Source organism: Salmo trutta, chromosome 11 (assembly GCF_901001165.1).
Source record: "Salmo trutta chromosome 11, fSalTru1.1, whole genome shotgun sequence".
Taxonomy (NCBI): Eukaryota; Metazoa; Chordata; class Actinopteri; order Salmoniformes; family Salmonidae; genus Salmo; species Salmo trutta.
In genome coordinates, this window is record NC_042967.1 from 19,386,771 (window position 1) to 19,458,859 (window position 72,089).

A 72,089-nucleotide genomic window follows, 5' to 3' on the forward strand; every position below is an offset into this window, starting at 1 on the left:
AGAAATTTGACAAAGTGACTTGTTGGAAAGGTGGCATCCTATGACGGTGCCACGTTTAAAGTCACTAAGCACTTTAGTTGGGCCATTATTTTGCCAATGTTTGTCAATGGAGATTGCATGGCTGTGTGCTCAATTCAATACACCTGTCAGCAATGTGTGTGGCTTAAATAGCTGAATCCACTAATTTGAAGAGGTTTCCACATACTTGTATGTATATAGTATATCTGGGACCAAGGGTTGAACTAATAAGACAAGAATAGAGATTTTGACAACACACTTATCCCATCTCCAAATTTTGTTTACACCCAAAACCACGTTGATCTGCTGGACAGACTGATGTTCCTCTACCCATCCTGTGCTGAAATAGGCCTATATTGCTTCATGTCATGATCAACTTGTGAATATCTTTTAGCCCAATTGGCGGTTTCTTGAAAATGCATGGCATTCTACAGACACGTAAATACTACAAGTTTGAACTGTGATTTATTGGTGATGCTTATTCCAAGCCACAATGATGCAAAATAGCGCCCCCTGCTGATGAAGCACTTGACCTACACTGCCTTCACAGTACAGCAGAGATGACCAGCTCACAACCACTCTGGAAGTAGTCCCCGACCCCATCACCATTTATTGTAGTGTAGCATCACTTGCTGTTGAACATTGACACTTGTCTGTATGTGCATAATAATGTACTTTTAGTTACGACAAGGCTTTGGTCTAAAATATCTATTAAAAGAAAATGTATGTGAAAAGATGAAAATTGAAAAATAGAGCAAAGTACATACAGTTTGATGCCTGATATTTTAAACAATGGCTAGAGGTTTCATTCCTAAAGTTAATAGTGTAACGACCCTGGGTTTATAAGATATCGACTCTGCCGCTTGAGCATGATTTTGCGGCAAAGTCGATAGCGCGCTGGACTTCGGGCTAGAACGTTGAGGGTTCGAGACCTGCTCCCTGCCTGTTTCATTACATTGGTGTCAGAAGTGATCGGACCTTACATCCACGACAATGCGTGTGCTTGGCTGGTGAGCGCGTTCCTGTAAAACGTAGGTTCGAGACCTGCTCCCTGCCTGATTCATTACAATATAACTTTGGCGTTGATGTATCAAATAAAAGTAAGGTGGGTAACATGCAGACGCGCAAATTTAATTAGTTTTTGCTTCATTACAATCAGAGAAATAATAAAACCGATTAACAGGGGAACACAGAAATAATTACACATCTCTGCGTTTTCTGATGACAAGACTGCATTGTTACAAATAATCTGTGTCGACAAACTACCAGTACAACACCGCATTACACTAAAACTGACCTTGCCATTGGCTGCGTGGAGTTGCCCACCAGGTTTACGTTTGAACACTGAAATGTGATATGTAATCTACATCTCGATTAGGCTGATTGAAATCATCATTATTTCGTTGAATGATTTTCAATTTGACTATCATTATTTGTATATAGCCTACACTTTCTCGTTCTGAACTTCTACATTCTTGATCACAACGGAAGTATATTGCTCAAAATGGCACACAGCATCATTTGCATGTGTGCAAAAAAAGTTAAACATTCACCTTCTGCTACACAGTTTGACACATATGTTCGATTAATCCAAAATATGCACCACACAGAACGCACTGTAACTTTTTTTGTATTGTTTTATGCTGCAAACCAAATGCAGCGTTCCATTGGAAATGAATGTACTTCTAGTGTACCAAGGCTAAACACCAGTGGGATGGGTGTGGCTTCCTGACAACGATCAAAAGAGCAGCTGCTCACCATTTTACAGCTCCATCTCAGTTAAACCTCTGACACTGCCAAAATATAATCTATGCAGGTGTAGTGTTGGCTATCGCAGTTTAATGCTTGATATGATTGAATTTAGGCCTAGGCTTGTTTTACTCTAAGGTTTGTAAACAATGTAAATGTGAACAAACACTGTATAGCCTCAAAACATTGTTACAACTATGCATTTGATATCAGTCCACCCATAGTTCTGTCTATGAACGATTTTTTTAGGGGATGGGTGGGAAGGATGCTTTGTTATTGTTTCAATGAAAGATCATAGTTTTAAAAGGGTACGAGAGCTTTAATAGTACAGGCAAAAAATGTAGTGCAGAATGTGTATTAAATATTTAAGTCCATATAACTCCTACATCATTATGCCTATATTTACAAATGACATGTATCCATTAGATACTCATTACAATAAACATATTATAGGTGTTGTACAAAATATTGAATATGTAGTCTTTCCAAAAGATTCAGATATTAAACGTCTTTATATTTCATTTTTGAAAATCAATTTGGAAAGAACACCCATTTGGAATATCACAACATGCAACAAGAATGTGGTTCATGCTTGTGCCTTGTAATAGTAATTTATAGACGTCCTTACCTTTGCCTGCCTGCCTGCCTGCCTGCCTGCCTGCCTGTTGTGAGTAGAGTCTAGAGTCTTCTGTCTACAAGCGGAGATGCGGCTGATGTTTTATAGAGATGTGGGGGCATGCCTCGTTGTACTTCATGATGTGATTGGTCACCCTTTAAGGTTTTGTTTTTTAGTCAGTCAGGTGATTTCTTGTAAATCCTGGGTTGAGATATGCACTACATTGCTGACTCACACCAGATCTTATGACGCCTGGATGGGTATTTAATATATCAGCTAACTACATAATGTGATAGTGCGAGCTGGATGATGTGGCTCACAACCATCGGTTAAAATATACTGCTCAAAAAAATAGTGGGAACACTTAAACAACACAATGTAACTCCAAGTCAATCACACTTCTGTGAAATCAAACTGTCCACTTAGGAAGCAACACTGATTGACAATAAATTTCACATGCTGTTGTGCAAATGGAATAGACAACAGGTGGAAATTATAGGCAATTAGCAAGACACCCCCAATAAAGGAGTGGTTCTGCAGGTGGTAACCACAGACCACTTCTCAGTTCCTATGCTTCCTGGCTGATGTTTTGGTCACTTTTGAATGCTGGCGGTGCTTTCACTCTAGTGGTAGCATGAGACGGAGTCTACAACCCACACAAGTGGCTCAGGTAGTGCAGCTCATCCAGGATGGCACATCAATGCGAGCTGTGGCAAGAAGGTTTGCTGTGTCTGTCAGCGTAGTGTCCAGAGCATGGAGGCGCTACCAGGAGACAGGCCAGTACATCAGGAGACGTGGAGGAGGCCGTAGGAGGGCAACAACCCAGCAGCAGGACCGCTACCTCCACCTTTGTGCAAGGAGGAGCAGGAGGAGCACTGCCAGAGCCCTGCAAAATGACCTCCAGCAGGCCACAAATGTGCATGCGTCTGCTCAAACGGTCAGAAACAGACTCCATGAGGGTGGTATGAGGGCCCGACGTCCACAGGTGGGGGTTGTGCTTACAGCCCAACACCGTGCAGGACGTTTGGCATTTGCCAGAGAACACCAAGATTGGCAAATTCGCCACTTGCGCCCTGTGCTCTTCACAGATGAAAGCAGGTTCACACTGAGCACGTGACAGACGTGACAGAGTCTGGAGACACCGTGGAGAACGTTCTGCTGCCTGCAACATCCTCCAGCATGACCGGTTTGGCAGTGGGTCAGTCATGGTGTGGGGGGGCATTTCTTTGGGGGGCCGCACAGCCCTCCATGTGCTCGCCAGAGGTAGCCTGACTGCCATTAGGTACCGAGATGAGATCCTCAGACCCCTTGTGAGACCATATGCTGGTGCGGTTGGTCCTGGGTTCCTCCTAATGCAAGACAATGCTAGACCTCATGTGGCTGGAATGTGTCAGCAGTTCCTGCAAGAGGAAAGCATTGATGCTATGGACTGGCCCGCCCGTTCCCCAGACCTGAATCCAATTGAGCACATCTGGGACATCATGTCTCGCTTCATCCACCAACGCCACGTTGCACCACAGACTCTCCAGAAGTTGGCGGATGCTTTAGTCCAGGTCTGGGAGGAGATCCCTCAGGAGACCATCCGCCACCTCATCAGGAGCATGCCCAGGCGTTATAGGGAGGTCATACAGGCACGTGGAGGCCACACACACCACTGAGCCTCATTTTGACTTGTTTTAAGGACATTACATCAAAGTTGGATCAGCCTGTAGTGTGGTTTTCCACTTTAATTTTGAGTGTGACTCCAAATCCAGACCTCCATGGGTTGATAAATTGGATTTCCATTGATTATTTTTGTGTGATTTTGTTGTCAGCACATTCAACTATGTAAAGAAAAAAGTATTTAATAAGATTATTTCATTCATTCAGATCTAGGATGTGTTATTTTAGTGTTCCCTTTATTTTTTGAGCAGTGTATATATAATTTTATTTATTTCACCTTTTTAACCAGGTAGGCCAGTTGAGAACAACTGCGACCTGGCCAATATAAAGCAAAGCAGTGCGACACAAACAACAACACAGAGTTACACATGGAGTAAACAAACATACAGTCAATAACACAATAGAAAAAGTCTATATACAGTAATAAATGCAACGCCTGCACATCTTTACGGGCAGGACCTCGACCATGCGCTCCTCTGTATGATAAAACCTAGGTCATTGAGTCCCTTTTTTTTCAGTCAGGAGTTCTTGTAAATCATGCTCTCAGATAGCTACAGTGCATTCGGAAAGTATCATTGACTTTTTCCAAATTTTGTTACGTTACAGCCTTATTCGAAAATTGATTCAATTGTTTTTTTCCAGATTAATCTACACATAACAGCCCATAATGACAAAGCAAAAACAGGTTTTGAGAAAAAAAAACTCTGAACCTTTACTCTGTACTTTGTTGAAACACCTTTGGTAGTGATTACAGCGTCGAGTATTCTTGGGTATGATGCTATAATCTTGGACACCTGTATTTAGGGAGTTTCTCCCATTCTTCTCTGCTGATCCTCTTAAGCTCTGTCAGGTTGGATGGGGAGCGTCGCTGCACAGCTATTTTCAGGCCTCTCCAGAGATGTTCGATCGGGTTCAAGTCCGGGCTCTGGCTGGGCAGCTCAAGGACATTCAGCGACTTGTTCCGAAGTCTTGGCTGTGTGCTTAGTGTCATTGTCTTGTTGGAAGGTGAACCTTCGCCCCAGTCTGAGATCCTGAGAGCTCTGGAGCAATTTTTCATCAAGGATCTTTGTATTTGCTCTGCTCGTCTTTCCCTCGATCCTGACTAGTCTCCCAGTCCCTGCTGCTGAAAAACATCCCGCAGCACGATGGTGCCACCACCATGATTCACCGTAGGGATAGTGACAGTTTTCCTCCAGACGTGACGCTTGGCCAAAGAGTTCAATCTTGGTTTCATCAGACCAGAGAGTCTTTAGGTGCCTTTTGGCAAACTCCAATCAGGCTGTCATGTGCCTTTTACTAAGGAGTGGCTTCCATCTGGGCACTCTACCATAATGGCCTGATTGATGGAGTGCTGCAGAGATGGTTGGCCTTCTGGAAGTTTCTCCCAACTCCACAGATGAACTCTGGAGCTCTGTCAGAGTGACCATCGGGTTCTTGGTCACCTCTCTGACCAAGGCTTTTCTCCCCCGATTGCTCAGTTTGGCCGGGTGGCCAGCTTTAGTAAGAGTTTTGTTAGTTTCAAAAATCTTCCATTTAAGAATGATGGAGGCCAATGTGTTCTTGGGAACGTTCAATGCTGCAGACATTTTTGTTATCTGTCCTTCTGATCTGTGCCTTGACAATCCTGTCTCAGAGCTCTTGTCTAATCAATTGAATTTACCACAGGTGGACTTCAATCAAGTTGTAGAAACATATCAAGGATGATCAATGGAAACAGGATGCACCCGAGCTCAATTCCAAGATTGAGATTTATTCCAAGATGGCGTAGCAGTTCAGACGTCCTTTTGTCCTCCTCTTGTCGTGTCCCGTGTATATATATTTACATATTTTCTTCGCATATCTTTTTGCATATTTTTTTTTCTAAAAATGCAACCTCATAACACTCTCCTACATCCCGCCTCACCAATAATAAAAAAAAGTATTATTTACCTCAAATCTGAAATCCACAACAGAAGCTAGCCAGAGGTTAGCCAGCTCACTGGCTAACATTGGAGTTCAGCTAGCCACGGTTAGCGGTCTTCAGCTATCCATTACCTCAAAAAGCCATCGCCAGTTTTTTGTACAGCGCGACTCAGACCAGAGCATACCGGACCTATTCTCTCTCCATATCCCCGGATTTCTACCGCAGGCTCTGGACATTTACACCTGGATATTGCAGCTAGCTAGCTGCTAACTGTGTGACTATTGGCAACGTGGGTCCCGGAGTTAACATAAATTATTCCAGAGCTAGCCAGCTGAAGAGTCCCATCAGCCACTCCTGGGCTATTCCGGAGCTAGCCAGCTGAAGAGTTCCATCAGCCTCTCCTGGGCTACAATCACCTATCCGGACCCGTTTTACTGCCGATGCGGAGCCCCATCGGGCCTTCACGACTGGACCACCGACGTTATCTGCCCGAGGGAGTTATCCAAATTGCCCCTCCGTCGCGACGTAACCTGAATGCCCATCTGCGGCTCGCTAATAGTTAGCTGTCTTATCGGCTGCTATCTGAATAGGTCTATCGGACAATTTTCTTGGCCCACTATAACTAACTATTTTGCCAATTGGACTGATCCCCCCCCACCACACGGAACCCCACTAATCTACAGACGGAAACGCACGAAGTCGCTATAAACAGACCTCCCTCCATCTTGCTCTGCTATCTATCTAATTCTCACTGGACCCTTTGATGACTCAGCTAAGCATGCCTCTCATTAATGTCAATATGCCTTGTCCATTGCTGTTCTGGTTAGTGTTAATTGGCTTATTTCACTGTAGAGCCTCTAGCCCTGCTCATTATACCTTATCCAACCTCCCAGTTCCACCACCCACACATGCTATGACATCTTCTGGTTTCAATGATGTTTCTAGAGACAATATCTCTCTCATCATCACTAAATGCCTAGGTTTACCTCCACTGTACTCATATCCTACCATACCTTTGTCTGTACATTATTCCTTGAAGCTATTTTATTGCCCCCAGAAACCTGCTCCTTTTTCTCTCTATTCCGGACGTTACAGACAACCAATTCGTATAGCTTTTAGCCGCACCCTTATCGTCATCCTTCTCTGTTCCTCTGGTGATGTAGAGGTGAATCCAGGCCCTGCAGTGCCTAGCTCCACTCCTACTCCCCAGGCGCTCTCTTTTGATGACTTCTGTAACCGTAATAGCCTTGGTTTCATGCATGTTAAAACCTCTTAGGGCTAGGGGGCAGTATTTACACGGCCGGATAAAAAACGTACCCGATTTAATCTGGTTATTACTACTGCCCAGAAACTAGAATATGCATATAATTATTGGCTTTGGATAGAAAACACCCTAAAGTTTCTAAAACTGTTTGAATGGTGTCTGTGAGTATAACAGAACTCATATGGCAGGCAAAAACCTGAGAAGATTCCTTTCAGGAAGTGGCCTGTCTTGCAAGTTCTTGTTCTTCTTGACTCTCTTTATTGAAAACTGAGGATCTTTGCTGTAACGTGACACTTCCTACGGCTCCCATAGGCTCTCAGAAGACGGGAAAAAGCTGAATGATGTAATTCCAGCTACTGGCTGAAAAACATTAGCGCCTTTGGTAAGTGGTCTATCAGAGGACAATGAGACTGAGGCGCGTGCAGGAGGCGACCCCTTGTTTTATTTTCTCTCTCTTTGAACGTAAACACGCTTTCCCGGTCGGAATATTATCGCTTTTTTACGAGAAAAATGGCATAAAAATTGATTTTAAACAGCGGTTGACATGCTTCGAAGTACGGTAATGGAATATTTAGAATTCTTTTGTCACGAAACGCGTCATGCGCGTCACCCTTCTTTACCATTCGGATAGTGTCTTGAACGCACGAACAAAACAGAGGATATTTGAACATAACTATGGATTATTTTGAACCAACCCAACATTTGTTATTGAAGTAGAAGTCCTGGGAGTGCATTCTGACGAAGAACAACAAAGGTAATCCAATTTTTCTTATAGTAAATCTGACTTTGGTGAGGGCTAAACTTGGTGGGTGTCTAAATAGCTAGCCCGTGATGGCTGGGCTATCTACTCAGAATATTGCAAAATGTGCTTTCACCGAAAAGCTATTTTAAAATCTTACATAGCGATTGCATAAAGGAGTTCTGTATCTATAATTCTTAAAATAATTGTTATGTTTTTTGTGAACGTTTATCGTGAGTAATTTAGTAAATTCACCGGAAGTTTACGGTGGGTATGCTAGTTCTGAACGTCACATGCTAATGTAAAAAGCTGGTTTTTGATATAAATATGATCTTGATTGAACAAAACATGCATGTATTGTATAACATAATGTCCTAGGGTTGTCATCTGATGAAGATCATCAAAGGTTAGTGCTGCATTTAGCTGTGGTTTGGGTTTATGTGACATTATATGCTAGCTTGAAAAATGGGTGTCTGATTATTTCTGGTTGGGTACTCTGCTGACATAATCTAATGTTTTGCTTTCGTTGTAAAGCCTTTTTGAAATCGGACAGTGTGGTTAGATTAACGAGAGTCTTGTCTTTAAAATGGTGTAAAATAGTCATATGTTTGAGAAATTGAAGTAATAGCATTTCTAAGGTATTTGAAAAACGCGCCACGGGATTCAACTGGCTGTTGAGTAGGTGGGACGATTTCGTCCCACCGACCCTAGAAAGGTTAACATTAGAAGCCTCCTTCCTAAGTTTGTTTTATTCACTGCTTTAGCACACTCTGCCAACCCGGATGTCGTAGCCGTGTCTGAATCCTGGCTTAGGAAATCCACCAAAAACTCTGAAATCTTCATCTCTAACTACAACGTTTTCAGACAAGATAGAACGGCCAATGGGGGCGGTGTTGCAATCTACTGCAGAGATAGCCTGCAGAGTTCTGTCCTACTATCCAGGTCAGTACCCAAACAATTTGAACTTCTAATTTTAAAAATCCATCTCTCTAAAAACAAGTCTTTTACCGTTGCCGCCTGCTATAGACCACCCACTGCCCCCAGCTGTGCTCTGGACACCATATGTGAACTAATTGCCCCCATCTATCTTCAGAGCTCGTGCTACTAGGTGACCTAAACTGGGACATGCTTAACACCCCAGCCATCCTACAATCCAAGCTTGATGCCCTCAATCTCACACAAATTATTGATGAACCCACCAGGTACAACCCCAAAGCCGTAAACACTGGCACCCTCATAGATATCATCCTAACCAACTTGCCCTCCAAATACATCTCTGCTGTTTTCAACCAAGATCTCATCGATCACTGCCTCATTGCCTGCATCCGTAATGGGTCAGCAGTCAAACGACCTCCACTCATCACTGTCAAACGCTCCCTGAATCATTTCAGCGAGCAAGCCTTTCTAATCGACCTGGCCCGGGTATCCTGGAAGGATATTGACCTCATCCCGTCAGTAGAGGATGCCTGGTTATTTAAAAAAAATGCCTTCCTCAACATCTTAAATAAGCATGCTCCATTCAAGAAATGTAGAACCAGGAACAGATATAGCCCTTGGTTCTCCCCAGACCTGACTGCCCTTAACCAACACAAAAACATCCTGTGGCGTTCTGCATTAGCATCGAACAGCCCCCGTGATATGCAACTTTTCAGGGAAGTTAGAAATCGATATACACAGGCAGTTAGAAAAGCCAAGGCTAGCTTTTTCAAGCAGAAATTTGCTTCCTGCAACACAAACTCAAAAACGTTCTGGGACATTGTAAAGTCCATAGAGAATAAGAACACCTCTTCCCACCTGCCCACTGCACTGAGGATAGGAAACTCTGTCACCACTGATAAACCCACTATAATTGAGAATTGCAATAAGCATTTTTCAACGGCTGGCCATGCTTTCCACCTGGCTACCCCTACTGCAGTCAACAGCACTGCACCCCCCACAGCTACTCCCCCAAGCCTTCCCCATTTCTCATTCTCCCAAATCCATTCAGCTGATGTTCTGAAAGAGCTGCAAAATCTGGACCCCTACAAATCAGCCGGGCTAGATAATCTGGACCCTTTCTTTCTAAAATTATCTGCCAAAATTATTGCTACCCCTATTACTAGCCTGTTCAACCTCTTTCGTGTCATCTGAGATTCCTATAGATTGGAAAGCAGCTACTGTCATCCCCCTCTTCAAAAGGAGGAGACACTCTTGACCCAAATTGCTACAGACCTATATCTATCCTACCCTGCCTTTCTAAGGTCTTCGAAAGCCAAGTCAACAAACAAATTACCGACCATTTCGAATCCCACCGCACCTTCTCCGCTATACAATCTGGTTTCAGAGCCTGTCATGGGTGCACCTCAGCCACGCTCAAGGTCCTAAACGATATCATAACCGCCATCGATAAACAATACTGTGCTGCCGTATTCATTGACCTGGCCAAGGCTTTCGACTCTGTCAATCACCACATCCTCATCGGCAGACTCAATAGCCTTGGCTTCTCAAATGATTGCATCGCCTGGTTCACCAACTACTTCTCTGATAGAGTTCAGTGTGTCAAATCGGAGGGCCTGTTGTCCGGACCTCTGGCAGTCTCTATGGGGGTGCCACAGGGTTCAATTCTTGGGCCAACTCTTTTCTCTGTATATATCAATGATGTCGCTCTTGCTGCTGGTGAGTCTCTGATCCACCTCTATACAGACGACACCATTCTGTATACTTCTGGCCCTTCTTTGGACACTGTGATAACAACCCTCCAGACGAGCTTCAATGCCATACAACTCGCCTTCCGTGGCCTCCAACTGCTCCTAAATACAAATAAAACTAAATGCATGCTCTTCAACCGATCGCTGCCTGCACCTGCCCGCCTATCCAGCATCACTACTCTGGACGGTTCTGACTTAGAATATGTGGACAACTACAAATACCTAGGTGTCTGGTTAGACTGTAAACTTTCCTTCCAGACTCACATCAAACATCTCCAATCCAAAGTTAAATCTAGAAATGGCTTCCTATTTCACAACAAAGCATCCTTCACTCATGCTGCCAAACATACCCTCATAAAACTGACCATCCTACCGATCCTCGACTTCGGCAATGTCATTTACAAAATAGCCTCCAATACCCTATTCAACAAACTGGATGCAGCCTATCACAGTGCCATCCGTTTGGTTACCAAAGCCCCATATACTACCCACCACTGCGACCTGTACGCTCTCGTTGGCTGGCCTTCGCTTCATAATCGCCGCCAAACCCACTGGCTCCAGGTCATCTACAAGACCTTGCTAGGTAAAGTCCCCTCTTATCTCAGCTCACTGGTCACCATAGCAGCACCCACCTGTAGCACGCGCTCCACAGGTATATCTCTCTGGTCACCCCCAAAGCCAATTCCTCCTTTGGCCGTCTCTCCTTCCAGTTCTCTGCTGCCAATGACTGGAACGAACTACAAAAATCTCTGAAACTGGAAACACTTATGTCCCTCACTAGCTTTAAGCACCAGCTGTCAGAGCAGCTCACAGATCACTGCACCCGTACATAGCCCATCTATAATTTAGCCCAAACAACTACCCCTTCCCCTACTGTATTTATTTATTTATTTATTTAGCTCCTTTGCACCCTATTATTTCGATTTCTACTTTGCACTTTCTTCTACTACAAATCTACCATTCCAGTGTTTTACTTGCTATATTGTATTTACTTTGCCACCATGGTCTTTTTTGCCTTTACCACCCTTATCTTACCTAATTTGCTCACATTGTATATAGACTTATTTTTCTACTGTATTATTGACTGTATGTTTGTTTTACTCCATGTGTAACTCTGTTGTTGTATGTTGTCGAACTGCTTTGCTTTATCTTGGCCAGGTCGCAATTGTAAATGATAACTTGTTCTCAACTTGCCTACCTGGTTAAATAAAGGTGAAATAAAATAAATAAATAACAAACAAAAAAATCTGAGTCTCATAGCAAAGGGTCTGAATACTTCCAGTACCAGTCAAAGTTTGGACACACTTACTCATTGAGGTGTTTTTCTTTATTATTACTATTTTCTACATTGTAGAATAATAGTGAAGACATCACAACTATGAAATAACACATATGGAATCATGTAGTAACCAAAAAAAGTGTTAAACAAATCAATATATATTTTATTTTTGAGATTCTTCAAAGGTGCCACCCTTTGCCTTGATGACAGCTTTGCGCACTCTTGTCATTCTCTCAACCAGCTTCATGAGGTACTCACCTGGAATGCATTTCAATTAACAGGTGTGCCTTGTTAAAAGTTAATTTGCAGAATTTATTTCGTTAACCTCACTAGGTTGGGGGCAGCATTCGGAATTTTGGATGATAAGCGTGCCCAAAATAAACTGCCTGCCCAAAAGTTAGGATATGCATATAATTGGTAGATGTGGATAGAAACACTCTAAAGTTTCCAAAACTGTTAAAGTAATGTCTGTGAGTATAACATAACTGATATGACAGGCGAAAACCTGAGGAAAATCCATCCAGGAAATGCTTTTATTTTGAAATGCCTGTTTTTCCATTGAAAACCTATCCACCATACAAAGACTTATGACCCAGTTCACGATCCCTATGGCTTCCACTACATGTGGCCAGTGTGAGGGAAAAATTCTGTATTCACCTTATTTGTTGGATATGTAACAATTATCTACTTAACAGTAAGATATTTCTGTCCCGCTAATGCTGTGTTTTATGGTCTCCACTCTAGCACCCTGCAGCTAGTCTGGGTGTTGAGGACATGGGTTCTACTAGAGATAGCTTGAAGCTGACAATTGATTTGTGTTGGTGATAAAAACCTAAAAGCTAGCATTCTATAGACAAGATTTGGTGTGTGTGACTCAAGATAGAGAGAGCCTGGAAGAGTCTGGAAGAGTTAAGAACAAAGCCTCATTGTCTCATCTTCCTGGCATATGGGAAACTAAGTTAAAGACCAGCCTGTTTAGATAACCAAGGTGGCTTATGGGAAGGTTAGAAGTGACTGACTAAGCAATCTTGGTATCAGCTATATAAAAACTGTGCATCGTCTGTACAGGCTAAACTCTCAGCCTAACAGTCAGTCAAGACTGGTGGGCTGATGGTCTCATTATTGCAATAATTAATCGATATTAAATAAAGATGATTGTTTGAAGAAATGACCAAGACCAAGTCTCTCTCAGTACTGAATTTCCACGACACCAGTCTTTAGGCATTGTTTCAGGCTTTTTCTCTGAAAAATTAGGGAGGAACACCACTTTCAATGAGAGGGCAATGGAAATTTCCAGACATAAGTCCAGCGCATGACCGGGAGCGCCTTTCTTGTTTCTCCTTTTCTATTGACAAAGCTATTGTCCGGTTGAAATATGATCGATTATTTATGACAAAAACAACATGAGGATTGATTATAAACATCGTTTGACATGTTTCTACAAACTTTTATGGTACTTTTTAGATTTTTCGTCTGTCTGTTGTGACCGCGCTTTGTTCCAATGGATTACTGAACAAAACGCACCAAATAAACGGAGGTTTTTGGACATAAAGACGGACATTATCGAACAAAACAAACATTTATTGCGTAACACGGAGTCTTCGGAGTGCAACCATATGAAGATCATCAAAGGTAAGTGATACATTTTATCGCTATTTCTGACTTTTGTTACTCCTCTTCTTGGCAACCCCGTCGCGAACCACGATGCCTTGCTCCCAGACAGACTAAACAAATTCAATACAGTGCCACTGACATGGCCCGCTACCAAAACCTGCGGGTTCTCCTTCACTGTAGCCAACGAGAGTAAAACATTTAAACGTGTTGACCCTCGCAAGGCTGCAGGCCCAGACGGCATACCCGGCCGCGTCCTCAGAGCATGCGCAGACCAGCTGGCTGGTGTGTTTACGGACATATTCAATCAATCCTTATCCCAGTCTGCTGTTTCCCACATGCTTCAAGAGGGCCACCATTGTTCCTGTTCCCAAGAAAGCTAAGGTAACTGAGCAAAATGACTACCGCCCTGTAGCACTCACTTCCGTCATCATGAAGTGCTTTGAGAGACTAGTCAAGGACCATATCACCTCCACCCTACCTGACACCCTAGACGCACTCCAATTTGCTTACCACCCAAATAGGTCCACAGACGACGCAATCGCCATCACACTGCACAATGCCCTAACCCATCTGGACAAGAGAATATCTATGTAAGAATGCTGTTCATCGACTACAGCTCAGCATTTAACACCATAGTACCCTCCAAACTCGTCATTAAGCTCGAGACCCTGGGTCTCGACCCCACCCTGTGCAACTGGGTCCTGGACTTCCTGACGGGCCACCCTCAGGTGGTGAGGGTAGGTAACAACATCTCCGCCCCGCTGATCCTCAACACTGGGTCCCCACAAGGGTGCGTTCTCAGCCCTCTCCTGTACTCCCTGTTCACCCTCGACTGCGTGGTCATACACGCCTCCAACTCAATCATCAAGTTTGCAGACGACACTACAGTGGTAGGCTTGATTACCAACAACGACGAGACGGCCTACAGGGAGGAGGTGAGGGCGCTCGGAGTGTGGTGTCAAGAAAATAACCTCACACTCAATGTCAACAAAACAAAGGAGATGATCGTGGACTTCAGTAAACAGCAGAGGGAGCAGCCCCTAATCCACATCGACGGGACAGTAGTGGAGAGGGTAGAAAGTTAAGTTCCTCGGCGTACACATCACGGACAAACTGAAATGGTCCACCCACACAGACAGTGTGGTGAAGAAGGCGCAGCAGCGCCTCTTCAACCTCAGGAGGCTGAAGAAATTTGGCTTGTCACTAAACACACTCACAAACTTTTATAGATGCACAATCGAGAGCATCCTGTCGGGCTGTATCACCACCTGGTACGGCAGCTGCTCCGCCCATAACCGTAAGGCTCTCCAGAGGGTAGTGAGATCTGCACAAAGCATCACCGGGTGCAAACTACCTGCCCTCCAGGACACCTACACCTCCCGATGTCACAGGAAGGCCAACAAGATCAAAGACAACAACCACCCGAACCACTGCCTGTTCACCCCGCTATCATCCAGAAGGCGAGGTCAGTACAGGTGCAACAAAGCGGGGACCGAGAGACTGAAAAACAGCTTTTATCTCAAGGCCATCAGACTGTTAAACAGCCATCACTAACATTGAGTGGCTGCTGCCAACATACAGACTCAACTCTAGCCACTTTAATAAATGGAAAAAATTGATCAACTTATCACTAGCCACTTTAAACTATGCCACTTTATATAATGTTTACATACATATGAGATGAGTAATGTAGGGTATGTACTGTACTCTATACCATCTACTGAATCTTGCCTATGCCGTTTGGCTGTCACTCATTCATATGTTTTTGTACATATTCGTATTCATTCCTTTACACTTGTGTGTATAAGGTAGTTGTTGTGGAAATGTTAGGTTACTTGTTAGATATTACTGCATGGTCGGAACTAGAAGCACAAGCATTTCGCTACACTCGCATTAACATCTATTAACCATGTGTATGTGACAAATAGATTTGATTTTGATTTGATTTAAACTCAGTGCCTCTTTGCTTGACATCATGAGAAAATCTAAAGAAATCAGCCAAGACCTCAGAATTTTTTTTTAGACCTCCACAAGTCTGGTTCATCCTTGAGAGAAATTTCCAAACGCTTGAAGGTACCACGTTCATCTGTGCAAACAATAGTACGCAAGTATAAACAACATGGGACCACGCAGCCGTCATACCTCTCAGGAAGGAGTCGCGTTCTGTCTCCAAGAGATGAACGTACTGTGGTGCGAAAAGTGCAAATCAAACCCAGAACAACAACAAAGGACCTAGTGAAGATGCTGGAGGAAACAGGTACAAAAGTATCTGTAGCCACAGTAAAACGAGCCCTATATCGACATAACCTGAAAGGCCGCTCAGCAAGGAAGAATCCACTGCACTAAAACGGCATAAAAAAGCCATACTACGGTTTGCAACTGCACATGTGGACAAATATTGTACTTGGAGAAATGTCCTCTGGTCTGTTGAAACTAAATATAACTGTTTGGCCAAAATGGCCATCGTTATGTTTGGAGGAAAAAGTGGGAGGCTTGCAAGCCGAAGAACACCATCCCAACCGTGAAGCATATTGGTGGCAGCATCATGCTCTGGGGGTGCTTTGCTGCAGGAGGGACTGGTGCACTTCACAAAATAGATGGCAACATGAGGAAGGAAAATTATGTGGATATATTGAAGCAACATTTCAAGACATCATTCAAGAAGTTAAAGAATGGTCGCAAATGGGTCTTCCAAATGGACAATGACCCCAAGCATACTCCCAAAATTGTGGCAAAATGGCTTAAGGACAACAAAGTCAAGGTATTTGATTGTCCATCACAAAGCCCTGACCTCAATCCCATAGAAAATATGTGGGCAGGACTGAAAAAGTGTGTGCGAGCAAGGAGGCCTACAACCCTGACTCAGTTACACCAGCTCTGTCAGGAGCAATTGGCCAAAATTCACCCAACTTATTGTGGGAAGCTTGAGGAAGGCTACCCGAAATGTTTGACCCAAGTTAAACAATTTAATGGCAATGCTACCAAATACTAATTGAGTGTATGTAAACTTCTGACCCACTGGGAATGTGATGAAAGAAATTAAACCTGAAATAAATCATTCTCTTGTAACGGCTGTCTGTAAGAGGGAACCAAGGTGCAGCAGAGGATGTGCTCATCATTAGAATTTTAATTCAAATAAACAAGAGAACACTACAAAATGACCAAAACGACAGCAAACAGTCCTGTTAGGAAAATACTCAAACAGAAACAATTACCCACAAACATCGTGGGGGAAAAGGAACTTAAATGTGATTCCCAATCAGACATAACAAGCGACAGCTGTCTGATTGGGAAATCACCCCCGAGCCCAACATAGAAATAAAACACAAAGAAAGGCTATAACCAAAACATAGAAAATAAACCATAGAAATGCCACACCCTGACCAAAATAGCAGAGTTCACCTGGTCAGGGCGTGACAGTACCCCCCCTCCAACGGTGCGTACTCCCGGCGCACCAACCTAAAGTCTATTAGGGGGGGGACCCGGGTGGGCGCCTCACCCTCGGTGGAGGCTCTGGCCCCGGGCGTGTTTCTCCCCCTGCCTCCACCCTAGCCCTACCCCTCTGGCCCGGACTGGACCACGGTGGAGCGGCATACTCAGGCTCCGGAGCGGAGCCGCCGACCGGAACAGGACTGGTCACCGGTGGACCAGACACAGGCCGTGCCGGACTGTGGACACGCGCCGTGGGCCTAGTGCGGGGAACAGGAATGGGCCGGACAGGACTGGGGACACGCACCACTAACCTGGTGCGGGGAGCAGGGGCGGGCCGGACTGGACTGGGGACACGCACCACTGGCTTGGTGCTGGGAGCAGGGACGGGCCGGACTGGACTGGGGACACGCACCACTGGCTTGGTGCGGGGAGCAGGGACGGGCCGGACTGGACTGGGGACACGCACCGTGGGCTTGGTGCGAGGAGCAGGGACGGGCCGGACTGGACTGGACACACGCACCACTGGCTTGGCGCGGGGAGCAGGGATGGGCCAGACAGGACTGAGGACACGCACCGTGGGCTTGGTGCGAGGAGCAGGGACGGGTCGGGCCGGACTGTGGACACGCACCACTAACCTGGTGCGGGGAGCAGGAATGGGCCGGACAGGACTGGGGACACGCACCACTAACCTGGTGCGGGGAGCAGGGACGGGCCGGACTGGACTGGGGACACGCACCACTGGCTTGGTGCGGGGAGCAGGGACGGGCCGGACTGGACTGGGGACACGCACCACTGGCTTGGTGCGGGGAGCAGGGATGGGCCGGACTGGACTGTAGACACGCACCACATTCGCCCGGCAAGGGCGAGGTGCCGGCACAGGACGTGCTAGACCGTGACCGCACACCGGCGACACAGTGCGCCCAAGCGGCGCCGGATATCCTGGACCGAGGAGGCGCACTGGAGGTCTGGAGTGCACAGCTGACATCACCCGTTCTGGCTCAACGCCCACCTTAGCCTGGCAAGTGTGGAGCGCTGGCACAGAACGCACTGGGCTGAGCAGCCGTACCGGAGACACAGTGCGCGTCCTCGGCGCAGGATACATCGGACCGAGAAGGGGCACCGGAGGCCAGGAGCGCTGAGCCGGCACAACACGTCCTCGCTGAACACTCCCCCTAGCCCGGCAAATGTGGGGCGCTGGCACAGAGCGCACTGGGCTGTGCAGGCGCACTGGCGATACCGTGCGCACCTCTGCCACCCAAGGCTCTTCCTCCACGCTGTCCCTACGCAGGTCCTCCAGGACCTGCCACATCTCTGCCTCCTCCTTCGCCGTTATCCCCCACGAGAGCAGTGGTCTGGGCTCTTCCTCTGCCCTTCCGGACCACCCCATTAGCCCCCCCCCAAAATTTTCTTGGGGGTGTCTTCCGGGCCTCCTCGACCGCCGCCTGCGACTCCTTCCACCGGCTGGCATCACCTCCTCGACCTGGGAATCCCTCCGCCAGGGTCCTTTCCCCGACATGATCTCCTCCCAGGTCCAGAACTCCTTTCCCTCGCGAGCCCATCTCTCGCGCTCCTTTTCCTCCCGCTGCTTGGTCCTGGTTCGGTGGGTAATTCTGTAACGGCTGTCTGTAAGAGGGAACCAAGGTGCAGCAGAGGATGTGCTCATCATTAGAATTTTAATTCAAATAAACAAGAGAACACTACAAAATGACCAAAACGACAGCAAACAGTCCTGTTAGGAAAATACTCAAACAGAAACAATTACCCACAAACATCGTGGGGGAAAAGGAACTTAAATGTGATTCCCAATCAGACATAACAAGCGACAGCTGTCTGATTGGGAAATCACCCCCGAGCCCAACATAGAAATAAAACACAAAGAAAGGCTATAACCAAAACATAGAAAATAAACCATAGAAATGCCACACCCTGACCAAAATAGCAGAGTTCACCTGGTCAGGGCGTGACATCTCTCTACTATTATTCTGACATTTCACATTCTTAAAATAAAGTGGTGATCATAACTGACCTAAGACATGGCATTTTTACTAGGATTAAATGTCAGGAATTGTGAAAAACTGAGTTTAAATGTATTTGGCTAAGGTGTCTGACTTCAACTCTTTCTCCCTGGCATATTACATCATTTATGCAGCAGCATACAAGACATTTTTGCATTCACCTTTGTGTGCGGCGGTCCTTCATGGGCAATGTTTTTCATCAAACTGTGTCGTCAGAGTCTGGCATTCTTGGGATTCATGGTGCTTTCAAGAGAACTTGAACTCTGAGAAGAAAAAAAAAGTTGAATCATGATGACGTCAGTGATCTTCAGGTCATATCTCTAGAAAGAGACCCGAGTTCCGAATTTACAATTCCGAGTTCGATGAAAGTTCAAACCATATTTTCCCAGTCATAGCTCATTTTTCCAAAGTTCCCAGTTGTCTTGAACTCACTAAAGTCGGATTTTGCTGTTCCGAGTTAACAGTTGTTTTGAGTGCTGCGCAAAGCATGCTTCATTGACAGCATGGCCAATGTTGAATGTTTATACTTTTAAACTAGGAAAAGAGATGTGATGATGACTGCTAGCTAAGATTTTGAAAGTATGATGTTGACAGTCCAATCAAAGCTACTGTAGATATGTAATTTGATGTTATTTATCTGTGGCCAATGACCTTGAGCCTTCTTGGATGGGCACTTCTAATGTAACTAAACTCAGCAAAAAAAGAAACGTCCTCACTGTTAACCACATTTATTTTCAGCAAACTTAACATGTGTAAATATTTGTATGAACATAACAAGATTCAACAACTGAGACATAAACTGAACAAGTTCCACGGACATTTGACTAACAGAAATGGAATAATGTGTCCCTGAACAAAGGGGGGGGGGTCAAAATCAAAAGTAACAGTCAGTGTCTGGTGTGGCCACCAGCTGCATTAAGTACTGCAGTACATCTCCTCCTCATGGACTGAACCAGATTTGCCAGTTCTTGCTGTGAGATGTTACCCCACTCTTCCACGAAGGAACCTGCAATTTCCCCAGACTTTTCTGGGGGAATGGCCCTAGCCCTCACCCTCTGATCCAACAGGTCCCAGATATGCTCAATGGGATTGAGATCCGGGCTCTTCGCTGGCCATGGCAGAACACTGACATTCCTGTCTTGCAGGAAGTCATGTACAGAACGAGCAGTATGTCTGGTGGCATTGTCATGCTGGAAGGTCATGTCAGGATGAGCCTGCAGGAAGGGTACCACATGAGGGAGGAGGATGTCTTCCCTGTAACGCACAAAGTTGAGATTGCCTGCAATGACAACAAGCTCAGTCCGATGTTGGTGTGACACACCGCCCCAGACCATGATGGACCCTGCACCTCCAAATCTCACCCCTGGTGAGACCAAACCGCAACTCGTCAGTGAAGAGCACTTTTTGCCAGTCCTGTCTGGTCCAGCGACAGTGGGTTTGTGCCCACAATCGACTTCGATCGGGTTCAAGTACAGAGCCCGGACTTGAACCCGATCGAACATCTCTGGAGAGACCTGAAAATAGCTGGGCAGCGACGCTCCCCAACAAACCTGACAGAGCTTAAGAGGATCTGCAGTGAAGAATGGGAGAAACTCCCCAAATACAGGTGTGCCAAGCTTGTACCGTCATACCCAAGAATACTCGAGGTTTAATCACTGCCAAAAGGGCTTTAACAAAGTAGTGAGTAAAGGGTCTGAATACTTATGGAAATGTGATATTTCAGGATTTTATGTATAATACATTTGCAAACATTTCTAAAAACCTGTTGTTGCTTTGTCATTATTGGCTATTGTCTGTAGATTAATGTGGGACAAAAAATATTTAATCAATTTTAGAATAAGGCTGTAACGTAACAAAATGTGGAAAAAGTGAAGGGGTATGAATACTTTCCGAATGCACTGTAGCTATCTGAGAGCATGATTTACAAGAAATACCCTGACTGAATAAAGAGGGACTCAATGACCTAGGTTTTATCATGCAGAGGAGCGCATGGTCGAGGTCCTGTCCGTAAAGATGTGCAGGCGTTGCATTTTATTAACCAATGGTTGTGAGCCACATCATCCAGCTCGCACTATCACATTATGTAGTTAGCTGATATATTAAATACCCATCCAGGCGTCATAAGATCTGGTGTGAGTCAGCAATGTAGTGCAGGAACTCAAACCAGGATTTACAAGAAATCGCCTGACTGACTAAAAAACAAAACCTTAAAGGGTGACCAATCACATCATGAAGTACAACGAGGCATGCCCCCACATCTCTATAAAACATCAGCCGCATCTCCGCTTGTAGACAGAAGACTCTAGACTCTACTCACAACAGGCAGGCAGGCAGGCAGGCAAAGGTAAGGACGTCTATAAATTACTATTACAAGGCACAAGCATGAACCACATTCTTGTTGCATGATTTGATATTACAAATGGGTGTTCTTTTCAAATAGATTTTCAAAAATGAAGTATAAAAAAGTTTAATATCTGTGAATCTTTTGGAATAGAAAAAAAGACTACATATTAAATATATTTTTTACAAAGCCTTCTATAATATGTTTACTGTAATCAGTATCTAATGGATACATGTAATTTGTAAATATAGGCATTATGATGGAGTTATGCACATTCCTAAAACAGGACTAATATGGACTTAAATATATAATACACATTCTGCACCTAGCTTTTATAGTGCAGGAAAAAAAAATTGCTTACCCTTTTAAAACTATAATCCTAAATTGAAACAATAACAAAGCATTCTTCCCACCTGATACCCTAAACAACGAATGGCTGGGGCTGGAAAAACATAACCATTCTCATTCATAGACAGAACTATGGGTGGACTGATATCAAATGCATAGTTGTAACCATGTTTTGAGGCTATACAGTGTTTGTTCACATTTACATTGTTTACAAACATTGGAGTAAAACTTGCAGCGTTGCAGAGGCAGTTGCAGTGCATTCTGTGTGGTGCATATGTTGGATTTATCGAACATGTGTCAAACTGTATGCGTTGATGGCTTGACAGAAATGGTAGCAAAAGGTGAATGTTTAACTTTTTTTGCACAAATCAAATCAAAGTTTATTTGTCACGTGCGCCGAATACAACAGGTGTAGACCTTACAGTGAAATTCTTACTTACAGGTTCTAACCAACAGTGCAAAAAAAGGTATTAGGTGGACAATAGGTAAGTAAACAAATAAAAACAGTAAAAATAGAGTGAAAAATAACAGTAGGGAGGCTATATACAGGCACCGGTTAGTCGGGCTGATTGAGGTAGTATGTACATGTAGATATGGTTAAAGTGACTATGCATGTATGATAAACAGAGAGTAGCCGTAGCGTAAAAGAGTGGTTGGCGGGACACAATCCAGATAGCCCGGTTAGCCAATGTTCATATGTACATGTATGTACATGAATGTATAGTTAAATTGACTATGCATATATGATATATATCCAGATGATGCTGCGTGCCAATTTGCGCGAATCACTGTCGGTGTGATCAAGGCGTTCAGTAAGTGTATTGAAATAATGACAGTCAAATTGAAAATCATTCAACGAAATAATTAGGATTGCTAAAGCAGTCTTACCTTACGATGACATTGCAAGTGCATATATTGCCCTTCCCTTAAAGCCAAGGTAACGTATGATCCTGCCTATAATAAGTAGCCTTATACCTGTAGCAATGTAGGAGGATGCCTGCGCAGAGTATCCGGCACCAGTGTGCAGTCCAGAGTATCCGGCACCAGTGTGCAGTCCAGAGTATCCGGCACCAGTGTGCAATCCAGAGTATCCGGCAACAGTGTGCAGTCCAGAGTATCCGGCAACAGTGTCTAGTCCGGAACCGAGGGAGACTGCCTGCGACCCGGAACCAGAGGGGTCTGCCTGCGACCCGGAACCAAAGGGGTCTGCCTGCGACCCGGAACCAGAGGGGTCCTGCCTGCGACCCGGAACCGAGGGGGCCTGCCTGCGACCCGGAACCGAGGGGGCCTGACTGCGACCCGGAACCGAGGGGGTCTGCCTGCGACCCGGAACCAGAGGAGCCTGCCTGCGACCCGGAACCAGAGGAGCCTGCCTGCGACCCGGAACCGAGGGAGCCTGCCTGCGACCCGGAACCGAGGGGGCCTGCCTGCGACCCGGAAGCGAGGGGGCCTGCCTGCGACCCGGAAGTGAGGGGGCCTGCCTGCGACCCGGAACCGAAGGAGTCTACCTACGACTCAGAACTGAAATTGACTAACTGTGTTGTAAATGAGTCTGCCTACAGCATGAAAATAAGGGAACCTGCCCACGAGCTACAACAACTTGAGTCTGTCTACGACCCGGACCCCAATGAGTCTGCCTACAACCTGGAGGGCAGGAGGCCGGAACCAGAGCCACCTCCAGGATAGGTGGGTTGGGGAGGGAGGGTGTAGCACAGTGCCGTCGTTGATGGCAGCCACCCTCCCTTCCCTCCCTTTTTTGTTTAGGGGATATTATTTTTTGTTGTGGTATTGGGGATTTTTGTGTTTTCTTTTAAGGTGCATCCCGGGGTCTTCACCTTTAGGGGGGGTACTGTCACATCCTGACCAGCAGAGGGAGGAGTGGTGTAGTATTTTGGTCAGGACGTGGCAGAAGAAGTCTGTATGTGTTGTCTAGTATGTCTGTTTCTGTGTTAGTCTTGTGACTCCTGATCAGGAACAGCTGGGGATCATTTTTCCTGATTGGGAGTCATATATTTAGGAGTCATATATTTAGGAGTCATATATTTAGGAGTATGTTTGTCACTTGGGTTTGTGGGTGGTTGTGCTAACACTGCTAGTCTTTTTGTTTGTAGTAAGCCTGTTAGCCTGTCGTGAGTTCCGTGTTTGTTTTCCTGTGTATACTTTGCTTTAATTTATTATTCTTTATATTAAAATATGAGTATCCACATTCCGCCTGCAGTTTGGTCCATTCAACACGGCTTCAACAATTATGACAATGCCAGAAAAGCCACAACACTAAACAATACATAAATTGCAGTAGAACGGTGACAAACAGTGCCCACAAACTGTTAGGGCCTACATAAAGCTGTCCCAACAGCAGAGTCCCAACAGCAGTCCCAACACCTTACCATTGCTAGACCTGGCTATCAGCGTAGCCTTGTCTGGCAGTGAAACAGTTCATTCAACCTCATTTACTGCCTTAAAAAAAACATAGCTCATATGGCTGACTTGCTTAAACAAATGTGGTTTCTACTGACAATTGTGATTTACAAACTACGGCATAAGGGGACGACAAGCAGATAAGAGGCAGACCGAAATTTCAATTAGTACATTAATGAGAGAGCTAGGATGGACGTAGTCAATATAACTATTTGTTCAGTACTTTTGAAATGTACAGCGACAGAATTCAGAACATGGGACGTTTTTACAGTGTTCTCCCTGTACACCAAGTCAGAACCTTAGGATAAATAAAGGGGGCATATAAGCAGACGATGAAAGCTCTTAAAATATTTAATTATTACGTTTCTCAAAAACAGGTCAGACCAAGTCAGAACAGTAGATTAAATTAATATATCAAATTATTAGGGTGAGGCACATGGGCTACTAACATCTTACTACACATACACTTAGAATTACATTCTTAGCTACAGTATATATATCTCCCTGGCATATTATATAATGTATGCTGCAGAATTCAAGATGTTTTTGGACCTTGTTGTGCTGCGCTCAGTTGAACAGGAAGGTCGCGTGGCGGTCCTTTGTGTGCAAATTTTGTAATCAAGCTTTGTCATCAAAGTCTTGCATTTGCTGGATTTATGGTGCTTTCAAGACAACTGAGAACTCTGAAAAATTGTTAAATCATGATGATGTCAGTGATCTTCAGGTAAATAGCTCTAGAAAGAGGCCAGAGTTGCGAATTTACAGTTTCGAGTTGGGTGAAAGTTGAAAACGTATTTTTCCAGTTGTAGCTCGTTTTTCTCAGTTATCTTGAACTCACTAAAGTCAGACTTTGCACTTCCGAGTTAACAGTTGTTTTGAGCACAGCACAAATCATACTTCATTGACAGCTATAACTTCTCTTCATAATTTCTCATCATATGACAAAGATTAAAAAGGATTTGCCAGTAGATGACTTGATTAATGACGATGACTGCTAACTAAGATTGTGAAAGTATGATGTTGACATGATCAGTCCAATCAAAGCTACTGTAGATATGCGATTTGACGTCATTTTATCTGTGGCCAATGACCTTGAGCCTTCTTGGATGGGCACTTCTAATGTAACTCTATGGCAGCACCGAAGGGGCTTGAGATTTCTAGCTCTACCCTTAGACTTGGTGGCAACATATTGTTCCCATGAGTGACAGAACACTGAGCCAATCATGGCTTAACGCTCCATATTTTCGGTTGACTTGCTCCACCCCCATAGAAAGCACTGAGCTAGGCTGAAACTACTGCATTTTGGAGCTGCCTTACTCATGAAAACCAAAAAGAGACCATGTTTGTATGCAGCTTTATTAATTTATGTATATATTTTTTTACATTGTTTGCTAACTGATGTGACACATATTAATGCCAAAATACCATGCAAAACAGGCAAGGACAAAACATTTCATTTTTTGCTAAAAATGTAGGGCTCAATATAGATGACAGGTCGCCACTGGCTCAGAGCCCAGGGTCTTGGTCCTTTGGCATTAATCCCTGAAACCCAAATCAGCCCCTGGGAACTTGTGTGAATCTGGAAGTAGTAGATAGGTGTAAGCAATATAGTGGTAGCTCCATTTTGACCTCTGATAGGCCAGGTGGGATTAAGGAAATGTCCTGGATGTGATATGCTGTTTATGTACTTTTACATTGCTGGTACACTAGCTAGCTATGTCTCAAAATGCTTGCTGGATCTCTGACCTTGACTTTGCTAGACACTGCTTCTCTCTGCAATACAGATACAGGCAGGTAGCTAGCTAGCAAGCTAGGTGTACGTATGTATTAGTAGTATATAAAACCACTACTAACTCTTTCCCCTGTTAAACACCTTAAATCTGCACTAACATTATCCATCTACAGTGCCCTCCACTAATATTGGCAACCTTGATAAATATGAACAAAATGGGCTGTGAAAAAATCGTCTTTGATGTTTATCCTCTTGGCCTTTCATTCAAAATATTCACAAAAATCAAACCTTTAATCGATGTAAAACTATTGAAAAAAAGACCTGAAAAATATTTTTCTCTGTAACTTGTGCCACAATTATTGGCACCCTTAGAAATTCTTATGAGTAAAATCTAACTGAAGTATAATCCCGTTCATATTTGACTTTAAGCTCACCTGAGTGATTAGGAACACTTAAGTGGTAAGCCATGACTTCCTGTTTCACTGGGGTATAAATATGAGGTGACACACATGCCAAGTTCCCTTAGTCATCCATCAATATGGGAAAGACCCGAGAATACAGTAATGATGTGAGACAATATTGACCCAACGCACAATGAGGAGGATGGTGTGAGTGGCCAAAAAATCTCCAAGGATCACAGCTGGGGAATTGCAGACGTTAGTTGGGTCTTGGGGTCAGAAAGTCTCCAATACTATGATCAGACGCAAGCTGTTTGGGAGAGTTGCCATAAAAATGCCTTTGCTGTCATAAAACAACAAACTGAAGTGCCTACAGTTTGCCAAATGTTACTGGAACTTTCAATGGGACCGGGTTCTATTGTCAGATAAGACCATTAATAGAGCTTTTTGGAAAAAACACCAGAGGTGGGTTTGGCATAGACAGAAAGATAGTCATGCAGAAAAGTACCTCATCCCCACTGTGAAATATGGTGGTGGATCTTTGATGTTGTGGGGCTGTTTTTCTTCTAAAAGCCCTAGACAACTTGTTAGGGTACATGTCATCTTAGACTCCAAGTACCAGCAGATATTAAATCAAAACCTGACCGCCTCTGCTAGGAAGCTTAAACTGGGCCGTGGTTGGATCTTCCAGCAGGACAATGAAAACCTCAATCAACACAACATTTTTTTCACTGACCACAGAATCCAGGTTGCCATAGCCATCCCAGTCCCCTGACCTAAAGCCAATAGAAAACCTGTGGGATGAGCTGAAAAGGAGAGTCCGCAAGCGTGGACCTGGGAATCTGAAGGATCTGGAGGGATTCTGTATGGAGGAATGGTCTCAGATCCCTTGCCATGTGTTCTCCAACCTCATTACGCATTATAGGAGAAGACTCAGAGCTGTTATCTTGGCAAAGGGAGGTTGCACAAAGTATTGAATGAAGGATTGCCAATAATTGTTGCACACATATATTTGAGAAAAATATTTGTTTATCATAAGAATTTATTTTTTCTTTCATGTTCGATTGTCAATATTTTGTATGAAAGACCTAGAGGATAAACAATGAAGCCATTTTTTTACAGCCCATTTTGCTCATATTTACCAGGGGTGTCAATATTAGTGGAGTGCACTGTACATTTCTGTGTTCCCCTGTGAAGATATGTGTTTGACTGTAATGAAAAGCTAATATTAATACAATTTGCATCTGCATATTGCCAATAAATGGTGATGGGGTTGGGGACTTAGAGAATCTACTTGTTCCAGAGTGGTTTGTGAGCTGTGCAGTCTCTGCTGTACAGCGTAGGTCAAGTGCTTCACCAGCAGGGGCGCTATTTTACATCATTGTGCCTTGGAATAAGCATCACCAATAAATCACAGTTCAAACTTGTATTGTTTGTTATAGTAGTTTCTACCTGTCTGTAGAATGCCATGCATTTTCAAGAAACCGCCAACATATGACCTTCATCTACAATTGGGCTAAAAGGTATTCACAAGTTGATCATGACATGAAGCAATATAGGCCTATTTCAGCACAGGATGGGTAGAGGAACATCAGTCTGTCCAGCAGATCAATGTGGTTTTAGGTGTAAACAAAATTTGGAGATGGGATCAGTGTGTTGTCAGAATCTCTATTCTCAATATTGTCTTAGTTTGTACCTTGGGCCCGGATATGATACAATAAATTAAATCCTTTGTCCCAGATTGGTATCAGGACTGCACACACCACCCATTCAGGGCTGGTCATTTCTGCTTCAAACATTTAACATTTACCAGCAGTCTGCTCTATTCTACATTGATTGTGCCTGAATCATTTCCTGGTAACTCAAATGCATATTGTCAGGTATTGGTGCGTACTGGCAGCATTTATTGCTCAGGGTCATGTTCAAGGATTGAATTACAGTTGAAGTAGTTGCCATGCAACTTTATTTATGAAGTGAATATAGGCAATTTATTTTAAAAAACCATAATACATTCACTAACCACTTAGCTATATCCCTCCGGATGGCATTGATGCTCTTCTTGTCTCCAGAGAAGGACATGTTGGCCCCATGAGAAGGTGTTCTGTAAACTGAGCAGGGATTACACAGATCCCTTAAAAGGCATTTGAAGTAACCTGTAATCGCTGCCAAAGGTGCTTCAACAAAGTACTGAGTAAAGGGTCTGAGTACTTACAGTGGCAAGAAAAAGTATGTGAACCCTTTGGAATTACCTGGATTTCTGCATAAATTGGTCATAAAATTTGATCTGATCTTCATCTAAATCACAACAATAGACAAACACAGTGTGCTTAAACTAATGACACACAAATTATTGTATTCAATATCGACAAGAAAAATACATAATTAAAAACATTAACCGTGTAGGTTGGAAAAACGTATGGAAGAGAAAAATTGTCACTGAATTACCACAGTTGTAATGTTTGTTTGTGTCAATTGTGTCAATTAATCCCATAAGGGATGGGTTGCCAATTGGCGATTTGACACAAATACAATTTCATTCATAAAATGTAATTTTTTCCATCCACTCCAAGCTGTCTTTTTGCCTTTTCCATGAAACTGTGTGGTTGTATCACAACCTGTAAATGCATGGAAGCCTGACAAAGCCAAACTCGCATTCCAAGCTTCTCGTAGATGGTGTTGATGCAAAACCAACCCACAGCTTTATGGTTGGATAGTCTTTGGTAAGATAGAAGAACAGATCAGCAAGGAGGACAATGATAGCTGAATCCAGTTGTCGTGTCTTTGGCTATGCCGGATTAAGTGATATGACATGCTATTCTATAAAATCCTTTCTCTGTAATTAATATTACCTGATTAAGCTAATCATGTAAATGTAATTAACTAGAAAGTCGGGGCACCACGGAAGAACGTTTATAGAGCCGTTATCTACCGAATAAACTCTTAAAAACTTAGTAATATTTTACATCGATAGCCGTCATCTTTGGATATCATAAGTAGACCAGTAGATCAAATGTTGGGAACACTCCCCACTAGGGTACACTTCTTCCTTGGGCCGAAGCCACATGGGATTCCAGCTGGGGCGGGACTTCTGTCAGTGCTGGAATACTGAATTGGTTTTGCAAAAAAAACATTTTACTGATTGATCAATTTTAATGATAAATCAAACCTGTATAGGCTATTTGGGATTTAAACTTTAATTAACCTGAGAGGTTTATTCATCTAGGTTAATGTGGAAAAAAGATTACAATGTCTCATTTAGAAAACATCAGTTTGGATATTATTTAAAAGATCCATTTGAGAATGTAAATCTGGCAATTTCACTTATTAGTTCAATTGAATAAGATATCGATATCCGTCTGGATATCGTGAGTAATGACTTGAGTGTCACCTGACTAATTCTTCTTAAAGGAAAGTACTGGTGACTCCTGCAGAGGTCCCTTCTGGCAAACTCTGAAATCAAGCGGAAGGTTCCGCAAGGCGGAGGACTTACCATGTGGCACAAAACAAAATGGCTGTTTTCCCTTTTGTTAGCTTAGCATCTCGAGCAAGCTAATCCTACGTTTTGCATATTTCAGGCATAACATAGGATTCCCTTGGCAAGGGAAAGGTTTTACTCATAACGTATTATGTTCAAACCATTTTCGGCGTTATTTTGACGATGTTTTAACCGGAACTCGTGGCAAACAACGAACTGCGCCGTGGTCTACTCGCGTGTAACCACGAGAAAGACACTTATCGCTGGTCAAGCTAATCTCTACTAAATTTCAAATCGGCTGGCACTTTGTCCTCGCTCGAGAAATTAATAATGACCTAGCCAACACGCGTCAGAAATGCTCGAGGCAGAAATAGCCCAGCGCCATTTCTCAGATAGCTTTATCAGCCCTCATACAGAAATGTATAGCTTACGCTACCCACTGACTACGTCAGAGCACAACACGCACCAATAATTCCGGTCTACAATTCCCATAATGTATATAAGATACTTGGTATATTATGTAATCTGCTTTTCAATTTTATATAGGCTGAATCAAAATGAAAGCGTCATCCTATTTTAGATTCCTCGCACGGGGGCACCAATATGTCGTGTCTTTGGCTATGCCGGATTAAGTGATATGACATGCTATAAAATCCTTTCTCTGTAATTAATATTACCTGATTAAGCTAATCATGTAAATGTAATTAACTAGAAGTCGGGGCAGCACGGAAGAACCTTTATAGAGCCGTTATCTTCCGAATAAACTCTTAAAAACGTAGTAATATTTTACATCGATAGCCGTCATCTTAATCGTCACCTTATTTCAGTCTCATAATGAAAGTGGTAAATTCTTGGTTATCTTCACGAACCCTGGCTAACAAGTTGAATCAGCAATACAAAATTGGGTTTAATTATTTATTTACTAAATACCTAAACTAATCACACAGAATTACATATACACAGAATACAAATGTCTTACAGAAAACGTCCCTGGTGGACGGAGCCGACATGGCGGCTTGTTACACAACGAAAGGGGGGGGGGGGTTGGGCTTAAATGAAAGAGCAAATTACCGCCCATTTGGAAAAGGAAAATGCAATAAATATTTACTCTGAGCTGCGCTTCGGTAGGTTGGTCGTAGATACTGGCCGGGTTGGCCAACAGATCTTCCTGTCCTCGGAAGAATGTCAATGGTGGTAAAGTGGGTACGTGGTAGTATCTTCGTCTGTGGTAGACTGGATCCGTCGTCCGTCCTTTCCTAGCCCACGTCTACAGCAGCCGCTGCTAACTCAACGGCCAGGAAGTATCACTTCTGTAGTGAATAAGTTCAAAGTTCATACCATTCACAACCAAAGCTCACGCCGAGGTTGGCTTAGTTCTGTACTTGACATGTGTGTCCTTATAACGCAGAGGCTGCAGACCTCACGTAGTGGAACCAACCGGTTACATTGTGTCATTGTCTTATAGTAGAGGGGGAAGGATGTTTTTCAAGGTTTATGACCCCCGTCTCTTCACAGGGGCGGGCCACTGATCAAGCAGGGCACTTTCCTTATGAAAACCCAAATCTCTCAATTGGAAGCTAAAATTACATTTAATCTCCTAACAAACAATTTCAATATCAAACATTTCAATTGCACAACAATTCCATGTGACTCTGATAACTAGAGGGTGTATACTTTCCCAGGTACAGTTTATGTCGTCCTGTCATCAGTCATAATGTCTGAGATGACAACCGAACTGACATCCATACTCATTAAGTTCCCAAACATATTTCCAACTGGTTTCATTACCAAAATATGGTTCCTTTTCCCCATTTGTTTGATGTTCCCAGACTCTCTATATTTAACACAGGCTATTCAACAGTCCTTCAGTAGGGTCAGAAAGAGAGGGGAAGGGAGAAAGGTATTTATGGGGGGGGGTCATAAACCTTACCCACAGGCCAACGTCATGACACAGTGTTTGAATGATAATGTTCTGTGCATCCTTTTGAAGGGCATCTTTAAGATGAAGGCATACTCATGCGTCTGCCTCTTCCTGGTCTCATTCCAGCGTTGATGTCAGAGAACCCTTTGAGACCTCAGACTCATCAATTGTAGCATAGTTCTTTTCCATCTTCAGATTCATCTTCACACCTTCTGTGTCGACATTTTGTCAACATTCATCCAGATGCCTTTTCCTGGCTTCTCTCTCGTTGAGTATTTTAGACTTCTTCTTTCTATGTGTCCCAAACAATATCCATTCTATTGCACTTTTTCAACTGGTGCTCTACCCAAGACAGTAAGACACTGCTGCCATATTTTCCTAATGTGGAAACTTAGTGGGTAGGCAAGGAATGGACAATGACAGCGCTGTCAATGGTGTTTCCTTTATTTTGGCAGTTACCTGTATATAATGTCATTGTTAAGTTGATTAGAGTTTGTAATTTTATAGACCAAAAATGTAAGTCTAAGAAGCAACATGAGACTGAAAATGTAGCTTTAGTAGATTTTCCATTAGATGGCCAAACAGAAAGAACATCAATATCAGACTTCTCTATACAGTAACGACATTTCCTTTTTTATCCAATAGAGACCCGGATTGCTCTGGTTGGGAACACTAGACCTGGTAAGAGCCTGACAATGCTCCAAAACCCAAACATGACTGGTGAGTACTTAGTCTTCACTTCACTGTACAAGATGGTGATGGAAACTGATTTGGACTGTTCTACCTTTGATTCATAAAAAAAAATTATTCAATGCAAGGAATGGGCTAAAATATAGGGTCATTTGTGTGCTTGTCAGAACAGTACTTTTAATCTCCATACTTCTATTCCATCACTTCCCAGTATTGCCAGTGCAATGACCATAAGTCTGATATGCCTAGTTGTGTCTTTGAAAACACACGTGATAAAGCTATGCATTTTCATGTAAGCTATGTCCTCTGCAGTGTTGATTGATTGTAAGTCATAATAGAAAAAAGGCTAATATGCAACTGACTTGTGATGTTCCACCCTGGTCATAGGCTTCCAAGGAGTTCTCAGATCAACAGTTAACAGCTGCTTTTCCAACAGTAACAACTTTTCCTTGTTATCCAACAGAGAAACGGATTGTGCTGTTGGGGAAGACTGGTGCTGGGAAGAGTGCAGCAGGAAACACAATCCTGGGGACGAGATTGTTCAAATCACAATTACGTTCCATCTCTGTGACTAAAGATTGTGATAAGAAAAGAGAAATGGTGTGTGGGCAGAGTCTGGCTGTTATTGACACCCCAGGGTTGTTTGACACAAAGTTTACACAGGAGGAAGCAATAGAAAAGATCACAATGTGCATCAACCTCTCTTCTCCGGGTCCTCATGTGTTCCTGATTGTGATCAAGCTGGGAAGATTCACTGAAGAGGAGCAGAAAACAGTGAAGATGATTCAGAAACTCTTTGGTAACGAAGCATCAAAATACACCATGGTTCTCTTCACACATGGAGACAAACTTCGGGATGGAACAATTGAAGAATTTCTGTTTGGAAATCAAAATCTAGTAAGCTTAGTTGACCAATGCAATGGGGGATATCACGTCTTCAACAACAAAGATAAGAATCCCTCCCAGGTCACTGAGCTGCTTGAGAAGATAAACAACATGGTCATGATGAATGGAGGAAGCCATTACACCACTGAGATGTTCCAGGAGGCTGAGAGAGAGATTGAAGAGGAGAAGAACAGGATCCTGAGAGAGAATGAAGAGACGAGAAACAAAGAGGAGGAGAAACTGAAGAAAATATTTGAAGGAGAGGCTCTGGAGAAAGCAAGAATGGAGCTGAGGGAAAAACATGAAAGAGAGGCTCGAGAGAAAGCTGAAAGAATGAGCACAGCTGGGCATTATCTTGTTGTTGCAGGTTCTGTTGCTGCAAGTGGAGCTACTATTGGAGGTGTTATTGCAGGACCAGCTGGTGCAGCAGTAGGTGCGTTAGCAGGAGCTATTGCTGGAGTAATTGAGGTGTTGTTTGAAGAATATGTTTGCTGTATACAATAAAAAATATTTATTTGACTTGACTGCTAAGTAATTGAACAATATAACTGTTTTAGTATGTTTATTATCATATTAGTATCCTAGCAATAGCGATGATCGTGTTATGGGTTAGACAGAATGATCTATGTGAAGTGGTATTGGCTAGAGGGAAGTAAACAAACGTCTGTCCATAAGGGTGGGATAGGAGCCAGCTGATAGATCCTCATTTACTCTCTTATATAATATTTTCTTAATGTGTTTGTCATTATATTCTCTTAAGATGTATATCATAATTTATTAGAATAAAAATAAGTGTTCTCTCTGCATATAAGAAGAGCAATTATGTGACTGACTCCCTGACCTCAAAACCTCTCGTGACTGATAACAAGACCTGTGAGATGTTTGGCGGTCTACCGGAACAAACACCACCTGCCCAGCAACAGAGATTGATTGTTCATCCTAAACACAGAAGGGGGGTCTGTGCTTGTGACTTCATATCTTGTCTTTGCAGCTGTATGACCCAGTGTGGCAAATAAATCTAGCTTGAGCTTTATTTGGAGTCCGGCTGGAATTTGTACCAGAACAATTGGCATTGTCGGCAGGATTTACCACAATTTACAGTCCGAATCAGTGGAACAGGAGCCGGTATACAAAAACGAGATAGGCAAAGTTCATATAGTTGTTTCCACTCATTCTGACATCTTTGGGAGATGAGGGTTGTAGGCTGAATATAAATGATGGGAAACTGACCTAGAAAGCCTGGATTTATTCAGTAAGCCCATTGTATATATGCGACTGGTTGGAGACCCTAAGGGGTTCAGCAACCAGAAGGTTAGGGTTTAGCCATCTGAAGTTTAGGGGTTTGGCCACCAGAAGGTTAGGGTTTAGCCACCAGAAATGTAGACTGTTTAAGTTTCTGTATTGTTTGTGTAGTATGTAGATAAGGTTATAGGTGTTTTCCGGCAGAAGTGGCTGTCAAGGAGGAGACATTGTCACTATCTGGTAATGTGAATGGTGATCGACTGTTGCCTGTGAGTTCTAAAGGGGGCTCACCTCCGTGGGTGGAGAAGAACAGAAGTATTAAGAACTTATTTGAAATCGATATGTGTGTGTATATGGCTGTGGACAGGCTGAGGCGATAAGTAAAGAGATTGGTTTGTGCCCTAGAGGGGCTAAGTATTAGAGACCGATTGTGTAGCAATAAAAAAACATTACTTGTCAATACCGGTAATGTGTGTTGTCAACAACAGTGATACTTGAGGAGTGACACTTGAATAAGACATTAAGTCTCCCATAATCTCCAGTAGTAAATTGGCAGACGCTTCAGTATGGTTCTCAACACAAGGTATCAGGTCCCGTGACCAAATGATTAGGGACCCATACTGTAACTAAAATCCAGGGAAGTGGGTATACCTACCTGGAAACATTTTAATAGAGAGTAATAGTGCCCTGGGTGAGGATATCTAAAAACCCTATACACCATTTGGAGAGGAGCATGAATAATAACTATTGAAAAGGCCTCCTGGGGTCCCGACACTCCTGTAAAAGGTGGACTAGAGAAAGATACATTTATCAAAGTCATAGAGGCGGTGAAAGAGGCGCACGAGCAATCTACCAGTTTTGTCTCTAATATGGTCAACAACAACAAAAAATCAGATCTAATAAGGAACTCAGAGATGCTATTGTGAGTCCGGCTGAAATTTGTACCGGAACATAGAACCTAGAGTGCCTTGCAAAAGTATTCATCCCCCTTGGCATTCTTCCTATTTTGTTGCATTACAACCTGTAATTTCAATGGATTTTTATTTGGACTTCATGTAATGGACATACACAAAATTGGCAAAATTGGTGAAGTGAAATGAAAAAAAGAAATACTTAAAAACAAATTACAAACGGAAAAGTGGTGCGTAGATACAGTTGAAGACGGAAGTTTACCTACACTTAGGTTGGAGTCATGAAAACTCGTTTTTTGACCACTCCACAAATGTCTTGTTAACAAACTATAGTTTTGGCAAGTCAGTTAGGACATCTACTTTGTGCATGACACAAGTAATTTTTCCAACAATTACTTACAGACAGATTAGTTCAGTTATAAATCTCTGTATCACAATTCTAGTGGGCCAGAAGTTTACAAGCACTAAGTTGACTGTGCCAATAAACAGCTTGAAAATGATGTCATGGCTTTAGAAGCTTTTGATAGGCTAATTGACATAATTTGAGTCAATTGGAGGTTTACCTGTGGATGTATTTCAGGGTCTTCCTTCAAACTCAGTGCCTCTTTGCTTGACATCATGGGAAAATTAAAAGAAATCAGCCAAGACCTCAAAAACACAATTGTAGACCTCCACAAGTCTGATTCATCCTTGGGAGAAATTTCCTTACGGCTGAAGGTACCACGTTCATCTGTACAAAAAATAGTACGCAAGTATAAACACCATGGGACCACGCAGCCGTCATAGCGCTCAGGAAAGAAACACGTTCTGTCTCCTAGAGATGAACGTACTTTGGTGCGAAAAGTGCAAATCAATAAAGTGGTGATCCAAACTGACCTAAGACAGGGAATTTGTCAGGAATTGTGAAAAACTGAGTTTAAATGTATTTGGCTAAGGTGTATGTAAACTTCTGACTTCAAATGTATGTATTAACCCCCTTTACTATGAAGCCCCTAAATAAGATCTAGTGCAACCAATTACCTTCAGAAATCACATAATTAGTTAAATAAAGTCCACCAATCTAAGTGTCACATGATCTGTCACATGATCTCAGTATATATACACCTGTTCTGAAAGGCGGCAGAGTCTGCAACACCACCAAGCAATCGGCACCATGAAGACCAAGGAGCTCTCCAAACAAGTCAGGGACAAAGTTGTGGAGAAGTACAGATCAGGGTTGGGTTATAAAAAAATATCCGAAGCTTTGAACATCCCACGGCGTACCAAAAACTCCATTATTAAACAATTTAAAGAATATGGCACCACAACAAACTTGCCAAGAGAAGGCTGCCCACCAACACTCACAGACCAGGCAAGGAGGGCATTAATCAGAGAGGCAACAAAAATACCAAAGATAACCCTGAAGGAGCTGCAAAGCTCCACAGAGGAGATTGTAATATCTGTCCATAGGACCACTTTAAGCCGTACACTCCACCGAGCTTGGCTTTACGGAAGAGTGGCCCGAAAAAAATCCATGTTTGGTGTTCACCAAAAGGCATGTGGGAGACTCCACAAACATATGGAAGAAGGTACTCTGGTCAGATGGGACTAAAATTGAGCTTTTTAGCCATCAAGGAAAACGCTATGTCTGGCACAAACCCAACACCTCTCATCACCCCAAGAATACCATCCCCACAGTCAAGCATGGTAGTGGCAGAATCATGCTGTGGGGATGTTTTTCATCGGCAGGGACTGGGATACTGGTCAGAATTGAAGGAATGATGGATGGCGCTAAATACAGGGAAATTCTTGAGGGAAATCTGTTTCAGTCTTCCAGAGATTTGAGAGTGGGACTGAGGTTCGTCTTCCAGCAGGACAATGACCCTAAGCAACACTCAAGTGATTTAAGGGGAAACATTTAAATGTCTTGGAATGGCCTAGTCAAAGCCCAGACCTCAATTGATAATCTGTGGTTTGCCTTAAAGATTGCTGTACACCAGCGGAACCCATCCAACTTGAAGGAGCTGGAGCAGTTTTGCCTTGAAGAATGGGCAAAAATCCCAGTGGCTAGATGTGCCAATCTTATAGAGACATACCCCACATACCCCAAGAGACTTGCACTATAATTGCTGCAAAAGGTGGCTCTACAAAGTATTGACTTTTAGGGGGGTGAATAGTTATGCGCGCTCAAGTTTTCAGTTTTTTTGTCTTATTTCTTGTTTGTTTCACAAATAATATTTTGCATCTTCAGAGTGGTCGGCATGTTGTGTAAATCAAATGATACAAATACCCCCAAAAATATATTTTTATTCCAGGTTGTAAGGCAACAAAATAGGAAAAATGCCAACGTGGGTGAATACTTTCCCAAGCCACTGTATCACTACTGAAAGTTTAACTAGCTAACTTTTCTGATCAATAAAGCTTAATGAGATCCATGTGGATTCTCTTCTGTGTTCATTACATGACCAACACACAATAAAACATTTTAAAAACAGAAAAGAACAGGATTGGGTGTTTCATGCAGCAGGAGCCACGTTTGGAGGAACAGATGCAGTGTCAGTTGAATTAAATTAAACTGAATTGACTAGAACCATAGATTATCATGTGATGATATTTCAAGACAAAGAGCAGATATTACACTCAATGTTTTGTTTTTATTCAGTGAGGACATTTTTCTTTAAATAACACATAATTATCATTACACAGTTTATTAAAGCTGGTGATTCCCAAATGATGATACTTACAGTAACAATGCTAATCAGAAGTGCCTTGCATGCTGAAGAACGGTTCTCATAGAAAAAAATAGAGGCCCTTTCAAAACCAACCCCTAACTAGCCCCTTCTTGTAGGCAACCCTGTTCCTGGAGTGTCTCAGGTACTGCAGGATTTTGTTCCAACTAGGCACCATACCAGACCAACTGAGCTAATTGATCAGTTCAGTAATTGCCTAAATTCAACACACCTGGTCTTCCATCAAAAACATGAAGTACCTGCGGCATTCCCGTAAGCTAAATATGATGTGGCTGTGCATGGCACTGATTTGTGTGTGTGTGTGCGTGCGTGCGAGCAAGTAGAAAAAACATGTTAACTCACCCTACTTGAAGAGAAACGCTAAAGACATCCTCCTGTATTTCATGTTGTTGAAACTGTCTATGACTCTCATACAGCACACGCACAAGTAGAACAGCCAGACAGTTCACCAGATGTAGAAATCTGAAGCATTCATTTGGCATTTCCACTCACCACCAAATACTGTATGTTGATGAGAGGAAGCCCAGTGTCCGGCAGTGGGAAAAGATGGAGCAAGATGGATTTTGGCTGACATTCTGCAAATTTTCTCATTGATGAAACATTTGATCTCAATTCAGTTCTCTGTTCCCAAAACTAAAATCTCTTACGAACAGATTACACAAAGTTTTGTAGACCGCCCTTTGCCAAAGTTACATTTTTTTTATTGTTTAGAAGGAGTGCAAGGGTGAATTGAGTTGTTGCACATGCACACTTCACAGAAGGAGTTCCCTAATGGAATATGTAAATATTTGGCTAAAATGCTTGCTCGCTAGCCTAAATTCCTTTCGTGGGCAACAATGCGCCAGGCTTGTTAGTTAACATTAGCCTACTACGTCTAGCTACATATTGAACTTCCATCCCCTCAGGCCAGGGGGACAATGTATGAATTTATGGTTGGATCAGAATCGCTGTTATAATCATTGTTGTGTATGGAAAATTAAGTAAAATCACAAGTCCAAATCTCTATTTCCATCCATTGCTAATTTAAGAAAGGGACAATTTTAGCTAGCTAGCCACCGGAGGACAACGGTAAAAAGAGATGAAGCCAAATCCAACTGGCTTCCTTTGACATTTTATTTTTGTGTGCCAGAGCCATTCACAGTTGAGCTCACTCAGTTTAGCTCAATGCTGATTGTTTATCATTTTATTTTATTTTTTTAATCATGGGAGGCCAAATGCTTTCTGGCTTCCCTTGCATTCAGTGCTACGGGTGGCAACAATGTCATAATCTTTTTGTCAAGACAGCATCAGATAGCAGGGCTACACATACTAAGAAAGATGGCCTTTGTTTCGCTCGCTCTGATGCTTTCTCCAGTGAGATACATTCAGCCTCTTGCAAATTGAAGGAAAAGTATGAAAAACAGAGAGACAAGGATTAATCATTTTATGTTTATTGCTGGGGAAGCCTGGCTTCCCTTTGCATCCATGAATATACACCGATGGTAGAATCTAAACTGTGGGCTAAGTTACCGTGACTTTTAATTTAATTTATCAATTGAACTACCTAGGTATGTGTACTGTACATGCAATGTGAAAAGTGTATGCATGGCTTCAAAACATCATAATAGCCTAGATAATTTTATTTAACTAGGCAAGTCAGTTAAGAACAAATACTTACTTTATAATGATGGCCTACTCCAGCCAAACCCTCCCTTAACCCGGATGATGCTGAGCCAAATGTGCACCGCCCTATGGGACTCCCAATCACGCTATACAGCCTGGGATCAAACCAGGGTTTGTAGTGACACCTCTAGCGCTGAGATGCAGTGCCTAAGACTGCTTCGCCACTCGGGAGAAAACGCTCTTACCCTGAAGAATCAAAATCGATTTCCTGACACTATGAACATTCTAAAAATAAAAATGTAATTGTAAAATAAAGCATTAAAAAAATACTTGGGTGACATTTTCTGTACAAAAACAGCCCTCACAATGACCAAAGTTTCCCCTAAATAGCCCTCACGCTATAGCCTGGTGGAACCAGCCTGATTGCTGCGTTCAACATTCTATTTCACTTTCACGTCGAAGAATGCTGACTGCAGCGATCAGGCTGGTTCCAACAGGCTACTCACAATTTGTAAAGTTTGGAATGTTGCAGCTTGGGCAATTGCAGACATTGAGCTCAGTGCTGACATAATATTTTGCTCTTTATATTCTAACCACACCTGTCACCAATGAATTGAAGTATATTTGAAAATATTCCCAAAACTCTAACAGCATTATTTTCAAAAACAAAAAGTTAAAACTATGCATCGCAGAACTATGCAAAATATATAAGGAAACAACATATACCAGATACACAATTGGACTTGCGAATAATAAAGAAGTAGGCTATGCAGGTTACTTACAGTTTGCTGTTCAATTCTAGGTTTTGGAGTGTAGATCTGTCAGGTACTTAATAAGAGGTTAATGGGAGTCTGCCCAGAGAACACCTACCTCAGTTGCCTTTATCCTGTCAGGCTATGTGATGTCTGTCACAAACTCAGCCCCAGGCACAACCAATAAACCCTGGGTTGCTGATGCTTTCAATAGTCTATTGAGAGGCTTTGAAGCCACCGGTTGGTCATATTGGCACTCACCAGTAGGAGCAATGCTCCATAGGAATGAATGAAATTCTACAGTACTTCAATTAAAGGTACATTATGCAGAAATCTCTCTGCCATTTCCTGGTTGCTAAAATTCGAATAGTTTGCCTAAGATAAGTTTGTGACAAAACAAGCAAGTATAGTGTGGAGAGTCATTGTACCATCGAAACAGCTGTGAAATATGTTTTCAATAACCAAAAATATTGTATTTTCAGCTGTTTGAAGCTGGTGAACAAAACCAAAAGTAAAAGATGCAAAAACAAAAGTTAAGAATGGGAAGAATAGAAATTGTGCACATGGCATAGATCTAAGCTTCTTAGAATTGATTTCAATGATAATGACAGATCTATAACTCAAATTTCTGTCTGAATTTGGTGGGGTCACCCAAAAAGTGACCTATTGCAGCTTTAAATGTTTCAGGACAAAATTACATGTATTTAAGTATTTTTTTCTTGAGCAGGGGGACCTTGCGGGCGCTGCAGGATTTCAGTCCTTCACGGCGTAGTGTGTTACAAATTGTTTTCTTGGTGACTATGGTCCCAGCTGCCTTGAGATCATAGACAAGATCCTCCCGTGCAGTTCTGGGCTGATTCCTCACCGTTCTCATGATCATTGCCACTCCACGAGGTGAGATCTTGCATGGAGCCCCAGGCCGAGGGAGATTGACAGTTCTTTTATGTTTCTTCCATTTGCGAATAATCACACCATCTGTTGTCACCTTGTCACCAAGCTGCTTGGTGATGGTCTTGTAGCCCATTCCAGCCTTGTGTAGGTCTACAATCTTGTCGCTGACATCCTTGGAGATCTCTTTGGTCTTGGCCATGGTGGAGAGTTTGGAATCTGATTGATTGATTGCTTCTGTGGACAGGTGTCTTTTATACAGGTAACCAGCTGAGATTAGGAGCACTCCCTTTAAGAGTGTGCTCCTAGTCTCAGCTCGTTACCTGTATAAAAGACACCTGGGAACCAGAAATCTTTCTGATTGAGAGAAGGTCAAATACTTATTTCCCTCATTAAAATGCAAATCAATTTATAACATTTTTGAGATGCGTTTTTCTGGATTTTTTTGTTGTTATTCTGTCTCTCACTGTTGAAATAAACCTACCATTTAAAATGATTGACTGATCATTTCTTTGTCAGTGGGCAAACGTACAAAATCAGCAGGGGATCAACTGCTTTTTTCCCTCACTGTAGATACTTTTGTACCCGTTTCCTCCAGCATCTTCACAAGGTCCTTTGCTGTTGTTCTGGGATTGATTTGCACTTTTCGCACCAAAGTACGTTCATCTCCAGGAGACAGAACGCGTTTCCTTCCTGTATGATAACTGCGTGGTCCAATGGTGATTATACTTGCATACTATTGTTTGTACCAATGAACGTGGTACCTTCAGGCGTTTGGAAATTTCTCCCAAGGATGAACCAGACTTGTGGAGGTCCACAATTTTTTTTCTGAAGTCTTGGCTGATTTCTTTTGATTTTCTCATGATGTCAAGTAAAGAGGCACTAAGTTTGAAGGTAGGCCTTGAAATATATCCACATGTACACCTCCAATTGACTCAAATGATGTAAATTAGCCTATCAGAAGCTTCTAAAGCCATGTCATAATTTTCAGAAATTTTCCAATCTGTTTATAGGCACAGTCAACTTAGTGTATGTAATCGTCTGACCCACTGGAATTGTGATACAGTGAATTATAAGGGAAATAATCTGTCTGTTAACAATTGATAGAACAATTACTTGTCTCATGCAGAAAGTACATGTCCTAACCGACTTGCCAAAACAACAGTTTGTTAACAAGACATTTGTGGAGTGTTTGAAAAACTAGTTTTAATGACTCCAACCTAAGTATGTAAACTTCCTACTTCAACTGTACCACCATAAGTGCAGCTTAAGTCACATGATTTTACATTTCAACTTCCTGCCCCTGTCACCACCACAATTACTACCATTAGGGGTGGTGAAAAAAACGTATACTCAAAGCACAGAGATTTGAAGAAGACCATTTATACACCACATCCCCACCTCTTCTGCAGAAATGTTACTTCCCCTTTAGGTCTATCCCTCCTGTTATGCTACCATCTCTTTGAGTGTGATTTAGCAGCCTAAGTCACATGATTTCATAGAAAATGGGACTTTGCATTTGAACTCCTGTTAGAATAATTTGTATGGGTTAGGATAATTACTTAAGTGTTCCACTCTGAAATTGTAGGATAGGGGGAAAAGTTTGATAGTTATGAGAAGATAAAACCAGGAGGGGGGTAGATCGGTTAGGATTGTAAAACTTTGAGGTTATACCCTTTAGTAGGGATATAAACAGAGTGAAGTTGTAGAGTAGGTAATAGAACATTTTTGGAGGGTTTCAAACCAAGAGGGTCATAAAGGGGGTGTGGAGGTGAAAGCCTTGAAGAATGTGGCAACTTTTATGGTTCTTTGTGATTAGTGGAAAAGTACTGGTTGTTTGAGAAGGGAGTGGTCTAAAGATAGGAATGTATGTGTGTATTATAAAAGGACTGAGTCCAAATTTTTTACTTTAGAACGGTCTCTGAATAAACTGTACAGACCTTTTGCAGAAAGCCGAGTCCTTGCCTAATTATTCTTAACCCAGTGTCTTACAAACCTTGGGGATTAGTCAAAGCTTATTGAATTATCATTGGGATTCAAAATTCCACCTGCCATCTAGACACTTTTGTGTTGACTTGAAAGTGTCAGTAATGCATCACGTTTCTAAGTTGATACAACATGAGGGAATAAATTGACTGTGGTGCATAGTAGATAATGAGGCTTTCTTTCAATTATGAGAACCATGGTTCTGTGAGGTCCTAAGAACACCACAATACAGAATTATCACATGGATGAAGTAATTAATTACATTATGTCCCTTAAGGAAATTTGCTTGACAAATGCTTGATGGCTGAAATGTGTCCATTTGAGTGTTAATAATACATCTAAGTAATATTTTATTAGTGAATGTTAATAATACATCTAAGTAATACTTTATTAGTGAGCGTTAATAATACATCTAAGTAATATTTTATTAGTGAGTGTTAATAATACATCTAAGTAATACTTTATTAGTGAGTGTTAATAACCTCACATGGGTAAGGGGGCACTATTTTCACCTCCGGATGAAAAGCGTGCCCAAAGTAAACTGCCTGTTACTCAGGCCCAGAAGCTAAGATATGCATGTAATTGGTAGATTTGGATGGAAAACACTCTAAAGTTTCCAAAACTGTTAGAATAATGTCTGTGAGTATAACAGAACTGATATGGCAGGCAAAAACCTGAGAGAAATCCATCCAGGAAGTGGGATTGTTTATGTTTGTAGTTTTCCATTGACTGCCTTTACAGTATCCAATGACTTAGGACTCAGATTGCACTTTCTATGGCTTCCACTAGATGTCAACAGTCTTTAGAAATTGTTTCAGGCTTGAATTCTGAAAAAGGAGAGAGTAAGACCACTGAGTCAGTGGATAGTGGAAAGTCCCCAGACCTGTTTACTGCGTGCGACTGAGTGTGCGCCTCTCTTGTTTTTCTTTTATATTGACCAAGCTATTGTCCGGTTTAAATATTATTGATTATTATGACTAAAAACAACCTGAGGATTGATTATAAACATCGTTTGACATGTTTCTACGAACCTTACTGACACTTTTTGGATTTTTCGTCTGCCTTTTGTGACCGCCTTGGAGCCATTGGATTACTGAACAAAACGCGCCAACAAAACTGAGGTTTTTGGATATAAAGAGGGACTTTATCGAACAAAACAAACATGTATTGGGTAACTGGGAGTCTTGTGAGTGCAACCATATGAAGATTATCAAAGGTAAGTGATTCATTTTATCGCTATTTCTGACTTTTGTTACTCCTCTACTTGGCTGGTAACTGTTTGTAATGTTTTGTGTGCTGGGCGCTAACCTAGATAATCGTATGGTATGCTTTCGCCGTAAAGACTTTTTGAAATCTGACACAACGGTTGGATTAACAAGAAGTTAATCTTTAAGCCAATGTATAACACTTGTATGTTTTCTGAATTTTTATTATGAGTATTTCTGTTTTTGAATTTGGCGCTCTGCAATTTCACCGGATGTTGGTTTTGATACTTAATGATATTTTAATAAAACTGTATTTCTGGGTGACTTTCACTTGAGTCATTTTCTATTAAGGTATTTTTACTTTAACTTGAAAGTATGACAAATGGGTACTTTTTTCACCACTGGTGGTGACCTCAATATTTCATATCTCCTGACTTGTTTCTACAGTAAGACATCCATATAGATGTCTTTCTCCAAGTGTTCAGTCTAGATAGTCCAGTGATGATGTATAGTCTGTGATTAGGTTATTTTCGGGGCAGAGCTACTTTCCTGTTCATGTGAGAGGTTTTGAAGTGTAGATCTAGCAGTTTTTATTCAAGTTTTTTTGTTGTTGCCATTTTAGGTGTTTGAATATTCTTACTGTATGAGAGAACCTTTATATGTCGGTTCCTTGTGATGCCCAGACCCAGACAGACCCATAGGTACATTCCTGCTTTTCTGTTATCAAATCTGTTACTAGGAAGTAACCCCTCAAGGTCTGTTACATTTTCTCATGCAACAAGGCACACATACGTTATTTCTATCCAGCAAAATACAATCTATTGTCCAATGTTCCCTTCAGTAGCTTTTTAGCCTGACAGGCAGAAATACCCTTAACTTCCATCTTTACTCAGGGAAATGTACAATTCTGTGCTCTCAAATGTGCGATACCCAGATCTATCTTTATGTTCATTCTGTAAGTAGTGATGACTAAAATATATTTCCAAGGATTTTATCCTGTAGATTCTGAGAAGAGATATGAGTTAATGTGTAGTGTTCTCTGGATTGGCTGAAGAGCGTGGCTGCCTTGAATTGTTCCAGTTAATGTATTTAGGCCCTTTTCCAGGTTGATAGGAAAGGCAATGCAAACTTTCACTCTTTTATACTCTAACAGTTCTCAATATTAGTTGTTCCAAATGTTTGGTTTACTCTGTGTATATAGAGGAAGATTTAAATATCAAGTAATGAAGTCAAACAACTTGTAGAATGTACAGCACTGTTAGCTATGGACTCTCATTGTGTTCTGCATCTATTTACTATAGCTGCCACTCCAGCTCCCACTGCTGCACCAACTCTCACACCAATTGGGCCCCCAACTATTCCCACAACTGCTCCGATTATGGCACCTTTCCTTAATATTTCAGCTTTCTCTCTAGCTTCACGTTCCTGTTTTCTCCTCAGCTTCTCTTCTTCTTCCCTTAGACGCTCTCCTTCAAACCTTGCCTTCAGTTCTTCCATCTCTCTGAGTCTCTGCTCTTCGCTCTCTTTCAGGAGCCTCTCCTTCTCTTCCTCAATCACCCTCTCTGCATCTTGGAACATCTCAGTGGTGTAGTGACTTCCTCCATTCAACTTCACCATCTTGTTTATCTTGTCAAGAAGCTCAGTGACCTGAGATGGATTCTGATCATTGTTTTTGAAAACATGATATCCACCATTACATTTGGCAATTAAAGTCTCCAGATCTGTATTTCCATTCAGGAAGTCTTCAATTGTTTCATCATCATCATCAAGAAGGTCTCCATTTGTGAAGAGAACCATGGTGTATTTCGATGCTTCAACACCAAATAATTTCTGAATTATCTTCACTGTTTCCTTCTCCTCGTCAGTGAATCTTCCCAGCGCGATCACAACCAGGAACACATGAGGACCAGGAGCGGAGAAAAACAGGCACTGTGAGATCTCTTTCACTGCCTCCTCCCGTGTTAACTTAGTGTCAAACAAGCCAGGTGTGTCGATAACAGCTACACTTTGCCCACCCACCCACCTCTCCTCTTTTCTTTTCACATGTTGATGTCACAGAATTAGACCACATTTTTGACTCAAAAGTTTCTCTCCCCAGGATGGTGTTTCCTGATGCACTCTTCCCAGCTCCCGTCTTCCCCACCAGAACAATCCGGACGTCCTCATTTTGTTCTGTTGGATAAGAAGGAAAGATTGTGACTTTAGAAAGAATTCTAACGTTGATATTCTTTCTGTTTGGTCATCTTATGGAACACCTACTAAACATGTTCAGTCTCACATTACTTCTTAGACATTGATGGTCTATAGAATATTAACTGTAAGCAAATTAACAATGACATTATCTATAAATGAAGCTACATGTAATCCTCCATTCATTTTATTAAAATGTATTAAAAATGTAATAAAAAACAAAATATTTTGTGAAAACCCACAACAACAAAAAAAGTTTCCATCTCTGTCTTGTAGCCTACATACAGTGATGTGAAGAGTAAGAACTCACCAGTCATGTTTGGTTTTTGGAATGCTGTCAAGCTCTTCTCAGGTCTAGTGTTCCCAACCAGAGCGACCAGGGTCTCTGTTGGATGAAAAATAAAATGTTGTTACTGTAGAGAGAGAAGTGTGATGTTGATCTGTAGAGAGAGAAGTGTGATGCTGATCTGTAGAGAGGTCTGAAGTGTGATGTTGATCTGTAGAGAGAAATGTTATCTTACAGAACAGCTACTAAAGCTACCTTTTCTGTCTCACATTGCTTCTTAAACTTGCATTTTTGGTCTATAAAATACAAAACTCTAAGAAAATGTACAATGACATTATCTACAGGTAACAGCCAAAAATAAAGGAAACACCACTGACAGAGCTGTCATTGTCCATTTCTTGCCTACCCACCAAGTTTCCACATTTGGCGAATATGGCAGCAGTGTCTTACTACCTTGGATAGAACACCAGTTTAACAGCCGCAATAGAAGCGAGTAAAATGCGTCTGAAAGAAAGTTGGGGATACAACCAATTTTCCATGTATGTTTTTGGACTTTCTCAGAAATCCTAATGACAGGAGATTTTCAAAATGTCGACACAGAAGGTGTGAAGATGAATCTGAAGATGGAAAGGAGATCTACGCTACAACTGATGAGTCTGTGGTCTCAAAGGGCTCTCTGACATCAATGCTGGAATGAGACAAGGAAGAGGCAGACATGAGTATGCTTTCATCTTAAAGATGCCCTTCATAACAGGTGCACAGACCATTATAATTTCAAAAGTGGATACAGACATCATTGTCCTCCTTGCTGGTCTGTTCTACTATCTTACCAAGGATTATCCAACCATAAAGCTATGGGTTGCTTTTGGTATGGGGGAAAAGTTATTTGGAGATTTGTATCATCACCATCTACGAGAAGCTTGGAATGCACAAGTGTTTGCCTTTGTCAGGCTTCCACACATTCACAGGTTGTGATACAATGTCACAGTTTCATGGAAAGGGCATAATGAAAGCTTGGAGTGCATGAAGTCATTTCCACGGCAACAGACCTACGCTTTGACTCAGTTCTCACTTGTATGCCAAACAAAAACCATTGAAATCAAAGTTTAACAAATCATATATTGAAAACACTACAAATAATGTAGGCCTGAGTAAGATCCTGTGGATGTATATATGTATGTATGTATCTACACTATACATACAAAAATATGTGGACACCCCTTCAAATTTTCTGGGACTGTTTTTCATGGTTCAGGATAGGCCCCTTAGTCCCAGTGAAGGGAAAACGCTACAGCATACAATTGCATTCTAGACGATTCTGTGCTTCCAACTTCGTGGAAACAGTTTGCCAGGCCTAATCGCCCAACATCAGTGCCCAACCCCAACATCAGTGCCCAACCAGCAATGTTCCAACATCTAATGGAAAGCCTTCCCAGAAGAGTGGCATCTGTTATAGCAGCAAAGGGGGGACCAACTCCACATTAATGCCCATGATTTTAGGATTAGTCCTGACTCACAGTCAGCGTTTCAATTCATCCCTAAGGTGTTTGATGGAGTTGAGGTCAGGGCTCTGTGCAGGCCAGTCAAGTTCTTCCACACTGATCTAGACAAAACATTTCTGTATGGACCTTGCTTTGTGCACAGGGGCATTGTCATGCTGAAACAGGAAAGGGTCTTCCACATACTGTTGCTACAAAGTTGGAAGCACAGAATCTGCTAGAATGTCATTGTACCCTGTATCGTTAAGCTTTCCCTTGACTGGATCTAAGGGGCCTAGCCTGAACCATGAAAAACAGCCTCCAGACCATTATTCCTCATCCACCAAACTTTACAGTTGTCACTATGCATTCGGGCAGGTAGCGTTCTCCTGGCATCTGCCAAACCCAGATTAGTCCGTCGGCTGCCAGATGGTGATGTGTGATTCATCACTCCAGAGAACGCGTTTCCACTGCTCCAGAATCCAATGGTGGCGAACTTTGCACCATTCCAGCCGACACTTGGCATTGCGCATGGTGATTTTAGCCTTGTGTGCGGCTGTTCGGCCATGGAAACTCATTTCATGAAGCTCCCGACTAATAGTTATTGTGCTGACGTTGCTTCCAGAGGCAGTTTGGAACTCTGTAGTGAGTGTTGCAACCGAGCAGAGAAGATTTTTACGTACTACGTGCTACGCGCTTCAGTCCTGTTCTGTGAGCTTGTGTGGCCTATCACTTGGTGGCTGAGCCGTTGTTGTACCTAGTCGTTTACGCTTTACAATAACAGCACTAACAGTTGACCGGGGAAGCTCGAGCAGGGCAGAAATTTGACAAACTGACTTGTTGGAAAGGTGGCATCCTATGACGGTGCCACGTTTAAAGTCACTAAGCACTTTAGTAGGGCCATTATGTTGCCAATGTTTGTCAATGGAGATTGCATGGCTGTGTGCTCAATTTAATACACCTGTCAGCAATGCGTGTGGCTTAAATAGCTGAACCCACTAATTCGAAGAGGTTTCCACATACTTGTATGTATATAGTGTATCTGGGACCAAGGGTTGAACTAATAAGACAAGAATAGAGATTCTGACAACACACTTATCCCATCTCCAAATTTTGTTTACACCTAAAACCACGTTGATCTGCTGGACAGACTGATGTTCCTCTACCCATCCTGTGCTGAAATAGGCCTATATCGCTTCATGTCATGATCAACTTGTGAATATCTTTTAGCCCAATTGCAGATGAAGGTCATATGTTGGCGGTTTCTTGAAAATGCATGGCATTCTACAGACAGGTAAATACTACAAGTTTGAACTGTGATTTATTGGTGATGCTTATTCCAAGCCACAATGATGCAAAATAGTTCCCCCTGCTGGTGAAGCACTTGACCTACACTGCCTTCACAGTACAGCAGAGATGACTAGCTCACAACCACTCTGGAAGTAGTCCCCAACCCCATCACCATTTATTGTAGTGTAGCATCACTTGCTGTTGAAAATGGACACTTGTCTGTATGTGCATAATAATGTACTTTTAGTTACGACAAGGCTTTGGTCTAAAATATCTATTAAAAGAAAATGTATGTGAAAATATGAAAATTGAAAAATAAAGCAAAGTACATACAGTTTGATGCCTGATATTTTAAACAATGGCTAGAGGTTTCATTCCTAAAGTTAATAGTGTAACGACCCTGGGTTTATAAGATATCGACTCTGCCACTTGAGCATGATTTTGCGGCAAAGTCGATAGCGCGCTGGACTTTGGGCTAGAAGGTTGAGGGTTCGAGACCTGCTCCCTGCCTGTTTCATTACATTGGTGACAGAAGTGTTCGAACCTTACATCCACGACAGTGCGTGTGCTTGGCTGGTGAGTGCGTTCCTGTAAGACGTAGACAAGACTGCATTGGTTCAAATAATCTGTGTCGACAAACTACCAGTACAACACCGCATTACACTAAAACTGACCTTGCCATTGGCTGCGTGGAGTTGCCCGCCAGGTTTACATGTTTGAACACTGAAATGTGATATGTAATCTACATCTCGATTAGGCTGATTGAAATCATCATTATTTCGTTGAATGATTTTCAATTTGACTATCATTAATTGTATATAGCCTACACTTTCTCGTTCTGAACTTCTACATTCTTGATCACAACGAAAGTATATTGCTCAAAATGGCACGCAGCATCATTTGCATGTGTGCAAAAAAAAGTTCAACATTCACCTTCTGCTACACAGTTTGACACATATGTTCGATTAATCCAAAATATGCACCACACAGAACGCACTGTAACTTTTTAATTTTTTATTGTTTTATGCTGCAAACCAAACGCAGCGTTCCATTGGAAATGAATGTACTTCTAGTGTACCAAGGCTAAACACCAGTGGGATGGGTGTGGCTTCCTGACAACGATCAAAAGAGCAGCTGCTCACCATTTTACAGCTCCATCTCAGTTAAACCTCTGACACTGCCAAAATATAATCTATGCAGGTGTAGTGTTGGCTATCACAGTTTAATGCTTGATATGATTGAACTTAGGCCTAGGCTTGTTTTACTCTAAGGTTTGTAAACAATGTAAATGTGAACAAACACTGTATAGCCTCAAAACATTGTTACAACTATGCATTTGATATCAGTCCACCCATAGCTCCGTCTATGAACGATTTTTTTTAGGGGATCGGGTGGGAAGGATGCTTTGTTATTATTTCAATGAAAGATTATAGTTTTAAAAGGGTACGAGAGCTTCAATAGTGCAGGCAAAAAATGTAGTGCAGAATGTGTATTAAATATTTAAGTCCATATAACTCCTACATCATTATGCCTATATTTACAAATGACATGTATCCATAAGATACTCATTACAATAAACATATTATAGAAGGTGTTGTACAAAATATTGAATATGTAGTCTTTCCAAAAGATTCAGATATTAAACGTCTTTATATTTCATTTTTGAAAATCAATTTGGAAAGAACACCCATTTGGAATATCACAACATGCAACAAGAATGTGGTTCATGCTTGTGCCTTGTAATAGTAATTTATAGACGTCCTTACCTTTGCCTGCCTGTTGTGAGTAGAGTCTAGAGTCTTCTGTCTACAAGCGGAGATGCGGCTGATGTTTTATAGAGATGTGGCGGCATGCCTTGTTGTACTTCATGATGTGATTGGTCACCCTTTAAAGGTTTTGTTTTTTAGTCAGTCAGGTGATTTCTTGTAAATCCTGGGTTGAGTTCCTGCACTACATTGCTGACTCACACCAGATCTTATGACGCCTGGATGGGTATTTCATATATCAGCTAACTGCATAATATGATAGTGTGAGCTGGATGATGTGGCTCACAACCATCGGTTAAAATATACTGCTCAAAAAAATAAAGGGAACACTTAAACAACACAATGTAACTCCAAGTCAATCACACTTCTGTGAAATCAAACTGTCCACTTAGGAAGCAACACTGATTGACAATAAATTTCACATGCTGTTGTGCAAATGGAATAGACAACAGGTGGAAATTATAGGCAATTAGCAAGACACCCCCAATAAAGGAGTGGTTCTGCAGGTGGTAACCACAGACCACTTCTCAGTTCCTATGCTTCCTGGCTGATGTTTTGGTCACTTTTGAATGCTGGCGGTGCTTTCACTCTAGTGGTAGCATGAGACGGAGTCTACAACCCACACAAGTGGCTCAGGTAGTGCAGCTCATCCAGGATGGCACATCAATGCGAGCTGTGGCAAGAAGGCTTGCTGTGTCTGTCAGCGTAGTGTCCAGAGCATGGAGGCGCTACCAGGAGACAGGCCAGTACATCAGCAGACGTGGAGGAGGCCGTAAGAGGGCAACAACCCAGCAGCAGGACCGCTACCTCCACCTTTGTGCAAGGAAGAGCAGGAGGAGCACTGCCAGAGCCTTGCAAAATTACCTCCAGCAGGCCACAAATGTGCATGCGTCTGCTCAAACGGTCAGAAACAGACTCCATGAGGGTGGTATGAGGGCCCGACGTCCACAGGTGGGGGTTGTGCTTACCGCCCAACACCGTGCAGGACGTTTGGCATTTGCCAGAGAACACCAAGATTGGCAAATTCACCACTTGCGCCCTGTGCTCTTCACAGATGAAAGCAGGTTCACACTGAGCACATGTGACAGACGTGACAGAGTCTGGAGACACCGTGGAGAACGTTCTGCTGCCTGCAACATCCTCCAGCATGACCGGTTTGGCAGTGGGTCAGTCATGGTGTGGGGTGGCATTTCTTTGGGGGGCCGCACAGCCCTCCATGTGCTCGCCAGAGGTAGCCTGACTGCCATTAGGTACCGAGATGAGATCCTCAGACCCCTTGTGAGACCATATGCTGGTGTGGTTGGTCCTGGGTTCCTCCTAATGCAAGACAATGCTAGACCTCATGTGGCTGGAATGTGTCAGCAGTTCCTGCAAGAGGAAGGCATTGATGCTATGGACTGGCCCGCCCGTTCCCCAGACCTGAATCCAATTGAGCACATCTGGGACATCATGTCTCGCTCCATCCACCAATGCCACGTTGCACCACAGACTGTCCAGAAGTTGGCGGATGCTTTAGTCCAGGTCTGGGAGGAGATCCCTCAGGAGAACATCCGCCACCTCATCAGGAGCATGCCCAGGCGTTATAGGGAGGTCATACAGGCACGTGGAGGCCACACACACTACTGAGCCTCGTTTTGACTTGTTTTAAGGACATTACATCAAAGTTGGATCAGCCTGTAGTGTGGTTTTCCACTTTAATTTTGAGTGTGACTCCAAATCCAGACCTCCATGGGTTGATAATTTGGATTTCCATTGCTTATTTTTGTGTGATTTTGTTGTCAGCACATTCAACTATGTAAAGAAAAAAGTATTTAATAAGATTATTTCATTCATTCAGATCTAGGATGTGTTACTTTAGTGTTCCCTTTATTTTTTAGAGCAGTGTATATATAATTTTATTTATTTCACCTTTTTAAAACAGGTAGGCCAGTTGAGAACAACTGCGACCTGGCCAATATAAAGCAAAGCAGTGCGACACAAACAACAACAGAGAGTTACACATGGAGTAAACAAACGTACAGTCAATAACACAATAGAAAAAGTCTATATACAGTAATAAATGCAACGCCTGCACATCTTCACGGACAGGACCTCGACCATGCGCTCCTCTGCATGATTAAACCTAGGTCATTGAGTCCCTATTTATTCAGTCAGGAGTTCTTGTAAATCATGCTCTCAGATAGCTACAGCGTATTCGGAAAGTATCATTGACTTTTTCAAAATTTTGTTACGTTACAGCCCTATTCGAAAAATGATTCAATTGTTTTTTTCCAGATTAATCTACACATAACAGCCCATAATGACAAAGCAAAAACAGGTTTTCAGAAAAAAATAAACTCTGAACCTTTACTCTGTACTTTGTTGAAACACCTTTGGTAGTGATTACAGCGTCGAGTATTCTTGGGTATGATGCTACAATCTTGGACACCTGTATTTAGGGAGTTGCTCCCATTCTTCTCTGCTGATCCTCTTAAGCTCTGTCAGGTTGGATGGGGAGCGTCGCTGCACAGCTATTTTCAGGCCTCTCCAGAGATGTTCGATCGGGTTCAAGTCCGGGCTCTGGCTGGGCCCCTCAAGGACATTCAGCGACTTGTTCCGAAGTCTTGGCTGTGTGCTTAGTGTCATTGTCTTGTTGGAAGGTGAACCTTCGCCCCAGTCTGAGATCCTGAGAGCTCTGGAGCAATTTTTCATCAAGGATCTTTGTATTTGCTCTGCTCGTCTTTCCCTCGATCCTGACTAGTCTCCCAGTCCCTGCTGCTGAAAAACATCCCGCAGCACGATGGTGCCACCACCATGATTCACCGTAGGGATAGTGACAGTTTTCCTCCAGATGTGACGCTTGGCCAAAGAGTTCAATCTTGGTTTCATCAGACCAGAGAGTCTTTAGGTGCCTTTTGGCAAACTCCAATCAGGCTGTCATGTGCCTTTTACTAAGGAGTGGCATCCATCTGGGCACTCTACCATAATGGCCTGATTGATGGAGTGCTGCAGAGATGGTTGTCCTTCTGGAAGTTTCTCCCAACTCCACAGATGAACTCTGGAGCTCTGTCAGAGTGACCATCGGGTTCTTGGTCACCTCTCTGACCAAGGCTTTTCTCCCCCGATTGCTCAGTTTGGCCGGTTGGCCAGCTTTAGGAAGAGTCTTGGTAGTTTCAAAAATCTTCCATTTAAGAATGATGGAGGCCTATGTGTTCTTGGGAACCTTCAATGCTGTAGACATTTTTGTTATCTGTCCCTCTGATCTGTGCCTTGACAATCCTGTCTCAGAGCTCTTGTCTAATCAATTGAATTTACCACAGGTGGACTTCAATCAAGTTGTAGAAACATATCACGGATGATCAATGGAAACAGGATGCACCCGAGCTCAATTCCAAGATTGAGATTTATTCCAAGATGGCGTAGCAGTTCAGACGTCCTTTTGTCCTCCTCTTGTCGTGTCCCGTGTATATATATATATATATTGTGGCAAACCTCTTCAAAGTTAGGAGTGTTTGTCACAAAATAAGTGGGAAACTGTCACCAAAGTCAGCCCAGAATGAAAGTTCTTTCGAACATGACAGTACCTGTGTGTTTGTTTCGCTGTCCTGGTCCACCCAGGCCGCAGGTAAGGTCAATGATAGCAGGGTTCGGTACACAAATCTGGTTCTCGGTAGGTCCAGGTCTAAACGCCAACAGGTAAGTCCAAAACTGTCCAGCTCGTACACGGTAAATCCAGCCAATGTAGATTGTCTCTTTCTCTATGGTTCATAGATCCTTCCTGCCCTCTCTCTCTCTTCCTGGTTTTTCTTGACCGTTTATCTGTGGGTCGGCTCCACCTTCTGAGGGTTCCCCTTGCTTCTGGGAATTGTAGTTTTGGCAGTCGGCCATTTTGTGATCTGTAGTTCTGATCGGGGTGGCCATTTTAGTGTTCGGGCAGAGCCCGTTTATTAGTTCTGCCCTCACATATCTGCCAATTATCACTCAACCCCCTTCTTTGCCACAATATATATATATATATATATATATATATATATTTACATATTTTCTTCGCATATCTTTTAACATTTTTTTTTTCTAAAAATGCAACCTCATAACACTCTCCTACATCCCGCCTCACCAATAATAAAAAAAAGTATTATTTAGCTCAAATCTGAAATCCACAACAGAAGCTAGCCAGAGGTTAGCCAGCTCACTGGCTAACGTTGGAGTTCAGCTAGCCACGGTTAGCGGTCTTCAGCTATCCATTAGCTCGAAAAGCCATCGCCAGTTTTTTGTACAGCGCGACTCAGACCAGAGCATACCGGACCTATTCTCTCTCCATATCCCTGGATTTCTACCGCAGGCTCTGGACATTTACACCTGGATATTGCAGCTAGCTAGCTGCTACCTGTGTGACTATTGGCAACGTCGGTCCCGGAGTTAACATAAATTATTCCAGAGCAAGCCAGCTGAAGAGTCCCATCAGCCACTCCTGGGCTATTCTGGAGCTAGCCAGCTGAAGAGTTCCATCAGCCTCTCCTGGGCTACAATCACTTATCCGGACCCGTTTTACTGCCGATGCGGAGCCCCATCGGGCCTTCACGACTGGACCACCGACGTTATCTGCCCGAGGGAGTTATCCAACTTGCCCCTCCGTCGCGACGTAACCTGAATGCCCATCTGCGGCTCGCTAATCGTTAGCTGTCTTATCGGCTGCTATCTGAATAGGTCTATCGGACAATTTTCTTGGCCCACTTTAACTAACTATTTTGCCAATTGGACTGATCCCCCCCCTACCACACGGAACCCCACTAATCTACAGACGGAAATGCACAAAGTGGCTATAAACAGACCTCACTCTATCTTCTACCAGCTTGCTACCTATGGCTCTGCTAGCTATCTAATTCTCACTGGACCCTTTGATCACTCAGCTAAGCATGCTTCTCAGTAATGTCAATATGCCTTGTCCATTGCTGTTCTGGTTAGTGTTTATTGGCTTATTTCACTGTAGAGCCTCTAGCCCTGCTCATTATACCTTATCCAACCTTCCAGTTCCACCACCCACACATGCTATGACATCTTCTGGTTTCATTGATGTTTCTAGAGACAATATCTCTCTCATCATCACTAAATGCCTAGGTTTACCTCCACTGTACTCATATCCTACCATACCTTTGTCTGTACATTATACCTTGAAGCTATTTTATCGCCCCCAGAAACCTGCTCCTTTTTCTCTCTATTCCGGACGTCACAGCCGACCAATTCTTACAGCTTTTATCCGTACCCTTATCCTCATCCTTCTCTGTTCCTCTGGTGATATAGAGGTGAATCCAGGCCTTGCAGTGCCTAGCTCCACTCCTACTCCCCAGGCGCTCTCTTTTGATGACTTCTGTAACCGTAATAGCCTTGGTTTCATGCATGTTAACATTAGAAGCCTCCTTCCTAAGTTTATTTTATTCACTGCTTTAGCACACTCTGCCAACCCGGATGTCCTAGCGGTGTCTGAATCCTGGCTTAGGAAGTCCACCAAAAACTCTGAAATCTTCATCCCTAACTACAACATTTTCAGACAAGATAGAACGGCCAAAGGGGGCGGTGTTGCAATCTACTGCAGAGATAGCCTGCGGAGTTCTGTCCTACTATCCAGATCAGTACCCAAACAATTTTAACTTCTACTTTTAAAAATCCATCTCTGTAAAAACAAGTCTCTCACCGTTGCCGCCTGCTATAGACCACCCACGGCCCCCAAATGTGCTCTGGACACCATATGTGAACTAATTGCCCCCCATCTATCTTCAGAGCTCGTGCTACTAGGTGACCTAAACTGGGACATGCTTAACACCCCAGCCATCCTACAATCCAAGCTTGATGCCCTCAATCTCACACAAATTATTAATGAACCCACCAGGTACAACCCCAAAGCCGTAACACTGGCACCCTCATAGATATCATCCTAACCAACTTGCTCTCTAAATACATCTCTGCTGTTTTCAACCAAGATCTCAGCGATCACTGCCTCAATGCCTGCATCCGTAATGGGTCAGCAGTCAAACGACCTCCACTCTTCACTGTCAAACGCTCCCTGAAACATTTCAACGAGCAAGCCTTTCTAATCGACCTGGCCCGGGTATCCTGGAAGGATATTGACCTCATCCCGTCAGTAGAGGATGCCTGGTTATTTAAAAAATAATGCCTTCCTCAACATCTTAAATAAGCATGCCCCATTCAAGAAATTTAGAACCAGGAACAGATATAGCCCTTGGTTCTCCCCAGACCTGACTGCCCTTAACCAACACAAAAACATCCTGTGGCGTTCTGCATTAGCATCGAACAGCCCCCGTGATATGCAACTTTTCAGGGTAGTTAGAAATCGATATACACAGGCAGTTAGAAAAGCCAAAGCTAGCTTTTTCAAGCAGAAATTTGCTTCCTGCAACACAAACTCAAAAAAGTTCTGGGACATTGTAAAGTCCATGGAGAATAAGAACACCGCTTCCCAACTGCCCACTGCACTGAGGATAGGAAACTCTGTCACCACTGATAAACCCACTATAATTGAGAATTTCAATAAAAAAAATTCAACGGCTGGCCATGCTTTCCACCTGGCTACCCCTACTGCAGTCAACAGCACTGCACCCCCCCACAGCTACTCGCCCAAGCCTTCCCCATTTCTCCTTCTCCCAAATCCATTCAGCTGATGTTCTGAAAGAGCTGCAAAATCTGGACCCCTACAAATCAGCCGGGCTAGATAATCTGGACCCTTTCTTTCTAAAATGATCTGCCTAAATTATTGCTACCCCTATTACTAGCCTGTTCAACCTCTTTCGTGTCATCTGAGTTTCCCATAGATTGGAAAGCAGCTGCTGTCATCCCCCTCTTCAAAGGAGGGGACACTCTTGACCAAAATTGCTACAGACCTATATCTATCCTACCCTGCCTTTCTAAGGTCTTCGAAATCCAAGTCAACAAACAAATTACCGACCATTTCGAATCCCACCGCACCTTCTCCGCTATACAATCTGGTTTCAGAGCCTGTCATGGGTGCACCTCAGCCACGCTCAAGGTCCTAAACGATATCGTAAACAATACTGTGCTGCCGTATTCATTGACCTGGCCAAGGCTTTCGACTCTGTCAATCACCACATCCTCATCGGCAGACTCAATAGCCTTGGCTTCTCAAATGATTGCATCGCCTGGTTCACCAACTACTTCTCTGATAGAGTTCAGTGTGTCAAATCGGAGGGCCTGTTGTCCGGACCTCTGGCAGTCTCTATGGGGGTGCCACAGGGTTCAATTTTTCGTCAAACTTTTTTCTCTGTATATATCAATGATGTCGCTCTTGCTGCTGGTGAGTCTCTGATCCACCTCTACAGACGACACCATTCTGTATACTTCTGGCCCTTCTTTGGACACTGTGATAACAACCCTCCAGACGAACTTCAATGCCATACAACTCTCCTTCCGTGGCCTCCAACTGCTCCTAAATGCTAATAAAACTAACGCATGCTCTTCAACCGATCGCTGCCTGCACCTGCCCGCCTATCCAGCATCACTACTCTGGACGGTTCTGACTTAGAATATGTGGACTACTACAAATACCTAGGTGTCTGGTTAGACTGTAAACTCTCCTTCCAGACTCACATCAAACATCTCCAATCCAAAGTTAAATCTAGAATTGGCTTCCTATTTCACAACAAAGCATCCTTCAATCATGCTGCCAAACATACCCTCATAAAACTGACCATCCTACCGATCCTCGACTTCGGCAATGTAATTTACAAAATAGCCTCCAATACCCTACTCAACAAGCTGGATGCAGTCTATCACAGTGCCATACGTTTTGTCACCAAAGCCCCATATACTACCCACTACTGCGACCTGTACGCTCTCGTTGGCTGGCCTTCGCTTCATAATCGCCGCCAAACCCACTGGCTTCAGGTCATCTACAAGACCTTGCTAGGTAAAGTCCCCTCTTATCTCCGCTCACTGGTCACCATAGCAGCACCCACCTGTAGCACACGCTCCAGCAGGTATATCTCTCTGGTCACCCCCAAAGCCAATTCCTCCTTTGGCCGTCTCTCCTTCCAGTTCTCTGCTGCCAATGACTGGAACGAACTACAAAAATCTCTGAAACTAGAAACACTTATGTCCCTCACTAGCTTTAAGCACCAGCTGTCAGAGCAGCTCACAGATCACTGCACCCGTACATAGCCCATCTATAATTTAGCCCAAACAACTACCTCTTCCCCTACTGTATTTATTTATTTATTTATTTTGCTCCTTTGCACCCTATTATTTCGATTTCTACTTTGCACTTTCTTCTACTACAAATCTACCATTCCAGTGTTTTACTTGCTATATTGTATTTACTTTGCCACCATGGTCTTTTTTGCCTTTACCACCCTTATCTTACCTAATTTGCTCACATTGTGTATAGACTTATTTTTCTACTGTATTATTGACTGTATGTTTGTTTTACTCCATGTGTAACTCTGTGTTGTTGTATGTTGTCGAACTGCTTTGCTTTATCTTGGCCAGGTCGCAATTGTAAATGATAACTTGTTCTCAACTTGCCTACCTGGTTAAATAAAGGTGAAATAAAATAAATAAATAACAAACAAAAAAATCTGAGTCTCATAGCAAAGGGTCTGAATACTTCCAGTACCATTCAAAGTTTGGACACACTTACTCATTGAGGTGTTTTTCTTTATTATTACTATTTTCTACATTGTAGAATAATTGTGAAGACATCACAACTATGAAATAACACATATGGAATCATGTAGTAACCAAAAAAGTTGGTTACTTTACAACGATAAACAGCTGCCTCTGATTGGGAACCATACTAGGCCAACATAGAAACAAAGAAACTAGAATGCCCACCCTAGTCACACCCTGACCTAACCAAAATAGAGAATAAAGGATCTCCCAGGTAAGGGCGTGACAAGGCCAGTGGTTTCAAGTCTATGTATATAGGGCAGCAGCCTCTAAGGTGCTAGTGATTGCTTTTTAACAGTCTGATGGCCATGAGATTGAAAAACAGCTTCTGTCTCCCAGTTCCAGTTTTGATGAACCTGTACTGACCTCGCCTTCTGGATGATAGCGGGGTGAACAGGCAGTGGTTCAGGTGGTTGTTGTCCTTGATGATCTTTTTGGCCTTCCTGTGACATCGGGTGGTGTAGGTGTCCTGGAGGGCAGGTAGTTTGCCCCCAGTAATACATTGGGCAGACCACACCACCCTCTGGAGAGCCCTGCGGTTGCAGGTGGTGCAGTTGCCATACCAGGCGGTGATACAGCCTGACAGGATGCTCTCGATTGTGCATCTGTAAAAGTTTGTGAAGGTTTTAGGTGCCAAGCCAAATATCTTTAGCCTCCTGAGGTTGAAGAGGCGCTGTTGGTAGAGTTGCCAGACTAATTAAAGGCACATGACAGTAAAAATACACCTTATGGAACAACAAGGACTTTGAAGAGTCACAAACAAAAGGTACAGACACATGCATTTGCAGACATTGTGATATTGTTGTATGTGGGTATTAAACATTTTTCAATGTAGATATGTAGTGGTGTAATAATATTATATGAACTACTGTTTTATCTTTTGTTTTATATTTAATGTAAGCGCTTTAATATGTTTGGACCCCAGGAAGAGTAACTGATGCATTGGCAACAGCTAATGGGGATCCCTAATAAATACAAATACAGCCCGCATGGAGTTTGCCAAAAGGCACCTAAAGACTCTCTGGTCTGATGAAATCAAGATTGAACTCTTTGGCCTGAATGCCAAGTGTCCTGTCTGGAGGAAACCTGGCACCATCCCTACGATGAAGCATGGTGGTGGCGGCATCATGATGTGGGGATGTTGTTCAGTAGCAGGGACTGGGAGACTAGTCAGGATCGAGCGAAGGATGAACGGAGCAAAATACAGAGAGATTCTTGATGAAAACCTGCTCTAGAGTGCTCAGGACCTCAGACTGATGTGAAGATTCCCCTTCCAAAAGGACAACGACCCTAAGCACACAGCCAAGATAATGCAAGAGTGGCTTCGGGACAAGTCTCTGAATGTCCTTGAGTGACCAGCCAGAGCCCGGACTTGAACCCGATCGAACATCTCTGGAGAGACCTGAAAATAGCTGGGCAGCGACGCTCTCCAACCAACCTGATAGAGCTTAAGAGGATCTGCAGTGAAGAATGGGAGAAACTCCGCAAATACAGGTGTGCCAAGCTTGTACCGTCATACCCAAGAAGACTCAAGGCTTTAATCACTGCCAAAAGGGCTTTAACAAAGCAGTGAGTAAAGGGTCTGAATACTTATGTAAACGTGATATTTCAGGTTTTTATGTATAATACATTTGCAAACATTTCTAAAAACCTGTTGTTGCTTTGTCATTATTGGCTATTGTGTGTAGATTAATGTGGGACAAAAAATATTTAATCAATTTTAGAATAAGGCTGTAACGTAACAAAATGTGGAAAAAGTGAAGGGGTATGAATACTTTCCGAATGCACTGTAGCTATCTGAGAGCATGATTTACAAGAAATACCCTGACTGAATAAAGAGGGACTCAATGACCTAGGTTTTATCATGCAGAGGAGCGCATGGTCGAGGTCCTGTCCGTAAAGATGTGCAGGCGTTGCATTTTATTAACCAATGGTTGTGAGCCACATCATCCAGCTCACACTATCACATTATGCAGTTAGCTGATATATTAAATACCCATCCAGGCGTCATAAGATCTGGTGTGAGTCAGCAATGTAGTGCAGGAACTCAACCCAGGATTTACAAGAAATCACCTGACTGACTAAACTAAAACCTTAAAGGGTGACCAATCACATCATGAAGTACAACAAGGCATAAGCTCACATTGCTATAAAAAGGTCAGTTGCATCTCCACTTGTAGACATAGGACTACACAACTCACTACACAACTCAGCAGGTAGGCAAAGGTAAGGATGTCTATAAAGTTACTATTAAAAGGCACAAGCCTGAACCACATTCTTGTTGCATGTTTTGATATTACACATGGGTGTTCTTTCCAAAGAGATTTTCAAAAATGAAGTATAAAGAAGTTTAATATCTGTGAATCTTTTGGAAAGACTACATATTCAGTATATTTTATACAAAGCCTTCTATAATATGTTTATTGTAATAAATATCTAATTGATACATGTCATTTGTAAATATGGGCATTATGATGTAGGAGTTATGCGCATTCCTAAAACAGGACTAATAGGGACTTAAATATTTAATACACATTCTGCGCTTAGCTTTTATAGGACAGGCAACAAAGCTATCTTACCCTTTTAAAACAATAATCCTTCATTGGAACAATAACAAAGCATTCTTCCCACCCGATCCCCTAAAAAACTAAGGGCTGGGGCTGGAAAAACATAACCATTCTCATTCATAGACAGAACTATGTATGGGTGGACTGATATCAAATGCATAGTTGTAACCATGTTTTGAGGCTATACAGTGTTTGTTCACATTTACATTGTTTCCAAACATTGGAGTAAAACTTGCAGCATTGCGTTGCAGAGGCAGTTGCAGTGCGTTCTGTGAGGTGCATATGTTGGATTTATCGAACATGTGTCAAACTGTATGCATTGACGGCTTGACAGAAATGGTAGCAAAAGGTGAATGTTAATGAAACTTTTTTTGCACACATCAAATCATATATTCATATATTTCTTGTTTTGTTTTACATTTCTTTTTATCATGCAATTCAGAGTTCAATTGTATTCTGCCATGTGAATTAATAAAATTAATTTTAATGTGCAATATCAACAAACAAAAAAATTGGACAAAGAACTAGTCATGTCTAAAATATATGTAATTGTAATTTTAGACATGCATTTGACACAAGCCACAGCATACCCATACAATTACTTGAATCCTTGTCATCAGGACATCATATAAGGCGGTCAAGGCGCCCTTGCTCACAGTATGAGGGTCACCAGCGTTACGATAATGGCCTTTAACTTCTCCCATGTCTTTTTAGCTATCGTACACAGAATTTAGGTAGAGAAGGAAGGCAGGGGCTCGAGTGTAAACAATCAAAATCGCCCTGTAGGCTGCCATCAGGCCATGTTGTGCATTGTTCTTAGAATGTGAAGTGGAGCTCCTATTGCATAGAGAGATACTGACGCCATTTCAGATTGGTGAAATTGTACTTAGCATACTAAGCTTAACATACTGTACATCTTTTCTCTTAAATGCCTCCTTTTGACAAACCTCTCTACTTGCCTTCTGAATTGCTTCATAGAGAGGGAAATATTATTAGATACAAATGTAATTGATGAGATACATCATGCAACATTTGATATATATATATACACACACACACAATTTAACAATTCAGATTTTAACAGTTATTAATGCTATAATACCCACTGAGGATTTAGTCTTACCTTACGATGACATTACAAGTGCATATAATGCCCTTCCGTTAAAGCCAAGGTAACGTATTACCTGTGGTCACCAGCCAACCCTGCCTATAATAAGTAGCCTTATACCTGTAGCTATGTGGTATATTGCCTACTAGCAACATCTCTCAGCATAGACCTGACGTTGTGTATTTTCGGGGGTTGACTTTTGGGATTGTACGCTCCCCTATCAGACTACGTTCAATGCTCCTCTCCCAGTTTCATTAATTAGATCCTGAATTGCAAATATGGAACAAACTACAGTTAACAACCTTTCTGCAATTCCTAGATTATTGTCCAGTCACCGTATTGCGAATACTACTCACATGCAGAGAGGTATTGTTAGTAGTAATCTTGTCCCCATAAAATTGAGCTCTGTCAATAGCTCGAAAATGGTTTATTGCTCATCCAGTGCAGCTTCAGGTGCTACCTTGGATACTCCATCTGATATGAATTATTGTAGCAATGGCATTGGAATAATTCATTTGAATGCTAGAAGCCTGATACAAAAGTTGGACTTTATTGAAATTTTGGTCTCACAATCAAATGTTGACGTATTGGTTGTATCTGAATCGTGGCTGTGTGATTCTGTGCCTGATTCAGATGTTCAGTTGATTGGGTACAATATTTATAGAGCTGATAGAGTTGGTAGAGGTGGTGGTATCGCGATTTATGTAAAATGCTGCCTAAATGTTTCTGTGTCCATATCAACCTCTGTCCCAAAGCAATATGAATGTCTAGTTTTAAATTTGGTACTTGGTAATAATGCTCGTTTAACTCTAGGAGGGGTATATCGCCCCCCCTCAGCTCCTCCTTGTACTCTATGCAAATTATCTGATATACTGTCTAATTATGCAAACTCTGAATTACTGATTTTGGGAGATTTTAACCTGGATTGGCTTTCACCAGTATCCGATAAATTAAAAGACATTTTTACTGAGCTAAATCTAACTCAGCTGATAACTAAACCAACCCGTCCCAACTTTAAGAACCCAGTAAAATCTACTCTACTAGACATTATTCTAACAAATACCCCCCATAAATACACAGCCAGTGGGGTTTTTGCAAATGATATCAGTGACCACTGCCCTATTGCTTGTATTAGAGATACCAGGCTGAAACACTCTGATCCCTGTATAATCTCTAAGAGAAATTATAAACATTTCTCACAGCAAGCTTTTACCCTTGACTTATATCACTCTGAGTTTTTATCCACTTGCTGCTTTCTGGACCCGGTTTTAGCCCTTGCTTTTTTCTCTTCTATTGTTACCTCTATGTCTGATAAACATGCCCCGCTTAAGAAACACAGAGTAAGAAACCGAACCAGTTCTTGGTTCTCTCCTGAATTGTCAGGTCTTTTCCTGCAAAAGAATCGGGCCTGGGCCTTGGCGAGGAAAACAGGTACTCCAGCTGATTGGCTGTTTTTTAGGCAATTGAGAAATAAATGTACTGCAGCTGTCAAAAAGGCAAAATCAAATTACTTCCTTAATGCTATGACAGATTCTGCAGGAGATCCTGCAAAATTCTGGAAAACCGTTAATTCACTGAAACGGGGGAATTCTGCTGTTTCTCTTCCTAAGCAAATTACCTCAGATTCCTGTATCCTAAGTGAAAAAAATGATATTTGTGATGCTTTTAATAAGCATTTCATCTCTGTTGGTTTTTTATTTGAAAGGAAAAGTGGCCATTGTGGCACTGGCCAGTTAGTTGATTTTTCATCTTGCTTTTCAACCGTTACTCTGAAAAATGGTAACCCTGTTTTTAGTTTCCAGAAAATAACCAAAGCAGAGGTTCTAGCTGCCCTGTGTGCCATTGATACTAAGAAATCCTTAGGCGCTGACAATTTAGACCCGTTCTTACTTAAGTGTGCTGCACCTATCATTGCTGGTTAAGTGACACACATTTTTAATCTAACATTAAGCACAGGAATTATCCCTAAGGTGTGGAAAGCAGCTTTTGTTCTGCCATTACATAAGGGAGGTGACGGTAGTGATTTGGATAACTATCGACCCATCTCTAGGCTCCCTTGTCTGGCAAAGATCCTAGAATCTATAGTCAACAAACAGTTACAGTCTTTTCTTTCTGCTAACAGTATTCTTAGCACCAATCAATCTGGTTTTAGATCTAAACACAGTACCACATCGGCCACTATGCTTGTTGTAAATGATATTGCAAATGCCTTAGATGATAGAAAGCACTGTGCTGTGTTGTTTGTAGATTTGTCAAAAGCTTTTGACACTGTAGACCATGCTATCCTTTTGAGTAAGCTGTCATCTATAGGAGTGGGCACGGATGCCTGCCGATGGTTTTATGACTATCTTAAAGATAGAACTCAGGCCGTCATGGTCGACGGGGTCAAGTCTGACTCCTTACAGTTACTTAAAGGGGTCCCCCAGGGTTCAATAATTGGCCCACTATTGTTCTCACTTTATATAAACAACATTGGTGATGATGTCAGATATTGTAAATTCCATTTATATGCAGATGACACAGTGATGTACTCTATTGCTCCAACAGCAGACCAAGCTTTAATGCATTTGGAGTCTGATTTTAGGATACTACAGGGGTCTCTTTTACAGCTTAAACTTGTTTTAAACGCTAAGAAAACAAATGTCATGTTTTTTTCTAGGTCTAAACTCTCAGTTAGAAACACTTTTGTAATCACTAGCTTGGATGGTACTCAAATCAAACAGGTCTCTGCATATAAATATTTAGGGGTATGGTTAGATGATAGGCTTTCTTTTAAAAAACATGTTACTGAATTGGGAAAAAAGCTCAAATTCAAGATAGGGTTCCTTTATAGAAACAGGGCTTGTCTGTCCTTTGTAAATAGAAAACAAATTGTGCAGGCTACTTTTATGTCCGTTTTAGATTATGGTGATATTATCTATATGCATGCATCGGCAAACACATTAAAACCACTGGATGCTATTTACCATTGTGTACTCAGGTTTATCACGGGTGATAGTTACAAAACTCATCACTGTATCCTTTATCAACATGTGGGTTGGGCCTCTCTATCTGTGAGGCGAGAGCAACATGCTCTCTTGTTTATTTATAAAGCGCTTCTTTTAAAACTACCTCCATATATATCATCATTAATTTCCACTAGATATACAAATTTTAAAACCAGATCACAGATGTGGATTACATTAGAGACTCCTGCGGTCTCCACAGAGTTGGGTAGGACTGCCTTTAGTTCCTTTGCGCCTTATTTATGGAACAAACTGCAGATCCAACTTAAGTTAGACACTCTGGTGTCCCTTGCCCATTTTCAAAATGTTATGGAGGATCAATATGATGTTATCTGTGATTGTTTCTGTTGAATTGTGTCTTTGTTTTGTATGTTTGAAATGTTCTTGTCTGTATGCCTAAAACTGTATATGTCAACATGTTTACACAGGGCACAGCCGTAAAAGAGATCCAGGTCTCAGTCTGTTTTCCCTGTTAAAATAAAGATTAAAAAAAAAAATATATATATATATATATATATGTAGGACGGTACACACTATTCAACCATGATCTTTTAGAGCCGCAGGGAAAGCAGGCTTGAGGTCAACCCCATTCCAGTGTGTTAGTCCTCATAGTGTTAGCTTGGACAACAGCCTGCACACCCTGTGGCTCTCCAGGAACAGGGTTGCTGACCGATGCCCTACATGCCATGACAGGTCAGGAATTCCTCATCCCTACTAACCATATTATAAGCAGGCTTACTATACTTAGAAGAGATAGTCTCTTGTTATTGTGGTGTTGGCCTTAACTTGTCACGCCCTGACCTTAGAGATCTTATTTATTCTCTATGTTTGGTTAAGTCAGGGTGTGACTCGGGTGGGAGTCTCTATGTTTTCTATTTCTTTGTTTTTGAGCCAGTGTAGTTCCCAATCAGAGGCAGCTGTCTATCGTTGTCTCTGATTGGGAATCATACTTAGGCAGCCTGTTTTCCACCTAAGTTTTGTGGGAGGTTATTTCTGTTTAGCGTATGTGCCTGACGGAACTGTGCATTTTCGTTTTCCCTTTTGTTTGAGTGTTTCTTGAAAATAAATATCATGAACACTTACCACGCTGTGTTTTGGTCCCCTTCTCATTCTAACGACAAGCGTTACAAAACTACTCAAAACACCAATTGATCTGGACCTGGGCTCAGAGCAGTGAGGATTTTAGCATGTAAATCTTGGTGGGGCAAAAAAAATTATATGTGGGATGCATGCCAGAAAAGCCACAACACTAAACAATACATCAATTGCAGTATAACGGTGACAAACAGTGCCCACAAACTGTTAGGGCCTACATAAAGCTGTCCCAACAGCAGAGTCCCAACAGCAGTCTCAACACCTTACCACTGCTACACCTGGCTATCAGCGGAGCCTTGTCTGGCAGAAAAACAGTTAATTCAACATCATTTACTGCCTTTTAAAAAAAAACATAGCTCATATGGCTGACTTGCTTAAACAAATGTGGTTTCTACTGACAATTGAGATTTACAAACTACGGCATAAGGGGACAACAAGCAGATAAGAGGTTACTGAGCGAGCTAGGATGGACGTAGTCAATATAACTATTTGTTCAGTACAGCGACAGAATTCAGAACATGGGACGTTTTTACAGTGTTCTCCCTGTACACCAAGTCAGAACCTTAGGATAAATAAAGGGGGCATATAAACAGACTATGAAAGCTCTTACAATATTCGATGATTACATTTCTCAAAAACAGGTCAGACCAAGTCAGAACAGTAGATGAAATTAAGAGGTGAAAATATACCAAACTATTAGGGTGAGGCACATGGGCTACTAACAGCTTACTACACAACATATACTTAGAATCAAATTCTTACCTACAGTATACATATCTCCCTGGCATATTATATAACTTATGCAGCAGCATTCAAGACATTTTTGGACTCCCCTTGTTGTGCTGCGCTCAGTTGAAAATGTTGTATGCAAATTTTGTAATCAAACTTTGTCATTAAAGTCTTGCATTTGCCAGATTTATGGTACTTTCAAGACAACTGGGAACTCTGAAAAAATGGTTAAATCATGATGACGTCAGTGATCTTCAGCTAGTAGCTCTAGAAAGAGGCCAGAGTTGCGAAATTACAATTCCGAGTTGGATAAAAGTTCAGAACTTATTTTCCCAGTTGTAGCTGGTTTTTACCTGAGTTTCTTTGATTGTAATGAAAGCTAAGATTAATACAATTTGCATCTGCATATTGCCAATAAATGGTGATGGGGTTGGGGACTTAGAGAATCTACTTGTTCGAGAGTGGTTTGTGAGCAGTACAGTGTCTCTGCTGTATAGCGTATGTCCAGTGTTTCATCAGCAGGTGGCGCTATTTTACATCATTGTGCTTTGGAATAAGCGTCACCAATAAATCACAGTTCAAACGTGTTTTGTTTGTTATAGTAGTTTCTACCTGGCTGTAGACTGCCATGCATTTTCAAGAAACCACCAACATATGACCTTCATCTGCAATTAGGCTAAAAGATATTCACAAGTTGATCATGACATGAAGCAATATAGGCCTATTTCAGCACAGGAAGGGTAGAGGAACATCAGTCTGTCTAGCAGATCAATGTGGTTTTAGGTGTAAACAAAATTTGGAGATGGGATCAGTGTGTTGTCAGAATCTCTATTCTGAATATTGTCTTAGTTTGTACCTTGGTCCCAGATATGATACAATAAATTAAATCCTTTGTCCCAGATTGGTATCAGGATTGCACACACCACCTGTTCAGGGCTGGTCATTTCTGCTCCAAACACTTAACATTTACCAGTAGTCTGCTCTATTCTACATGATTGTGCCTGAATCATTTCCTGGTTACTCAAATGCATATTGTCAGGTAATTATGCGTACTGGAAGCATCTTGACCATGTTCTGTTATAATATCCACCCGGCACAGCCAGAAGAGGACTGGCCACCCCTCATAGCCTGGTTCCTCTCTAGGTTTCTTCCTAGGTTTTTGGCCTTTCTCAGGAGTTTTTCCTAGGGAGTTTTTCCCAGCCACCGTGCTTCTTTCACATGCATTGCTTGCTGTTTGGGGTTTTAGGCTGGGTTTCTGTACAGCACTTTGAGATTTCAGCTGATGTACGAAGGGCTATATAAATACATTTGATTTGATTTGATTTAATGCACAGGGTCATGTTCAAGGCTTGAATTACAGTTGAAGTAGTTTATTTCTCAAATTAATAATAGGCAATTTATTAAAAAAAAAACACACATAATACATTCACTAACCACTTAGCTATATCCCTCCGGATGGAATTGATGATCTCTTTGTCTCCAGAGAAAGACATGTTGGCCCCCGTGAGGAGGTGTTACACAGATCCCTTAAAAGGCATTTGAAGTAACCTGTAATCGCTGCCAAAGGTGCTTCAACAAAGTACTGAGTAAAGGGTCTGAATACTTACAGTGGCAAGAAAAAGTATATGAACCCTTTGGAATTACCTGGATTTCTGCATAAATTGGTCATAAAATTTGATCTGATCTTCATCTAAGTCACAACAATAGACAAACACAGTGTGCTTACACTAATGACACACAAATTATTGTATTCAATATAGACAAAAAAAGTACATAATTAAAAACATTTACCGTGTAGGTTGGAACAACGTATGGAAGAGAATAATTGTCACTGAATTACTACAGTGAATTATTGTAAATTGGCGATTTGACACAAATTCAATTTCATTCATAAAATGTCATTTATTCCATCCATTCCAAGCTCTCTTTTTGCCTTTTCCATGAAACTGTGAGGTTGTATCACAACCTGTAAATGCATGGAAGCCTGACAAAGCCAAACTCGCAATCCAAGCTTCTCGTAGATGGTGTTGATGCAAATCTCCTGCTAGTTTTTCCCCCATACCAAAAGCAACCCACAGCTTTATGGTTGGATAATCTTTGGTAAGATAGAAGAACAGATCAGCAAGGAGGACAATGATGTCTGTATCCAGTGTTGGAATTATAATGTTCTGTGCACCCTTTTGAAGGGCATCTTTAAGATGAAGGGATACTCATGTGTCTGCTTCTTCCTGGGCTCATTCCAGCATTGATGTCAGAGCCTTTTGAGACCACAGACTCATCAATTGTAGCATAGATCTCTTTTCCATCTTCAGATTCATCTTCACACCTTCTGTGTCGACATTCTGAAAAGCTCCTGTTAGTTATTAGTGTTTCTGAGAAAGTCAGAGAACTTAGTTGGTTGTCTCCCCAACTTTCTTTCAGATGCATTTTCCTTGCTTCTCCCTTGTTGAGTTTTTTTTAGACTCCCACACAAAATGGATTCTATTGCATGTTTTCAACTGGTGTTCTACCCAAGGCAGTAAGACACTGCTGCCATATTTTCCTAATGTGGAAACTTGGTGGGTAGGCAAGGAATGGACAATGACAGCTCTGTCAATGGTGTTTCCTTTATTTTGGCAGTTACCTGTAGATATTGTCATTGTTAATTTGTTTAGAGTTTGTAATTTATACACCAAAAATGTAAGTCTAAGAAGCAATGTGAGACTGAAAATGTAGTTTTAGTAGATGTTCCACAAGATGGCCAAACAGAAAGAACATCAGCATCAGACTTATCTCTACAGTAACAGCATTACATGTTTTATCCATTAGAGACCCGGATTGCTCTGGTTGGGAACACTAGACCTGGTAAGAGCTTGACAATGCTCCAAAACATGACTGGTGAGTACTTAAGTCTTCACTTCACTGTATAAGATGGTGAGGGAAACTGATTTTGACTGTTCTACCTTTTATTCATTACAAAAAAATCATGCCTTGCAAGGAATGGGCTAAAAAAGAGGGTCATTTGTGTGCTTGTAAGAACACTACTTTTAATCTCCATACTTCTTCTATTTCATCACTTCCCAGTATTGCCGGTACAATGACCATAAGTCTGATATGCCTAGTTGTGTCTTTGAAAATGTGATAAAGCTATGCATTTTCATGTAAGCTATGTCCTCTACAGTGTTGATTGATTGTAAGTCATAATAGAAAAAAGGATAAAATACAACTGACCTGTGATGTTGTTTAAGTTCCACCCTGGTCATAGGCCTCCCAGGAGTTCTCAGAATCAACAGTTAACAGCTACTTTTACAACAGTAACAACTTTTCCTTGTTATCCAACAGAGAAACGGATTGTGCTGTTGGGGAAGACTGGTGCTGGGAAGAGTGCAGCAGGAAACACAATCCTGGGGACGAGATTG

At 42.2% G+C, this 72,089-nt stretch overlaps 2 protein-coding genes and 1 pseudogene across 2 annotated transcripts in view; 2 read left to right on the plus strand and 1 right to left on the minus strand.

Annotated features, from left to right (window-relative positions):
- The first annotated feature begins 21,215 nt into the window (after nucleotides 1–21,215).
- On the plus strand, nucleotides 21,216–34,219 carry LOC115202401 (GTPase IMAP family member 7). Its single transcript, XM_029766530.1, has 3 exons — nucleotides 21,216–21,322; nucleotides 32,257–32,331; nucleotides 32,765–34,219. The coding sequence occupies exons 2-3, from the start codon at nucleotides 32,307–32,309 to the stop codon at nucleotides 33,688–33,690; spliced, it is 951 nt and encodes a 316-aa protein (XP_029622390.1). The 5' UTR covers nucleotides 21,216–21,322; nucleotides 32,257–32,306; the 3' UTR covers nucleotides 33,691–34,219.
- An 11,336-nt stretch (nucleotides 34,220–45,555) lies between these two features.
- Nucleotides 45,556–47,141, minus strand: LOC115202403 (GTPase IMAP family member 7-like; annotated as a pseudogene).
- A 24,362-nt stretch (nucleotides 47,142–71,503) lies between these two features.
- Nucleotides 71,504–72,089, plus strand: part of LOC115202404 (GTPase IMAP family member 7-like) — a 1,961-nt gene continuing 1,375 nt past the window's right edge. Inside the window, exons 1-2 of the mRNA XM_029766532.1 lie at nucleotides 71,504–71,568; nucleotides 72,013–72,089. The exon at nucleotides 72,013–72,089 is cut by the window's right edge and continues 1,375 nt beyond it. Coding sequence (XP_029622392.1) covers nucleotides 71,550–71,568; nucleotides 72,013–72,089 — 96 coding nt within the window. The 5' untranslated portion in view covers nucleotides 71,504–71,549. The remainder of the gene's footprint in view (nucleotides 71,569–72,012) is intronic.

Coding starts and splice junctions, on each gene's coding strand:
- LOC115202401 (XM_029766530.1), top strand. CDS start 32,307: ATGCTCCAAAACCCAAACATGACTG. Junction 32,332..32,764: donor CCAAAACCCAAACATGACTG/GTGAGTACTTAG, acceptor GTTATCCAACAG/AGAAACGGATTGTGCTGTTG.